This window comes from Benincasa hispida, chromosome 9 (assembly GCF_027475165.1).
Source record: "Benincasa hispida cultivar pf3 chromosome 9, pf3_genome.v1.1, whole genome shotgun sequence".
Classification (NCBI taxonomy): domain Eukaryota; kingdom Viridiplantae; phylum Streptophyta; class Magnoliopsida; order Cucurbitales; family Cucurbitaceae; genus Benincasa; species Benincasa hispida.
In genome coordinates, this window is record NC_143486.1 from 85438786 (window position 1) to 85503409 (window position 64624).

The window sequence follows — 64624 nt, forward strand, 5'->3', positions numbered from 1 at the left end:
AACCTCTTTTAAGGATCCGTCTTAGTACGTTGTGGTAGAGCAATTTGAACATATACTGCACATCTAAAAATTCCCAGATGAAAAATATTTGGCTCATGACCATAAGCTGATTGTAATGACGAGTACTTATGATAAACTACTGGTCTAATACGTACAATTGATGCAACATGCAAAATAGCATGTCCCCATACATGTAGGAAGTTTAACTCTCATAAGCAATGGTCTAGCAATTAATTATAAACGTTTCATAAATGATTCTATTAAACCATTTTGTGTATGAATATGAGGTATAGGATATTCAACACTTATCCCAATTGACATACAATAATTATTAAAAGCTTAAGAGCAACTGACCAACATTATCAAAACGAATGGTCTTAAATGTATAATCAGGAAATTGTTCTTTAACTTAATTATTTGAGCAAGTAATCTTGCAAATGCAAGATTTCGACTTGATAATAAGCACACATGTGACCATTTACTGGATGCGTATATTAATACAATAAAATATCTAAATGGTATACTTGGTTGGTTAATAGGTCTACATATATCACCACGAATTTGTTATAAAAATGGAGGTGATTCAATTCCCACTTTAACTAGTGATGGTCTAATTATTAAGCTACCTTGAGGCAAAACATCACATGATAATTCATTAGATTGAAGAATCTCCTGGCTCTTCAATGGGTGTCCATTTGTATTCTCAATAAATTCTCTCATCATTATAGTCCCTAGATGGCCTAATCGGTCAGGCCAAATTGTAAATATATATGAATTCATGAACTTCAGGTTCATTGTTACATATGTTTTAATTACTCGTATAGGAGTATAATATAATCTGGAAGATAAGGCAAACAACTTTTCAAGTATACATTTTTCATTTGAGACAGTAGATAGGATATAAAGATATTCTATCTCATGTTTTCTATCAGTCTCAATATGATAACTATTGTAACGTATGTCTTTAAAAATCAATAGATTTCTCTTTGATTGACTATAGAATAATGCATTATCAATGGTAAATTTTGTTCCTCTAGGAAAAATAATATTTAATTTTCCAAAATTTTCAATTAGGTTTGCATAACCTAATATTGTACTGACTTTTGCTTCCAACATTATCAATTTAAAAAAGTATTTTTTATTTTAAGTATTGTGTGTGTAGTTGCACTTTCTAGCAGACATAGATCTTCTTTGCTCATTTTTTAATTATTCAACATATGAAAAAGATCCATGTTTCTTTAGGACTTACCTTTAATGGAAAAATAACAGAAGCTCGTGTTAATAACGTGTTGTAAAATTAAGTAGCAAATTGAGGCATAGCGAGAATGCGGATATCGAAAAATATAATATAAGTATAAATATTTAAATATATAAAATAAAGAACTAAAACTAGAAAATAAAAGATAGGAATTTAAAAGAAGAAATTGGCTCCAAATTATTTGGATTTCTCAATAATATGCACCCTACTATAGGAAATTTGACAAGTATGAAGCAAATTACATGTGAAGGAATCGGTGAAGGTTCGGAGCATAAGCAGGGATCGGTCCCAAATTTTCAATTTTTACAGAACATTCAATTTTACAGAATAATATAGAAAATTATGCTATATAAACAATTACAACATGCAAATAAGAATAAAGAAAAGAGATAAAGACTCGCCCTTGAAGATCTAATCTTCTTCACGTAATTCTTTTCTCCAAAATGTCACGAACTGTAATGTACTTGAAACCCTAATTGGCCATCATCACGAAAGTTTCCTCTGTATTCTCCAGGATGAGAATCCAAGGAGTTGTGTGGGCTCTGAAGGAGTAATATAACATGCAGCGGAAGACTTCAGAATCAATAAGCACTTAAACTACATTTAATTTGAGTTTTAAACATGTTGTTCATATGACATTCATAAGAGTGTTTGAAACACATACTACCTTTGAAGATCTCTTCCACAAATTCAGCAGAGTTTCACCAAGATTGAGTTTGAATCGTCAATAAGACCACACCAAGATCATCTCCACTATGCTCAAGAAGGAATGTGTGGTGGAAACACTTAAATCAAGCTAAATGTAAGGGTTGAGTAGGGTTTTTCAGATTTTTTACTTCAGCAAGTAAACTCAGTTTCATTGATAATCTTTCTACATGAAACTTCTATATATAGATAGAAATCATGCAAAACCAACAGGTTGCATGGATGGCACCACTTACTTGGTGATTATCACATAATTCAATTGGATTTTGGTGATAATCTATTAAAAAGTAGTTAGTGGATTTTTCCCAAAATTTGGAAAAATCCACTAACTTAAAGATGATTTCAAAAATCATTTTATTTTATTTTTAAAATTATTTTTATAAAATTAATTAAAAAATAATTAATTTAAATAAAAATAATTTTAATTAATTTTTAATTAAACTTTTTAATTAAAATAATATTAATTTAATATCTTAATATTAAACCAATAAAATACCAATTTCATCAATATAAATCAATTTCATATTTAAATCATAATTTAAATATTAATTGATTTTCCAATTTCGTTTAATTTCAATTAAATTAAACGTTTTTAATTGTATCATATACAATTAATTGAAAATCCTAAAATTGAATTTGAACATTTCAAATTCATAACCCTAATTTCATACATCAATACTCAATTTGTTATTCCAATTTAAGAGCTGGTAGAGGGACCTAATGGACTTACAGATCATGAGCTCCAACGATTTGTAATTAATTCATTAGGAGAGTACAACTATTGAGTTAGAGTGGTGTGCCTTGATAGTTAACGATTTGTAATTAATTCATTAAACTCTTTAATCGAATTAATTACTATTCGTTAACTATCAAGGCACACCACTATAGCTTGATAGTTGTACTCTCTTCACTGTAGATATATTTCTGTCCATGTAAACCATAATCAATAAGTTGATCCTTCACAGGTCGGTCGTAACTATAGCTGAGTCGAAATTACCGTTTTATCCCTATAAATACATCTTGTTCCTGAAGTTCCCACTAACCCTCTAATGAGCAATTTGATTCATAATACTTCTTATGAATCATGTCCCTCTCTATTATGAAAGCAGGGCCCCGATTGTTCAAGACCTGGAATCAGCACTTAAGAGAACAACCTATCTGCTAACCCTAAAACGGGTAGGAGTGAATTTCATCTTGCAGGGCTATGTCCCCAGCTATCCATATCCCCAAAATGGAAGACTTATTGAGCAGTGTTGTTGGACTACTCTCACCCATGCAGATCAAAGGATAATCCCGAATAAACAGGAGTTCATAGCTAGCTCAGGATTAAGATCGAGTTATCCTAGATTACTTTAGTATGAAATAGTTGAAGGAAATCGAAACTGAGGATTTCCATGAGCAGCGAAATGATCGTTCCAAATTTCAATCATATATGAGCATTCATAATTACAGTACACAAATGGAAACAACAGGCTATGCGCAAAACTAAAATTACAACATGCTTTTTTAAAGATCTAGGGAAGAATTCACATACCTTTGAAGACTCATCTTCAACGTCCTTGGTCATGAACGGTCGAACAACTCGCAAGACTGAAACACTCGAATGATCGTCCACCACGACCGCAACACAGCACGATCAACAAAAAACTTGAACACTGCGATCTCCAAGATCACGAACACAACGGACTCTATACGAACACCACGAACGACCTCCAAAGAACCTCGATTAGTTTCGAGTTGAGTATGACACCACCCCAATGGCTACCTTGGTATTCTCGGTGTGAGAATCCAGAAGTGTGAGCTCTGTGTGGACTTGGTTAGAGGTAGAGACCGGAGGAGGACAATCGTTAAACGATTGAGCAACTGGGGAGATGTCAAAGTCTATTGTATAGATGATACCCAATCGTTTAACAAAAGTTATGCGATTGTTTATCTCATCGGCTAATTAAGTGTCTATCGTATAGAAACACTTCACGATTGTCTAGTCTCTCCAAGCTGTCGTTCAAAAAATCTAATTTACTTGACAGTCTATCCGTGAGTAATTTCCGAGAATGGAAATCTTAATTGAACAACTTTTACAAATCTTACTAAATTTATGAAAACGTTTTTTTTTATCTCACGGTTACCATGAAACCACCAATAACCTCCCACTCAATTGGTTATTAGAGAAAATGAGATAATTGTCCAATAATTAATATATTATAAATATAAATGATAACCAACTTACCATACTATATTTATAACCTATAATTTTAATATTTCATCTCATGAAACATATAAACTGTAGCTCTTTTTCTATTCCATGGCACTTAATGTAAATCTCATTTACATTAATCCTCCATTAGATGTATCTCATACATCACACCAATCATATCATATATAATCGAATTACCTCTTGTCAATTCGAACATTTTAAATCAACACCAAGAATTGATCCTCAACTTGAATCCATTGAGCTACCAAGGGGACCTTATGGACTTGTAGCTCGAAGCTCCAATGGTACGTGAATAACTGACTAAACTCTTAAGTCACGGGATCCACCATCCGTTAACTGTCAGGCACTCCACTAAAGACCGACAGCTGAACTCTCCTTACTATAGATATATTATGTGTCCATCTTAACCAATCAACAGTGCGATAACCCTTCACAGATCGCTCGTAAGTACAGCTAGGCCAATAACCGTTCACAGATCGCTCGTAAGTACAGCTCGGCCAATAACCGTTATGCCTATGTAGTTACATCTAACTCCTTAAGTACCCCTGATCCCTCTAATGAACATAAGTCATAGTCTTACTAAGACTAAGTCCTCTCTTCCGAAGAGAAGTTGTGGCCACTATGTTCAAGCCCCAGAATCATCCCTTAAGGAAGCAATCTATCTGTTTACCCCTGCTTTAGGGAATGAGTGAATTCCATCCTGTGTAACTGAGTTTCCAGCTCCCAAATCAGATTAGTCCCCAAAAAGGTAGGCATGTTGAGTTGGCAATCTGGCCACTCTCACCCATACTAATCAAAGGACCACCCTCAAAGACAGGAGTTCCCAAAACACTCAGGATTAAGGTCATGTCACCTATGGTCGTTTAGGTGAGATGTAAGTCTCCAGTACCAACGACATTATATACAAAGACGAATCATCTCATGGTCCGGCCTTATTGATGACATGTAGAAATACATGTCATCTTAGGCCTTTTATTTAGAATTATGAGGGTTGAAAAGCAGAATATGCGGTAATTATGTTAGGAATTCATGAGAAAATGAGCTTGCGTTGTTCAGCATTAAGTATCTCGGCTAACCCATTATTATGCGTTCAATATTCTATTTTTGTAGGTAACGCAGGAAGTGGATGCAAACGCGGAAGCCGAACTACCACATAGACGACCGTATGTGGAGAAACTCTCCATCGCAAAGGCAAACGCGTTCGATCGACGCATGGGTGTTGAAGTAATCAGTCACATGCGTTCATCTCATGAGAGTTGCGTTCGTACAACAATTGGGGTCATCGTGTAGAGTTGCGATATTAAGCAAATGTGATCACTGTATGATTACGGCTACACGATAGTGCATAATAAAGGATCAACACAAGGTTTGTGGAATGAATGCATCAACGCATATCTCGGGAAAATCAAAAGATGATGTTGACATTTCACCTACCACACCATTAGCAGTAGAGATTCAAAAAAGACTAAACGCGCCATGAATTTCAGAATCAGAGTAGTCCATTAATGTTGTTAGCGATCCAAGCTCTATATAAAGAAGCCGATGAGTAGAATTCCAACTGGTTCGGGGATTACCCCTGCAATTCAGGGTTTATCCCTACGATCTAGACAAATGCGTGAGAAGAAGCTTGAGAGTTCTTCACCTCCTTCATCTATTCCGAGTGACGACTGGAGCCCTCGACTGGAGCTAGATATCGAGAGAGTCAGCTTCTCTGCCTATCCATGGCACTGCTAGCAGCCTTGACGCACATCCGCTGGAAGCAAGACATTGCTTCCAGCCGGTCATTTCATTTGCTCTTCTTTTCTTATATTATATTGTATTACATTTTGTGATTAAGGAATTAATACATGATGTGTTCAACGCATTTCTGTGTTTCCTTCAACTCCAACTCCATCTTCTTTACTTAGCATCTTTAACTTTCATTGCATCACTTAGTGAGATTGCTAGAGTATCGCATGTTTAGTCATGTGGATTAGGGATATAAAGCATGTAGCAAACCACGAGAGGTGTGCGTTGTGTGACTGTGTGAGTAAACCTTATTTGCTTAGTGTGAAGCTGTAGCAACGCCTGTCTATAGGCGGACACAATGCTTGTCTATGAGTAAAGTCAGCAACTACTAACTGCTCGAGAGGGTAAGTGGTTGGTCACATTAAGCAATGTAAGTTATTGTTCACTAGAGATAGGAAGAATCTTATGTCAGCAAAGTTCATGCGGCTACCTTGTCTTATGAGCAGATCATTCATCATTTAGCCATACTTGAAAGAGTAGTCTAAAACTCAAATCTAAGACTCGAGAGAGCAGATTGGAATGCATAGGCAAGAATGGGGAACTTAGAGATAAGCTCCATTTTCTTTCACACAGCGTATGCACCCTACGGATAGGATATTGCATGCATCTAGGAAGTAGGATACGGTGGTATGCGGCTAGCACGCTCATGCGACGAGAGCACATGAGCGGGTTATGGAGGTTTAGGCAGGCATAGGCTTCCCGACAATATCACAGATACACCGCATACGTCCTAGAGTTAGGCTCAAATGTGTGTAGCATGATGGCATGGCTTGCATTGACTAAGTTTGCCCTTGCGATCACTCTTAAGGATTGCAATGAAATCATTTCCACATTTTATCTATTTTCTCATTCATTTATTTCATGTCATGAGTTGTCGTGTCTCTACCTCTCATTCATATTCTCATTGCGTTGTCTGTTAGCTAGGAGTAGGAGTAGTGTTAGCTTAGAAACCTCCCCATCATTCTTTTATTCAACCGTCGCATGCACATTACCGCATTCATCCAGCTACAAGTCCTTGAGTTCGACCTTAGATCACCCGAGAAACTTGCGTTCGCGTTATACTTGGCGTGAGCACAAGAAAACTTGTGACAGAACTCATGGTCATCATCACATATATTTGTTAACGCATAGTCATTCCAATGCATGACCATCAACGCATGACAATCAACGCATATTTCAAGAACATGCATCGCATATTGCGTCCACGGAATTTTAGTTGTTGAATAATTGACATTTGATTTCCTGTCATCAAGTTTTTAGCGCCATTGCAGTGGACTTCGGCAAATTAGTGTGCTAACGATAATTTTTCTGATTTCTTTGCAACTCTTGATCTCTAGCGAATTACGACCAGAAGATTGAGAGGACGTTCAGACGGAGACTAAGAAACATCCGCCAACCACAACAACTAGATAAAGAAGATATGGTGGAGCACCAAACGAAAACAACGTCATGGCAAATCCAATCCTACTGCAAAACGATCGTAATATGCCCATTAGGGACTATGCATCGCCAAACCTCTATGATTTCTCTCCAGGAATCATGAAGCCTGCCCTTGATGGAATGTCACACCCCCTCCCTAGCCTTAACCCCCAAGACTTGGAAGGTAGCATGAGGATACACCAGTAGTTTTCCAAGACAACATTTTAATTTAACATTTTCCCCTTATCTATTAAAGACTTTAACATGTTTACAATAATCTATCTAACTTTCATACACATAGTTCAATTTCCTATATTCTTTTATCACATGATCCGAGCCGTGCCCTAAGAATTTACCAAGTCCTGGTGTTTTGGTGGTTTGTACACTCCTTCCTAAACGCTCCGCTTTGATACCTGGAGGGGGGGGGGAATATAAGAAAACATTTGGAAGAGGGTGAGCTACTAATCCCAGTGAGTGGTGCTTTTAAAATAATAAACACTTTGCAAAACATATTTTTGGGAAGTCAATCACATAATCACAATTTCAGTATACTTTATGCATGATTATGTGTAATTTAATACAATCATTATCCTCTAGTTCCATGCTATACTTGGCATGTTCATATCATGTACATAGTATCAATCATAACATCTTTTTATGGAAACCTTCCTATAACCCACTTTTCCCACCAATGTGCACATCGACAATTCTTTTCCCGCTAATCATGCTTAGGTAACTTGACTATATTTCCCGCCGGTCATCACCAACTATTATTTTCTGCCGACCGAGGCCGACTATATTTTCCCGCCAAGTACCCTTTTTAAGCATGTTTCCCGCCAAGTACCCTTTTTAAGCATGTTAACTTATGTAGTCCGGGTATAATCTCAGTTTCCATAGAAATTTCACAAACAATATCATGGCAAACAACATAACATCATAAGCATGCATTTATCTGCATATCAACGCATAAAACTAAGTAACCACTCACCGCAAGCAAGTTTTTCCACTAAAATCACCTTGAGAATACCTTCTTGAGAATTCCTCCATATCAATGGAAATTCCTCAATTAATACATGTTATATCAATAAATAATGTCAAAATAGCCAAAATACTATTATACAATGAAAATACCAGCTTACCCTACTATAATTTAGCCAAAATCCCAAAATTAGCCTCTTTAGAGGTTATTTGAACTGTGGTAGGCAGCTGGGCGTTTGGCAATAGGCAGGGTGGGCGTGCTATGCCGCACAAGGGACTGACACGTTGGGTGCGCGTTGCACGGTCGCCTGTTGCGCTGGGCATGATGCGTCGCACGGTGGGGCTGTTGTGCTAGGCTAGTGCACGGGATGCATCGAGCGAGGCACGCTAATGGGCGGACATAGCACTGCAAGGCATGCACGCAGGGTGTCAGATGCGTTGGCTAGCTGTGCGTCCGGGCTGGCTCAATGCTTCACCAATGCAACCTTTTTTTCTTTTGAACTCCACTTAACATGGCAGCCTAATAATTCAAACATAATACTCTAAATATGCTCTCAACACAAGATTTTGGTGATGGTATGAATAAATCCCTTTCGCTCAACCCTTCTATTTATAGCCATTCCAAACTCACCCACTTGTGACAACTCAACTCCCATTTGTCTCACTTTGGAGCTACTAACACTTAGCCTACCCAGCCTAGCCTTGAGTTGTTCTCACCTCAATTTTCCAGCCAAAATTTCCTTTTTTGCATGAAATCTCCTTCACCCACCTCCTGTTTAGGGTGACAAGACATCCATTGCATGTAATCTCCTTTGTCCACCTCCTACTAGAACTTTGTGTGATCCTTCTTTTGCCACCTAAATCATTTAAATACTTAAACATATTCCTCTATTTAAATTGTTAAGACTTATGATTGTATAACTATTGGCATCTCTCCTTGGAGTTCTTTCCATCAATTAGCCTTACTCTTTATCCTTAATGCATCAACTTACCTCCATTGAAATTCCACTTAGCCATCGTATGAGTTGGCCATCACCAATGCATAGGGTGGCCACTCACCCTCGACGCATGGCTTGCTAGGTGTGCTTGTTCGGCCTACTAAGCATGGACGCACGACACTGACCATCGACGCATGGGTGTGCTGCCTAGGCACTTGGGCGCTTGGCCGCATAGGCGCGTTCGACTGCATAGGCACATCTCGCCACATGGGTGTGCGCTTGGCATAAGGCATCGACGCATGGCTACTTGGCAAACTCGGCAGCGCTCGACGTATAGGATGGGCATCCGGCTTGCCCACTCGACGCATATGTAGGGCGCTCGACATACTTACTCAACGCATGGGCTGCATGCTTGGCCTCAGTGCATGGCCTGTGCGCTTGGCCTCGACACATGACTTGTGCGCTTGGCCTCGACGCATGGCCTGCGTGCCTAGCTCACTCGACGCATGCCTCCAAAGCATGCCCTGCTTATGTCTGCATGCCCTTGCGTTTGTTGTATGCAAGCCCTTAGCCATTCTTCAAGTCTTCTTGCTTCCATCCTCCATGCACTCTTGCGTTCAACATATTTAAGCCTTTCATATGCGTTTGGTCTTTTGGTCACCTTTTTGGATAATTTAGTATTAATGTTTTCCACTCTTTGCTCCAATATCCTTACTTAGGATTTTTCTTCTCTATTTAACCTCCCACTTTAGATTTAGTGTTAGGGTCTTACATTTACTACCCCGTTAAAATAATTTCGTCCTCGAAATTAAACGAAACTTAATTTACAACATAACTTTTTATTTAATAATTTACCTCATACAATTTTACTACATCACGACTTTTATTCTAGTCTTCTAAAACTTTCCCTTTTCCCACGACCGATATATTGTCTTCCCTATTCTGAGTTATTTCATATGTCTTCCCAACATCATTTTTCCTGTTTCCTCTTTTCTTCCTCCTACAGTTTGTCCCCCTTCAATCGTCATTGATCTCCCTCCCGGTTTGTTTGATGGTTGTATATTTCTAGTATCCATTAGCTGAGGACATTCTCGTTTAAAGTGTCCTGGTCTGCCACACTTAAAACACGTGTGTGATCGTTCTTGGGTTTGTTCCCAACATCTTCCCCAGTGATATTTATTACAGACCAGACATCTTGGTTTTTGGTTAACGCTCACCATTGATTCCTTTATTTGGCTTTCCCGTTCAAGGTCTGCTTTAGTGTTGGTAACTCCTCTTCTTTTTCATCCACTTCTGCTTTCTACTCTAGGTGTAAAATTTCTTGGTTCTTCCCTCCGCCACGGACTCATTGATGAGTCTCTTTCTGGTCTTACTTCTTTCGTCGTTAAACTTCTTTCAACTCTCATCGCGGCTTCTATTAGTTTCGAAAATTATCCCCATTCTGCGGTTGCTATAACAGGAGTTCGAATCTCTTGTCTTAATCCTGTTTCAAACCTTCGACAACGTTCATTTTCATCCACCACTGTGTTTAAAGCATACTTAGATAGCTTCGTATACTTTAATTCATATTCCGCTACAATCATGTTTCCCTGCATGAGCTGTAGGAAATCATCTTGTTTCATATCCCTGAATGATCGAGGATAGAATCTTTCGAAAAATGCTTTTTGAAATTCCTCCCAACATATTTCTTCTTGATTGCCTCTCTTATTCTTTAGCAACTTCCACCAATCTTCCGCCTGTTTTTGTAGTAAAAAGGTTGCAAGCCTAACCTTTCTGTTTTCAGGGCATCTCATCACCTCAAAGCATTTTTCTATTTGATTCATCAACACTTCTGCATCTGCAGGATCCTTTGTTCCTTCAAAGTTGGTGGCTCCCAATGCCTTTAATCGTTCTATCCCATATTTCTTTTCGGGATCAGGTTGTATATTTTCTAAGCTTGCTTGAAGTCTTTGGGTGAATTTATCCATTTGTTCTTCCTCCCTGGATTTTTCTCTTGGATGACTTGAGGTACTTTCATTTTCGTTCCTAGAGGGTTGCCCAGTTCTATGTTTTCCATTTCTCAGCATTTTGTCTACAACCATTCACATATAAATTAGACATACATTTATCAACATACTACTTTTATTTATAAACATTGTTTCTATTTACATTAGTGGTTTTCTTCAGTCTACATAGTTTCTTGTTTACTCATTCTCCTGTAGTCATAAGTTTTCAAAATTAAGGTGCATCCTCTCGTTTCTCCACACACACCTTTCCTGAACATGTCCTATTTCCTTACAGAAAATATAGAACTTATAGGATTCTTAATTGTTAGATTCGTAGGTGGACTGTTCCTCGAATTCGATCACGATATGTTGAGGAATATCATTCTTTGCTACACGCACCCACTCTTGGTCCACCATCAGTTCAGGCAATATATTGTTACTTCCTGAACTCGAACCTCCTGCCAGTTCTCGCTGATATTTTTCCTGGATTTCTCGTCTTTCTCTGAAAAACATAACATTTTTTGCGAATATGGCCAACCTTGCCACACTCATAGCAAATTCTGGTCCCTTTCAGAAACAGAGCACTACGATTTTTACCGCATTACGGACATCCCATGTTAGTTCAGGATCCCACTAAGTTTGCATTGTTCAAGGTAATAGTGTTCACACTATTCTCAGATTTTTCAGGGTTTTCCTCTGGGTTAATGTTGTGGTCTCCAGTTCACGTTCCGGAGTCATTCCACCACCAGTCTTGTCTGCTCGGATTCATTTTCTATAGTGGACATTATTCAGGTTATTACTTACTAATTTTTTTATTTTCACTTCCCCTTTCTCATGTTTTCCTATGTCCACTTATTATTCCTCACTTCTTTCTTCTAACCTTTCCTGATTCTATTTTATGTTTTCCTAATGTATTTCATTATATTTATTCCTTTTTAGGTTTTTGACCTAGCCTAGTTTCTAATATTATCTAGCTTCCATACCTTAGGTAAGCCTCTTTTTTTTTTTTTTTTTTTTTTTTATTCCCTTTGGCTTTAATCTACCCTTTTTCCTTAATTTTTCCTAGATTCTATTTATACTTATGCTAGACTCAACTTTTCCCAGGTTTTACGTAAACCTTTGCTCTGATACCAAGCTGTCACACCCCTTCCCTAACCTTAGCCCCTAAGACTTGGAAGGGAGCATGAGGATACACCAATAGTTTTCCAAGACAACATTTTAATTTAACATTTCCCCCCTTATCTATTAAAGACTTTAACATGTTTACAACAATCTATCTAACTTTCATACATATAGTTCAATTTCCTATATTCTTTTATCACATGATCCGAGCTGTGCCTTGAGAATTTACCAAGTCCTGGTGTTTTGGTGGTTTGTACACTCCTTCCTGACGCTCCGCGTTGCTACCTTGGGGGGGATATAAAAAAACATTTGGAAGAGTATGAGCTACTAAGCCGAGTGAGTGGTGCTTTTAAAATAATAAACACTTTGCAAAACATATTTTTGGGAAGTCAATCAAATAATCACAATTTCAGTATACTTTATGCATGATCATGTGTAATTTAATACAATCATTATCCTCTAGTTCCATGCTATACTTGGCATGTTCATATCATGTACATAGTATCAATCATAACATCTTTTTATGGAAACCTTCCTATAACCCACTTTTCCCACCAATGTACACATCGACAATTCTTTTTCTGCTAATCATGCTTAGGTAACTTGACTATATTTCCCGCCGGTAATCACCAACTATTATTTTCTGCCGACCGAGGCTGACTATATTTTCCCGCCATGTACCCTTTTTAAGCATGCTAACTTATGTAGTCTGGGTATAATCTCAGTTTCCATAGAAAATTCACAAACTATATCATGGCAAACAACATAACATCATAAGCATGCATTTTGCACTTACATATGCATTTATCCGCCTATCAACGCATAAAACTAAGTAACCACTCACCGCAAGCATGTTTTTCCACTAAAATCACCTTGAGAATACCTTCCTAAGAATTCCTCCATATCAATGGAAATTCCTCAATTAATACTTTTTATATCAATAAATAATGTCAAAATAGCCAAAATACCATTATATAATGAAAATACCAACTTACCCTACTCCAATTCAGCCAAAATCCCAAAATTAGCCTCTTTAGAGGTTATTTGGATTGTGGTAGGCAGCTAGGCATTTGGCAGTAGGCAGGGTGGGCATGCTGTGCCGCACAGGAGGCTGATGCGCTAGGCGCGCGTTGCACGGTGGCCTGTTGCACTGGGCGTGATGCGTCGCACGGTGGGGCTGTTGCATTGGGCTAAGGCGCGGGATGTGTCGAACGAGGCACGCTGACGAGCAGACGCAGCGCTGCAAGGCTTGCGCGCAGGGTGCTGGATGCGTTGGCTGGCTGTGTGTCCGGGCTGGCTCAATGCTTCAATAACGCAACCTTTGTTCTTTTGAACTCCACTTAACTTGGCAGCCTAATAACTCGAACGTAATACTCTAAATATGCTCTCAACACAAGATTTTGGTGATGGAATGAATAAATCCCTTTCGCCCAACCCCTCTATTTATAGCCATTCCAAACTCATCCCTTTGTGACAACTCAACTCCCATTTGTCTCACTTTGGAGCTACTAACACTTAGCCTACCCAGCCTAGCCTTGAGTTGTTCTCACCTCAACTTGCCAGCCAAAATTTCCTTTTTTGCATGAAATCTCCTTCACCCACCTCCTACTTAGGGTGATAAGACCTCCATTGCATGTAATCTCCTTTGTCCACCTCTTGCTAGAAATTTGTGTGATCCTTCTTTTGCCACCTAACTCACTTAAATACTTAAACATATTCCTCTATTTAAATTGTTAAGACATATGATCGTATAACTATTGGCATCTCTCCTTGGAGTTCCTTCCCATGAATTAGTCTTACTCTTTGTCCTTAACGTATCAACTTACCTCCATTGAAATTCCACTTAGCCATCGCATGAGTCGGCCATCACCAACGCATAGGGTGGCCGCTCACCCTCGCATGGCTTGCTAGGTGTGCTTACTCGGCCTACTAAGCATGGACGCACGGCACTGACCATCGACGCATGGATGTGCTGCCTAGACACTTACGCGCTTGGCCGCATAGGCGCGTTCGACCGCATAGGCGCGTTCGGCTGCATAGGTGCGTCTCGCCACATGGGCATGTGCTTGGCATAAGGCATCGATGCATGGCTGCTTGCTTGGCCTCGACGCATAGGATGGGCGTCTGGCTTGCCCGCTCGACTCATAGGCAAGGTGCTCAGCATATCTGCTCGACACATGGGCTGCTTGCTTGGCCTCGATGCATGGCCTGTGCGCTTGGCCTCGATGCATGACCTGTGCGCTTGGCCTCGATGCATGACCTGTGCGCTTGGCCTCGACGCATGACCTGTGCGCTTGGCCTCGACGCATGACCTGTGCGCTTGGCCTTGACGCATAGCCTGCATGCGTAGCTCACTCGACGCATGCCTCCAACGCATGCTCTACTTATATCCGTATGCCCTTACGTTTGTTGTATGCAAGCCCTTGGCGATTTTTCAAGTCTTCTTGCTTCCATCCTCCATGCACTCTTGCGTTCAACATATTTAAGCCTTCCATATGCGTTTGGTATTTTGGGATAATTTAGTATTAATATTTTCGACTCTTTGCTCCAATATCCTTACTTAGGATTTTTCTTCTCTATTTAACCTCCCACTTTAGATTTAGTGTTAGGGTCTTACATGGAAACCGATTCGAAATGAAATCGGTGATGTTGCAGATGATCCAAACTGCAAGATAATTCGGAGGAAGGCGTGGTGAGAACCTGCACGCCCACCTCCGTAGCTTTATAAAAATCTGCAACATTTTTGTGTTCCCGAACATCTCTGCCGAAGAAGTTCGACTAACTCTGTTTCTAATTTCTCTATGTGATCAGGCAAGAAAATGGGTGTATTCTCTCAAGCCGGGAGAGATCACTTCATGGGAATAGGTCGTAGAGAAGTTTATGAAGAAATATTTTCCATCTACTGAGAATGTTAGACAAAGGAAACTAATCACCAATTTTGAATAAGACATGGACGAATCGCTTAGTGATTCTTGGGTGAGGTTTAAGAGGCTGGTTAGGGACTATCCACACAACAGATTACTAGACTGCCTGCAAATGAAAATCTTTTATCACGATTTAAATCCCACTTCGCAGACCGCTGCCAATGCGGCAGCCACTGGTGGTCTGTTAGACAAAACATATGATGAGGCTAAGAACATATTGGATCGCATCTCTAAAAACCACAAGGATTGGAGAGAGAGTGATCAGAGACTGAAAATTAAGGATAATGACACAAACAATAGTGCTATCGCTTCACCACAGAATCAGATGACCGCAATGATGAACCTCATTCAGGGAATTGCGATCAACAGGCCAACACTACAAAATGGGCAAGTAAAAACAATTAATCAGAATGTCGCAAGGTGTGCGACTTGTGGTGAGGGACACGCAATGGAAGAATGCCTACATAACCCACAGTCTATTTACTTTGTGAAAAATAATCCATTCTCTAACACCTACAACCCCAGGTGGAGAAACCACCTCAACTTTGCATGGAAGAATCGGCAGCAGAATTTCCAATCTGTGGCACAAAAAGAAGGGCCACCCAGATTCTTTCCGCGAAATAACGATCAGACAAGAAGTCAAGCCAGTAGTTTGCAACAACCGCAATCTTCCTCCTTGGAAAGTCTGTTGAAGCAGTATATCGAGAAAAATGAAACTGTGCTTCAAAACCAGGTAACGTCCATCGCAGCTTGAAGTTACAGATGGGCCAGATTGTGAGCGAGCTAAAGAACAGACCGCAAGGGGCCCTACCGAGTTCAACAGAACTCCCACGCAACCCGGGGGGATCAGGTAAAGAGCAATGTCAAGTCGTGACATTGCGGAATGGAAAAACTGTGGAGGGAGAAAGGAAGAAACCTAGTCGGACTGCTCCACATTGAAACCTGAGATTTCGGTGACCCAAGAAGAAGGGGAAAAAGAAGTGATAGAGCCAGAAGTTGCATCCACCTCAAAGCCAACAACAAAAGGGACCGTGAGAGTGCAGTTACCACCTTTCCCGCAGAGACTCAAAAAGAAGAAGAACGACGAGGTACAGTACCAACGCTTCATGAATATGTTAAAACAATTCATTGAACGGAATACTAATATGTAATTGTTTTAACATAGTCATGAAGCGTTGGTACTGTACCTCATCATTCTTCTTCTTTCTGAGTCTCTGCGGGAAATGTGGTAACTGCACTCTCACGGTCCCCTTTGCTGTTGGCTTTGAGGTGGATGCAACTTCTAGCTCTATCACTTTTTTTTCCCCTTCTTCTTCTTGGGTCACTGCAATCTCAGGTTCCAACGCAATGGGACCAGTCCAGCTAGGCTCCTTCTTTTATCCCTTCACAGTTTTTTCACTCCGCAATGTCACGACTTGACATTGCTCTTTACCTGATCCCCCCAGGTTGCGTGGGAGTTCTGTTGAACTCGGCAGGGCCCCTTGCATATGTTCTTTAGCTCGCTCGCAATCTGGCCCATCTGTAACTCCAAGTTGCGGATGGGCATTGCCTGGTTTTGAAGCATAGTTTCATTTTTCTTGATATACTACTTCAACAGACTTTCCAAAGAGGAAGATTGCAGTGGTTGCAATCTACTAGCTTGACTGCTCGTCTGATCGTTATTTCACGGGAAGAATCTGGGTGGCCCTTCTTTTTGCGCCACAGATTGGAAATTCTGCTACTGACTCTTCCATGCAAAGTTGAGGTGGTTTCTCCACCCAAGGTTAAAGGTGTTAGAGAATGGATTATTTTTCACAAAGTAAATAGACAGTGGGTTTTGTGGGCATTCTTCCATTGTGTGTCCCTCACCATAAGTCGCACACCTTGCGGCATTCTGATTAATTGCATTTACTTGCCCATTTCGCGATGTTGGGTTGTTAATCGCAATTCCCTGAATGAGGTTCATCATTGCGGTCATCTGATTTTGTAGTGAAGCGATAGCACCATTGTTTGCGTCGTTATCCTTAATTCTCAATCTCTAATCACTCTCTCTCCAATCCTCGTGGTTTTTAAAGATGCGATCCAATATGTTCTTAGCCTCGTCATACGTTTTATGTAATAGAACACTAGCGGCTTCGCATTAGCAGTGGTCTGCAAAGTGGGATTTAAACCGTGATAAAAGATTTTCATTTACAGGCAGTCTGATAATCCGTTGTGTGGAAAGTCCCTGACCAACCTCTTAAACCTCGCCCAGGCATCGTTGAGCGATTCATCCATGTCTTATTCAAAATTGATGATTAGTTTTCTTCGTCTAGCATTCTCGGTAGGTGGAAAATATTTCTTCATAAACTTCTCTACGACCTGTTCCCATGAAGTGATCTCTCCCGCTTCGAGGGAATACGCCCATTTTCTTGCCGGATCACACAGAGAAAATGGAAACAGAGTTAGTCGAACTTCTTTGATAGAGATGTTTGGGAACACAAAACTGTTGCAGATTTCTATAAAGCTACGGAAGTGGGCATGCGGGTCCTCACTATGGAGGTGGGCATGCGGGTCCTCGCTATGCCTTCCTCCGAATTGTCCTACAATCTGGATCATCTGCAGTATCACCGATTTCATTTCGAATCGGCTTCCATCAAGGGCAGGCCTCATGATTCCTAGAGAGAAATCATAGAGGTTTGGCGATGCATAGTCTCTAATGGGCCTATTACGATCATTTTCCAGTAGGATTGGATTCGCCATGACGTTTTTTTTGTTTGGTACTCCGTTTCCAGGCTACTCCACCATATCCTCTTTATCTGATTATTTGGGTTGGCAGCTGTTTCTTAGTCTCCCCCTGAACATCCTCTCAATCTTCGATTCGTAATTCGCCAAAGATTGAGAGCTGCAAAGAAATCAGAAAAATTACCGTTAGCACACTGATTTGCTGAAGTCCCCGGCAACGGTGCTAAAAACTTGATGACGGAAAATTAGATGTCAATTACTCAATAACTAAAATTCCGTGGACGCAATATGCGATGCGTTCTTGAAGTATGCGTTGATTGTCATGCGTTGGAATGATTATGCATTAACAAATGTATGCGATGACCATGCATCTTGTCACAAGTTTTTTTGCACTCATGCCAAGTATAACGCGAACGCAAGTTTCTCGGGTCATCCGAGGTCCAACTCAGGGACTTGTAGCTAGATGAATGCGGTAATGTGCATGCGGAGGTTGAATAAAAGAATGATGGGGAGGTTTCTAAGCTAACACTACTCCTACTCCTAGCTAACAGACAACGCAATGAGAATATAAATGAGAGGTAGAGACATGACAACTCATGACATGAAATAAATGAATGGGAAAATAGATAAAATGTGGAGATGATTTCATTGCAATCCTTAGGTGTGACCGCAAGGGCAACATTAGTCAACGCAAGCCATGCGATCATGCTACACACACTTGAGCCTAATTCTAGGACGTATGTGCTATATCTGCGATATTGTCGGGAAGCCTATGCCTGCCTAAACCTCCATAACTCGCTCACGTGCTCTCGCCGCATGAGCGTGCTAGCCGCATACCACCGTATCCTACTTCCTGGCCGCATGCAATATCCTATCCGTAGGGTGCATACGCTGTGTGAAAGCAAAAAGAGATTATATCTAAGTTCCTCATTCTTACATATGCGTTCCAATCCGCTCTCTCGAGTCTTAGATTTGGGTTTTAGACTACTCTCTCAAGTATGCCTAAATTATGAATGATGTGCCTATAAGACAAGGTAACCGCATGAACTTTGCTGACATAAGATTATTCCTACCTCTAGTAAATAATAACTAACATTGCTTAATGAGACCAACCACTTACCCTCTCGGAAAATTAGTTGTTGCTGACTTTACTCATAGAAAAGCGTTGCGTTCGCCTATAAACAGGCGTTGCTATCACTTTACACTAAGCAAATAAGGTTTACTCACACAGTCACACAACGCACACCTCTCGATGGTTTGCTACATGCTTCATATCCCTAATCCACATGACTAAGTATGCAATACTCTAGCAATCTCTCTAAGTGATGCAATGAAAGTTAAAGATGCTAAGTAAAGAAGACGGAGAGAGAGTTGAAGGAAACATAGACATGCATTGAACACATCATGTATTAATTCCTTAATCACAAAATGTAATACAATACAATATAAGAAAAGAAGAGACAATGAAATGACCGGCTGGAAGCAATGTCTTGCTTCTAGTGGATGTGCGTCAAGGCTGCCGGTGGTGCCATGGATGGGCAGAGGAACTGACTCTCTAGAGATCTAGCTCCGATCAAGGGCTCCAGTCGTCACTCAGAATGGATGAAGGAGGTGAAGAACTCTCAAGCTTCTTCTCACACATTTGTTTGCATTGTAGGGATAAACCCTTGGTTGTAGGGGTAATCCCCAGACCAGTTGGAATTCTGCTCATCGACTTCTTTATATAGAGCTTGGATCGCCAACAACATTAATGGACTGCTCTGATTTTGACATTCACAGAACGTTTAGTCTTTTCTGAATCTCTGCTGTTAACGGCGTGGTAGATGAAATGTCAACATCAACTTTTGATTTTCCCAAGATATGCATTGATGAGTTCATTCCACCAACCTTGCATTGATTCTTTATTATGCGCTATCGTGTAGCCACAATCGTACAGTGATTGCATTTGTTTAATACCGAAACTCTACACGATAACCGCAATCGCTTAACGAGCGTAACTCCCATGCGATGGACGAAAGCGGCTGATTACTGCAACACTCATACGTTGATCCAACGCGTTCGCCTTTGTGATGGAGAGTTTCTCCGCATGCGTGGTCTATGCGGTAGTCCGACTTACGCGTTTGCATCTACTTCCTACGTTAGCTACAAAAATAGAACATTGAACGCATAATAACGCATAATAATGGGTTAGCCGAGATTCTTAATGTTGAACAACGTAAGCTCATTTCTCATGAATTCCTAACATAATTGCCGCATATTCTGCTTATCAGCCCTCATAATTCTAAATAAAAGGCCTAAGATGGCATGTATTTCTGCATGTCAGCACTTATACAAACTCTTTGTATAGGACACCCCCGCTCACATGTCTTCACATGAATGGTCAGGATCTACCTTCTGTAGTAGTTTACAATACTAGTAAATCTCTGCAAAGCGGGTTGTATCCGTAGTGTCACCAGGATCAGGTATCCCACCTTAATCCTTATACTACATACCTATTTAGGTTATCACTTACGACATGATCCACTTGTATATCTCATATACATGCTTAAGTTTACATATGATAACTATGGAGCTTTGTTTATTGGATATGAGTAAATGCCAGAATGAAATAACTCTTATTTTATTCATAACAATGTGTATATTACAAACAACGAGATTTCGTGAAAATTAGGACACCAATCCCAACAATAGTCAGTTTTAACAGTAAATGATCGTTATAAAGAAAAGTGACTATTTCGTGGTTCAGTCTATATGCAAATTCATTGCATAGGATGCCCCCACTCACATGTCTTTACATAAATGATCTGTGGATTACATCATTTGTATTACCTATACAAAATGGACTGCATCTAATAGTGTTACTAGGATGAGATACCCAATTTCATCTATATACTTATAAACCATTTATGCTATATACTATTTACTTGATCCTGTTAATGTCGCCACATAGAGTTAAAGTATTCATACTATAGCCATGGATATGTTTATTGGATTTTCATAATAGAATGTAATATCAACAACTTTATTGAATACAATACTTACTAATATTTTTATTGATAAATAGAATGTTTAACACATAATTTACAGACTACGGGTTCTAGGACATTCCCAACAATCTCCCACTTGGTCTAAAACTCTAGTGAGAATAAATATATACAATACAATATTGAGAAACATAAAGGAAAAATACAATAAACTAGGGCATCTTTAATACCATAGATATTCTCTCACTTGCCTTAGATTACATCGCTCGGAGTCCTAGTCCAACCAGGTGGCCCTCGAACACTTTAGTCGAGAGGGCCTTCGTAAATGGATCAGCAAGGTTGTCTTCAAAGGCTATCTTTGTGATGATCACATCTCCTCGGTGTACTATCTCTCTAATGAGATGGTACTTTCTTTCAATATGTTTTCCACATTTGTGACTCCTTGGTTCTTTTGAGTTGGCAACAACACCATTATTGTCACAATACAGTGTGATAGGTAGGTGCATATCTAGAACTACTTCCAAGTCAGCCAAGAATTTGCGTAGCCATACTGCTTCTTTAGCGGCTTCACATGCGACTACGTATTCTCCTTCCATTATAGAGTCAATGATACAACTTTGTTTACTGCTTCTTCAAACTATAGCTCCTCCATTGAGAATGAAAACTGATCCTGAAGTAGATTTCCTTGAATCTACGTCAGTCTGGAAATCAAAATAAGTGTATCCAGTAAGGATTAAATCCTTAGGTACATACACAAGCATATAGTCCCTCGTTCTCCTTAGATACTTGAGGATGTTTTTTACAGCAGTCCAATGACTGTGTCCTGGATTGGATTGGAACTGTTGATGATTCCAACTGCAAAGCATATGTCGGGACGTGTACATTGTTTGGATTGGTGTCCTAATTCTCCCGAAGTCTCGTTGTTTTGTAAAGATACACATTATTCAATAAATAAAATAAGTTTTATTTAATTCTGGCATTTACTCATATCCAATAAACAAAGCTCCTGGGTTATCTTATGTGAACTTAAGCATGTATATGTGATATACAAGTGAATCATGCCTTAAGTGATAACCTAAATCAGTCTGTAGTATAAGGATTAAGGTGGGATACCTGATCCTGGTGACACTACGGATATGGCCTACTTTGTAGAGGTTTGCAAGTGTTGTAAACTACTACAGATGGTAGATCCTGACCATTCGTGTAGAGACGTGGAGCGGGAGTGTCCTATACAAATATTTTGTATAAGACCTGGACCATGAGATGACTAGACTCTATGTATAACACCATTGATACTAGAGACTTGCATCTCACCTAAAAGACCATAAATGACACGACCTCAATCCTGAGTATTTTGTGAACTCTTGCCTTTGAAGGCGGTCCTTTGATTAGTATGAGTGAGAGTGGCTAGATTGCCAACTCAACATGCCTACCTTTTTGGGGACTTGTCTGATCTGAGAGCTGGAAACTTAATTCACAATATGGAATTCACTCCTTTCCCGAAGTAGGGATAAGTAGAGAGATTGCTCCCTTAAGGGGTGATTTCGGAGGTTGAACATAGTGGCCACAACTTCTCTTTGGAAGAGAAGACTCAGCCATAGTAGGACTATGATTTATGTTCATTAGAAGGATCGGTGGTACTTAAAGAGATAGATGTAACTACAGGGGCATAACAGTTATTGGCCCAACTGTACTTACGAGCGATCTGTGAAGGGTTGTCGCATTGCTCATTGGTTAAGATGGACACATAATATACCTATAGTAAGAAGAGTTCAGCTGTCGGACTTTAGTGGAGTGCTTGGCAGTTAACGGATGGTGGATCCCATGACTAAAAACTTCAATCAATTATTCACGTACCATTGGAGCTTCGGATCTACAGGTCCATGAGGTCCCCTTGGTAGCTTGGATTCATGTTGAAGGATCAAGTTCTTGGTGTTTATTTGAAATGTTCAAATTGACAAGAGGTATTTTGATTATATATGATATAATCGGTTTGATGTATAAAATACATTTAGTGGAGGATTGATGTAAATGAGATTTACATTAAATACCAAGGAACAGAAAAAGAACTATGGTTTATATGTTTCATGAGATGAAATATTAAAACTATACATTATAAATATGGTATGATAAGTTGGTTATCATTTATATTTATAATAATATTAATTATTAGATAATTAATACTTTTTCTTTTAAATAACCAAAAGTAGTGAGTAGTTATTGATCATGGTAACCATAAGTTTAAAAGGAAATTGGTTTCTTATTTTGAAAGAGGTTTTTACAAAAGTTTTGAAAAGTTTTTTTAGTTTTCTCTCTGGCGAACAGAAACTCACAGAAGTCGTCAAGTAAATACAGATTTACTAAACAATGGTTGGGCTAGGTAAACGATTGTGCAAGTGCTAGCTAAACGATTGTGTAGTGTTTACTAAACGATCGCATAGCTTTGCCATACGATCGCTAGCCCAAGGTAAACGATCGTGTAGAATCGACCAAGCTAAACGATAAAGCTAAATGATCGCATAACTTTTGCTAGACGATCGCATAGTTTTATCTAAACGATTGGGCATCGACCTATATGATAGGTTTCTGACTTCTCCCACTTGCCCAGTCGTGTATGCGACCGTTCTTTCCTCCTTTCGTCTACCTCACTCCAAGTCCGAACAGAGCCCACCCTCTGGATTCTCACACCGAGAATATCAAGGTCGCCTTGTTGGTGATGTTAGACTCAACTCGACGTTGTCGAGGTTTTTCAGAGGCCGTTTGTGGTGTTGCGGAGGTTGTTTGCTGTTGCAAAGAAGTTCGTGACTGAGGAGATCGTTGAGGACGAGCACGAAGTGTTCGTGCTGTGTTCATGCAGTGTTGCAGCCATGCAGTGTAGCCGTGTATCAAGCACTCGTGGTTGCTGTGATCGATCAGAGTGTGCATCGGAGCGTGGAGACACTTCTGCCTTTGTTAGTACAGTTTTTCCTTCTGTACTTTTGATGTTCATGCTGTAATTTCTCTGTATATTTGCATAACCGCTTGTATTAAAGTCGACTGTAAATGTGTTGTTGATTCATGATTGTAATTTAGAATAGTCTTGCTTCCACTGCTCACAAAAATTGGTATTCTTATTTCCTTCATACATAACATTGCATACATCAAACTCCCAACTGCATATGCATATGGAATTCTTGTCATTTCCTCAACATCTTGAGGTATCTTAGGACACTGTTCCTTTGACAAATGAATTTCATGTCTAATAGGTAACATACCTTTTTTTGGAATTTTTCATATTATATCTTGACAACATCTTGTCAATATAAGATGTTTGAGATAGTGCTAGGGTTCTATTCTTTCGATTTCAAAAAATTTGTATCCCTAGAACATATTGAGCATCACCCAAATCTTTTATTTGGAACTGTGTTGCTAACCATCTCTTTACGTCAGCAAGGAAGCTTGTCTCATTCCCTATGAGCAAGATATCATCAACATAAAGTACTAAGACTGCTACAGTCTTGTTGGCTATTTTCTTGTACATACAAGGTTCGTCAACATTCTGTTCAAAGACATAAGATTTGATTGTAGTATCAAATCTTATATTTTAGGATCTATAAGCTTGTTTTAACCCATAAGTGGATCGTTTAAGTTCGATGAACCTTTCTGGTTGGGACATAAAAATACTTTCATCAAGATGGCCATTCAAAAAAGCTATCTTGACATCCATTTTCTATATTTCATAGTCATAATATGTGGAAATGGATAGAAGTATTCTTATCAATTTTATCATGGCAACAGGAGAAAAGGTTTCTTCATAATCAACCCCTTCTCTTTGGGTAAAACTTTTTGCCACGAGTCTGGCTTTGTAGGTTTGCACCTTGCCAGTTTGTTCTCGTTTTCTTTTGTAGATCCATTTGCAACCTAAAGGTTTAACCTTATATGGTTGATCTACAAGTTTCCAGACAGAGTTGAAGTACATAGACTCCATTTCAACATCCATGGCTTTTATCCATTGTTCCTAGTCAACATCTTCCATTGCCTTTTTAAAGGTTAATGGATCCTCTAATCCATCATCATGTATGATGTTTTGGGTTTCTATTAAACCATATAATGTTCAGGTTGCTGAATAACCCTCCCACTACGTTAAGGCATACCCAACTCTTGAGAATGACGTGACAGGATAACAACAGTTGTTGATGGACCAGCTTGATCAATAACTCTTGTTGATTTTTTTGCAGCATCTTTGGTCATTTCTTGTAATATTAGTTTACTACGAGGTAGATGATTCTTAATATGATCTTCTTCCAAGAATGTAGCATTTGTCAATAAAAACACTTTATCTTCTTGGGGATCATAGAACAGTCCTACTTTTGTTTCTTTAGGGTATCCTACAAAAAGGCATAACTTCGAACGTGTTTCTAGTTTCTTAGGATTTTGTACCAACACGTGTGTTGGACAACCCCAGATATGAAAATGACGTAAAATAGTTTTGCGTCCTTTCCATAATTCATACGGTGGTTCTGAAACACTTTTTGAAGGAACGCTGTTTAGAATATATACCGTAGTCTGTACTGCATAACCCCAAAAGAATTGAGGTAACTAAGCATAACTCATCATTGATCGGACTATGTCTAAGAAGGTTCGATTTCTCCTTTCTGCAACACCGTTTTGTTATGGTATTCCAGGTGCTGTGAGCTGAGATTGAATTCCATGATCTACTAGAAAGTTATGGAATTGTAAATCCATATACTCACCACCTCGATTAGATCAAAGTATTTTAATTCTTTTGCTTAACAAATTTTTTGTTTCGATCTTAAATTCTTTGAACTTTTCAAGAGTTCCAGACTTGTGACTTATTAAGTAAATGTAACCATATCTCGAGTAATCATCAATAAAACTGACAAAATACTGATAGCCTCCTCGTGCTTCTACACTCATCGAACCACATAGGTCTGAATGTATAAGTTCGAAAGGCTCTTTGACACGAAAACCTTTTTCAGAAAAAGATATTTTTGTCATTTTTCCCTCAAGATGATTCACATGGAGGTAAAGAACTATCTTCTAACTGACTTAGATGACCGTTTGGACCAGTCTCTCAATCCTGTTGAGATTAATGTGACTAAGTCTGAGGTGCCAAAGATAGGCGCTAGGAGAAACTTTCCGTTGTTTATTTTGAGTCTCAGATGTTTTAAACATCTCTATATTTAGAATGACATTTGCTTTAGTTGGTTTTAATATGTACAAGTTACTTTCAAGTCTTGTAGAACAAATATGAACACCTCTTGAAAAAACAAACATTTCATTAGTTTCAAAAGATATTCTGTACATACTTTCTAGCAGACAGGAAATGGAGATTAAGTTTATTTTCATCTTAGGTACATAACATACATTTCTAAGTAAGATGAAAGATTCTCCAAAAAATAGCTTGACATCTCCCACCGCATGAGCTAAAATGACTTCACTCGTTCTCACCTTGAAAGTCATTTTTTGTTCAGAAAGTTGTCTCCAAGAACTAGTTTCCCATAGAAAAATGCAAATATGATTAACGGTGCTTGAATCTAATATTCAGCTTAGGTGAGAATTTTCCACTAGACATGTTTCAATTACTAGTAAATCTGTTTACCTTGGTTCGCCTTTTCCGCTTTTTTTTTTTTCTGCTAAGTATTTTGAGTAGTTACGCTTCCAGTGCCTATCCTCTCCGCAATGGAAACACTTTGCTTTGGGAGCCTTGTTTTTGTTTTTATTCTTTTTTGTAGTGGTTTTCTTATTCCCTTTTTCCTTCTTCTTCATTTGTACAGACTTGTCTTTCGGAGAAGAAGGAACAGACCTCCTTTTATCAGCAGGTTTTATTCTAGACGTAGACCCTTTTAAAAACCTTTTAGGTCATGAAATAACATTTACTTCACTTTCTTTAAGTTTCATCATAGACTGATATGTCTATAGTTCATTCAATAGCGTAGTCAAATTATAAGTAATTTTGTTCATAACAACATTGGTTCTGAAAGGCAGATAACTCTTCAGGAGAGATTCCAATATCATATTGACTTGACTCATTTCATCTATCATCTCCCTATAAGCCTCGGTAATATTAAAATGAACCATCATATCGAGAACATGTTCTCTAACGTTGGTACCATCTTTCATGTGAGTATTGTAAACATACTTAATGGCTTCATGTCGAACAGAGGATGACGGTTGCCCGAACATCTCCTGAAGCGATGCCATTATCTCATGGGCGGTGGGCATTACCTTATGTTTCTTATTAAGTACATCGGATATACTTGCTAAGATATAAACCCGGGCTTTTTCGTTAGCCCTAACCCACCGATCATAGATGTCCCGAATATTTTGGTTCGCTGTTGTGCTAGGAATCGGAGGACATCCCTCCGTCAACACAAACCTCAAATCATCCACAACTAATATCGTATTAATGTTGGATTTCCAGTTTGAATATCCTTCTCCGTTAAACTTATCGGAAGCAAGCAGTTATATAATTGAATTCAACGTTGCTGAAAAAATTTAAACAAATTCTATTAAACTTATGCATCTAAATCTAATTTTAGCAAATAATAATAAAGTACCCAAAAAAATCTTTATTTATTTGCAACGATACTTTAGTGATTTAGAACAGTTGCTACCGTGGGGCAGTAAAAAATTCCTTCACTGAAGTGAGACAATTCTTGACCAAATACTATATCAGAATAACTCTTTATTCCTATAGTTCTTTTGGTTATTGTTTTCGGTCAAGATCTTTACTAACGATTAGTAATTCTTGTTAGTGACCTGCCATTTTCAGATTTTATAAAACGGTATGAATATGCCCCCGAGATGGAAGACAACACCCAAAACGAAATGATAAGACCCTATTCATTACTGAAGCTTGGGTTGTTTTGAATCCTATGTTACAACCCTCCATGGGGATCGTCGTGGTTAACGACTAGCTAGTGCCACCTAAAAACGACAGCAGGCGCAACATAGGAATCTCACGATTCAAACTAATGGAGGAGACCGTAGGATAATGTTGACACATTTCCTTCACCCACTTACTATGAACTACTTCCCACATTCACCTTGTTATTAACCCATGCAAACACTTTTCGAATGGTGTAGTCGCGGTAAAAGCGACACGAAGCCAAGCATGGATCTCACGGTGTGAATTCTTGAGGACGTGAGAGCTAATAACTATATATCGAATATATTTTTGATCTCTCACTAAAGTGTTCTAAATGTTTGGGTATCAATTTACTTAGGTTTAAAAACGGCTAACTTTTAAACAACCTAAGTCTATGTCATTTTTATCGAAGTATAACATTTATATTTGGATATAACCCTACGATGTCTAAGTGTTTAAACCAGTTTTAAACCTCACGCAAGCTCATAAAATCAGTTAATAACGTTCAATATTTTGGTCATAATCCCCAGGTAGAAGGTGTTACGTAAACAGTCAACTTAAGTACCCCCAGCCTTAGACAGGTTTATGAATCGATTTAAGTTTGTAACCAAATTTTGTAAGGTAACAATCTATTTTAAGAGTTAAAATTAGTTGTTAACCTAAATGAGCATGTTGTGTATCTTTGTTATGGATTTTAAAGTCTAATTTCATTTTATAACAACTTGCAAAAACTAGACATGCTAAACATCCACAACATACATCAAAGCCATTCATCATTCAATATAACATTTATATTAAAAGAAACCTTATACATGCATACTATATATTATAACAATTTATAACATACTTTTAATGCATGTAACATGCTTCCTAAGTGAGATTTTAAATCTACATGCATATTGTATGCACATACAAGATTTATTTAATTATAACATACATGCATAAATAATTAAACATATATTGATATGGTTTTAGTTTTGACATTTTTAAGCAAACAAAAGCCTAAGTATTACAAAAACAACAAGAAACAACTCTAAACCGCTTTCGGATCGCTTGAACAGCTCTAAATCGGACCCAAATGGCTTGAACAGAATGTGAACCACCTGAACTGGATCAATCAAAACACTTTTGAAAATGAACCAGGTCAAGTTTGAAGAAAAACGATCAAACCAATCAATCCTCGATAAATCGGTTCAAGAATCTCACTTGGATAAACCGGATCTCGCTGCTGGACTAAGATCTCGCTTGTTTTGAACAGAATCTCACTCCATGTCAAAATCTCACTCAAACTCGATCTCTCGCTGAGGGTTGAAATCTCGCTCAAATTTGATCTCTCCCTGGCTCGTTGAATTCTCGCTCAAACCATCAGAATCTCGCTCCTCGCTTGAAATCTCGCTCGAACTTGAAATCTTGCTGGAAATTCCTTCAGAATCTTGCTCAAACTAGAAATCTCGTTAAAACTCGATTCAAAATCTCGCTTGAACTAGAAATCTCGCTCAAACTTGATTCAAAATCTCGCTTGAACTCAAAATCTCGCTCGAACTTGGTCCAATCTCGTTTGAAATTTAAACAGAAGTGACGAATTGAAAATCTGTAGCTTAGCCTTCTTCACTTCTTTCTTCAATTACATCCTAATTTCAACTTCTAATGACTCCATATGAATTAAAGACTCTTAAACACACATTAAGGCTCATCAAACAAGAGCCAATTACAAGAAAAACAATATAATTGAAAAGATTCAAATGCCAAAACACTGAAAAACCATATCATACACTATTTTGATACAGTTCATGAAGAACACCCACCAAACTCAAATTAACAATAGTTAAGCACTTAAATCATATTCTGATACCAATTGAAGGAGTAATAAAACATGCAATGGAAGACTTCAGAATCAATAAGCACTTAAACTACATTTAATTTGAGTTTTAAACGTGTCGCTCATATGACATTCATAATAGGGTTTCAAACACATATTACCTTTGAAAATCTCTTCCAGGAATTTAGAAAATTTTCACCAAGATTAAGTTTGAATCTTTAATAAGACCACTACCAAGATCTTCTCCACTATGCTCAAGAAGGAATGTGTGGTGGAAACACTTAAATCAAGCTGAATCGAGGATGAACTAGTAAGGGTTGAGTAAGGTTTTCAGGTCTTTTTCAGGTCTTTTACTTTAACAAGTAAACTCAGATTCATTGATAATCTTTCTGCATGGAACTTCTATATATAGATAGAAATCATGCAAAACCAATAGGTTGCATGGATGGCACCACCTACTTGATTATCACATAATTCAATTAGATTTTGGTGATAATCCATTAAAAAGTAGCTAGTGGATTTTTCCCAAAATTTGGAAAAATCCACTAACTTAAAGATGATTTCAAAAATCATTTTATTTTATTTTTAAAATTATTTGTATAAAATTAATTAAAAATAATTAATTTAAATAAAACTAATTTTTAATTAAACTTTTTAATTAAAATAGTATCAATTTAATATCTTAATATTAAATCAATAAAATACCAATTTCACCAATATAAATCAATTTCATATTTAAATCATAATTTAAACATTAATTGATTTTTCAATTTCGTTTAATTTAAATTAAATTAAACGTTTTAAATTGTATCATATACAATCAATTGAAAACCCTAAAATTGAATTTGAACATTTCAAATTCATAACCCTAATTTCATACATCAATACTCAATTTGTTATTTCAATTTAAGAGCTAGTAGAGGGACGACAGATCATGAGCTCCAGTAATTTGTAACTAATTCGTTAAACTCTTTAATTGAATTAATTATTATTCGTTGAATATCAAGGCACACCACTATAGCTCGATAGTTGCACTCTCCTCACTGTAGATATATTTATGTCCATGTAAACCATAATCGGTAAGTTGATCTTTCACAGGTCGTTCATAATTACAGAAGAGTTGAAATTACCGTTTTACCCCTGTAAATACATCTTGTTCCTCAAGTTTCCACTGACCCTCTAATGAACAATTTGATTCATAATACTTCTTATGAGTCATCCCTCTCGATTATGAGAAGGCGGGGCCCCAATTGTTCAAGACCTAGAATCAGCACTTAAGAGAACAACCTATCTGTTAACCCTAAAACGGGTAGGAGTGAATTTCATCTTGCAGGGCAATATCCCTAGCTTGGTCTTATCCCCAAAATGGAAGGTTTATTGAGCAGTGCTGTTGGACTACTCTTACCCATGCAGATCAAAGGATAATCTCAAATAAACAGGAGTTCATAGCTAGCTCAAGATTAAGATCGAGTTATCCTTGGTTACTTTAGTATGAAATAGTCAGTTTTAATAGTAAACAGTCGTTATAAAGAAAAGTGACTATTTCATGGTCCAGTCTATATGCAAACTCATTGCATAAGATGCCCCATTCACATGTCTTTACATGAATGATCTGTGGATCACATCATTTGTATTACCTATACAAAATGGGCCGCATCCAATAGTGTTACTAGGATCAGATACCCAATTTCATCCATATACTTATAGACCATTTAGGCTATATACTATGAACTTGATCATGTTTATGTCATCACATAAAGTTAAAGTATTCATACTATATCATGGATTTGTTTATTGGATTTTCATAATAGAATGCAATATCAACAACTTTATTGAATACAATACTTAATAATATTTTTATTGATAAATAGAATGTTTAACACACAATTTATGAACTACAAGTTCTAGGACATTGCCAATAGGCTCTTGGTATTTTGGAAGAGAACGGAATTGAGAGGAGAATTGGAAAGGGTGAGAATGGAGAACTTTTTTCAAAGTGTTTCTATAATCTTCTGTGTGCATTTTTTTTTCTGTAAAAACCAAGAACAAGAAGAGGGAAAACTAACCCTCTGCACATTTAACCACTCTTGCACGTAATAGAGAGAAAAAGGGGGAGGGAGTTACTCCCAAAATAATTTTTCAAAGTTAAATTAATTAAAAGAAAAATTGTTTTAATAAAACATTTAATATATATATTTATATGATAACCACTTTATCATATAATATATAATAAACTTTATGTTATATCAAATATAACATATAACCTATAGTTTAATATTATATCAAATAAAATATAACCTATAGTTTTCATTCTCTCATTAATGTATGATATTTAATATAAATCCCATTTATATTTAATTTAATTATATGAATCCAATTTACATAATTAATATTTGAATCAGATTCAAATATTTATCTCCTCTCAAACAAAATTTACATTATAATGTATCACATACATTATAGTAATTATATCATCTATAATTTAAATTAAATTAATCCTATCACATATAATTAATTTCCTCAATTAATTTGAACAATTCAAATTAATCCAAAATTGATTCTCATTTATTCCTTATTGAGCTACAGAGGGGACCTCGTGGACCTGTAGCTTGAAGCTTAAATGGTACTTGAATAATTAATTAAACTCCTTTAATTAAATTATTCAACATCCATTAACTGTTGGACACTCTATTAAAGATTGACAACTGCACTCTTCGCATTACAAATATATTTCTATGTTCATTGGATATAACCACTGATCCCTCTAATGAACAATAAGTCATAGTGCAACTATGACCAAACCCCTCTCGGACCAGGAGAGGGTGTGGCACCACACTGTTTAAGCCTAGAAATCAACTTTTAAGGAAGAATTTATCCATTTATCCCGACTTCGGGGAATGAGTGAATTCCATTTTGTGTAGCTGTGTTCCCAACTCTCCAATTAGATGAATCCCCAAAATGTAGGTCTCTTGAATCGACGATCTGGCTACTCTCACCCATATAAATTAAAGGACCACCCTGATAGGTCGGAGGTTACAATTCACTTAGGATTCAGGTCATGTCACATATGGTCATCCTGGTGAAATGTAAGTCTCAATTATGAATGACGTTATATAATGAGACTAGTCATTTCATGGTCTGGTCTTTTACAAACTCTTTTGTATAAAATATCTTCACTCACATGTTTCCACATGAATGATCAGGATCAGATCATTTGTAGCACTTTACAATAATTGTAACATCTACAAAATGAGTTATATTCGTAGTGTCACTAGGATAAGGTATCAAACCTTATCCATCTGCTACAAGACCATTTAGGTTATTACTTAAACATGATCTACCTATATGTCTCTGCATACATGTTTTTTTGGAAATGTCTTAGAACTCGCAGTTCGTGTTAAACATTCTATTTTATCAATAAAAATAACTTGTTGATTTTGCATCTTATTATGAAAATCCAATAAATGCATCCTTGGCTATAATCTGAATCCTGTAACTTTATGTAATGACATAAACAAGAACAAGTTGACAATATATAGCCTAAATGGTCTAATAAGTATATGAATAAAATTAGGTATCTCATCCTGATAACACTATTGGATGCGGCCCACTCTGTAGTTGTTACAAGAAGTTGTAAGGTGCTACAAACGATGTGATCCACAAATCGTTCATGTTGAGACATGAGAGTGGGGGCATCCTATGCAATGAGTTTGCATATAGAATGGACCATGAAAATAGTCACTTTTCTTTATAATGACCGTTTCTGTTAAAACTGACTATTTCATTTATTATATAACCTATGTTAACTCGATCTTAATCTTGAGCTTGCTATGAACTCCTGTTTGTTCGGGATTATACTTTGATCTGCAAATAGTGAGAGTAGTTCAACAGTAATGCTCAATAAGCTTACTATTTTGGGGATAAGACTGGATGAATAGCGGGGGACATAGCTTTGCAAGATAGAATTCATTCCTACCCTATTTAGGGTTAGCAGATAGGTTGTTCTCTTAAATACTGACTCCATGTCTGTTGAATCGATATGGCAACCCTATAGGGGGTGAATAGGGTTTAATTAAACTTTTTTTTTACATTAACCCAATTAAACTAATTAATACACTTTTTATAAATAATAAGAAAAATTCAATTTATGCAACAAATAAGATGACAAAAATTTGATAATTTAATTCTATCAAATTTTAGCAAATAAATAAGAACAAACTAAAACATACAATAAATTGCTTAAATTAATTGCAAAAATAAAAAGAAAATAGTTAGAGAAGAAGACACCGTAATTTTTATAGTGGTTCGGTCAAACTCGACCTACTCCACTCCCCAAGCGCCTCTTGGGAATTTGAATAAAATCTTTCCGACTCTTTCCACGGATTAGAGCCCAACCATTACACCACCGCTCCTTTTACGGATTCAAGAGCAAACCCGATCCTTTCCACGGTTTAGGATCAAACCGTTACAAATGTTGGAATTTTTGAAGAACATAATACAACTCTCACTAGAGTGGATTTACAAGTTTAAGCACTCAACAAGTTTATCCTCACAATACAATAACACTCTTTCAAGAATAAGATGAAAAGAAAAAAAAAATGGGAACTTAGAGAGAGTAACAATGGAACTTTTGAGTTTTGGAGGATTATGAAATGTAAAATTTGTTAATTTAAAATTTGGAGAGGAAGATGGTTTATATAGAGATGGAAAAAATTTTAGAAACCACAATTAATTTGGACCATTGGATTTTGGAAAAAAAATCAATGGTGGAGATTTTAAACTAGACTAGTCGTTAGATACAAACAAAATATAATATTAAATTTCTTTTATTTTGAAATTCATTTTCTTTTTAAAATTAATCCAAAAAAATAAAAAAACATACCATGTGTCAAAAACTAGCCGTTAGACACAAACATAAAATAATATTAAATTTATTTTCCTTTTAATTCATTTTCTTTTTAAATTCATTCTCTTTAAAGTCAATCCAAAAATAAAAAATATACCATGTGTAAAAAACTAGACGTTAGACACAAACATAAAATAATATTAAATTTATTTTCCTTTTAAATTTCTTTTTAATTTCAATTTTTTTATTTTAAATCAATCCAAAAATCAAAAGTCCATCATATGTTAATCTCTTAATGATCCACCATTCAACCAATATGCTGTCATATGTCTACATGCAAATGGTCTGGTTATGCCACGTCATCCACGACGGTATTTTCTCTATAGACTTGTTTCGGTAATATCGTCTTCGTTTTAACTCCGATTTGAGTGATTCAAGAGGTGTTGGAATCGTTGTTCTGAGCTCTACGCTATGGATATATTAAAACACTAAGATTTTTAGTAATTAAAAATTGAGTTTTTTATCATCAAAACATTGATTAATTAATTAATTATAATTAATTAATTAATTTGAGATTAAGGGCCAAAAAGCCAACAAGGTCTTGAATAATTGGGGCCCCGCCTTCTCATGATAGAAAAAGGATTTGATTCATAGAGATTATGAATCAAAATTGTTCATTAGAGGATCAGTAGGAACTTAAGGAACAAGATGTATTCACAAGGGTAAAATAGTATTTTTGACCTAGTTGTGATCACGAACAACCTGTGAAGGATCGAATTATTGATTATAGTTACTAAGTGGACATAATATATCTACTGTGAGGGGAGTTCAACTATGGACTATAGTAGAGTGTCCCATTAGTTAACGAATGGGTGTTCGATTGAATTAATGAGTTTAGCCGATTAATCTTGAATCGTTGGAGACCATAATCTGTAGGTCCGCAAGGTCCCCCTACTAGCTCGTAAATGGATAAGCTTTAGAGTAGCTTGAGAAACTAATTTGAAACGTTCAAATTAAAAAAAACAAGAGAATATATATTTAAATATGATTTAAATATATGAAGATGATTATTGTGCAAAAATTAATTTAATATTTGATATTAAATTAATTATTATTTTTAAAATTAATTTATGAAATTAATATTAGAAAATCATTTTTCAATCAAAATGGTTTTGAAATCATTTTGTGTTTTAAAAAAAATGAAAATCGTTTATGCATGTTGCACAAAATGGAAAATACACTTTTTCCATTATCTTCGTCTTCATGCTCACACAAAAGCCATTATCTTCTTTTCATTAATTCTCCAAGCATGAGCTGCAAACCATGCACTTCACTTCTTTGCATGTTCATCTACAATATATAAAGAAGTTTGGAGTCATTTGAGAGGGGTGAATGCAGAAATTTTGAGAGAAAATCTCTTTGAGAAGAAAAGGGTTCTTCCTATCCGACAGCTGTGTGTTTTTCATTGTTCTTCATCTTTTCAAGTTGTTCTTGAACTCAACAACTCTGCCTAAAGCTCCAAGAGGATAGTAGGGATGACTTTGAAGTGGTTCACGTTGATTTCTAGTGAAGACTGTTGCTGTACACTCGGTTTCTTGGAGAGTTCTTCAAAGGTATGATCTTAAAACCCTCTTTTTAGAAAAGCATGCTTTAGTTTCTACCAAAATTAGTAAATTTGAATGCTTATGAATCCTTGATACTTCCGTTGTTTGTTATTTAACTCTTTCATGTTTAAGCCACAGAAGATAGCCTTGGATGTTAGTTTATTGGTTTGTGGATTTAATGCTACTAATGTCAAATATAAAATCTTATATTTTATTAAATAAATAAAATATTTGTACAATACAATTACAAACTACAGCACCCTACGAGATTTATGACATGAACCCCGACAACATAGACACCAATAATGTATAATCTTGAGACACATGGAGTAATAGGCAAATGGAGTAATAGGCAAATGGAGTAATATTTGTACAATACAATTACAAACTACAGCACCCTAAGAATGGGTATATACTTTACATATATATTATGATATTTATAATAAAATTATCTTACATTTTTCGTTTCTAGTTTTTTTTTTCTATCTTATTTTTTATTTAGATATATTTCCTTAATAATCTAATATTATTTGTTGGTTTTCTCAATTCAAATTATACATTGACTATCTTAACTATTTTATAAATTTTAAATTATCATAACAACGGTTTGATATTAGTTCTTAACCATTTAATGTTACTATTTCCAAACTTTCAGTAGATCCAAACATCTTTGCACTCAAATTAGTATCAAACATAGTAAATTTGCTTTTTCTCTATTAATTGTTTGCATTTTTTTAATGTATTTTTCTTGATCTCTCCAAACTATTTTTCAGGTTGCTGGTGGTCAATTATCTTGCTCTTTTTCTTTTTACATGTTTGTGGCAGGGAAAATTAAAAGGATATTGTACTTTTAGAAACTATTTAGGAAAATATTGTTGTTTTCAAACTATTTGTAAAAATATTGTTGTTTTAAATAAGTCGAGGGTTGAAAATTTGACCTAGATAGGTCAAATTTTGAACTCTTGACCTTCCTTTTTTTTTTAGAAAAATATTGTTTTTTTCAAACGGATTATGTCATCTCAGCAAGTCTGACTAAGTAAAGAGCTAATGAATCTCCTTCTTTTTTCCACTGAAATTCCCAATCAAATTTGAGAGCGAGCTTATGAGAGACAGTGAGAGTTTGAGAGAGCAAGAGTTTGAGAGAGCAAGATTTTGAGCATGAGCGAGAGTGTGAGCGTGAGCGAGAGCGAGAGCGTGAGCGTGAGCGTGAGCGTGAGCGTGAGTGAGAGCGAGAATACCGTACAAATTTCCCCTTTTTTTCTTTTTAATTATTACACATTCCACCTTCTTTCTAATCCTTTCTTTTTTTTTTAATTTTCCATTTTATAAAAAAAATATAAAAATATTTATTATTTTATTTAAACTCTAAAAAGAATAAATTAAAAAAAATAATAACTCATAAAAATAAAAAAAATGTAAATTAAATATTTCATTTATATAAAAATAATTACAAAAATGTGTCCCACAAGGCAGACGTCGTCGATTTCGAGCTGGTTGTCGTCGTCGACTTCAAACTTGAGGTTGCTCGGGTTCTTCTTGATGTTGCTCTAGTACCTCTGCAGGTGCTTCATAATATAAATATTCATTATGCTCTCCACGACCCCGACCATGTTCATGCACGTAAGAAGACGAAGGACTAGCATCTGAGTCATAATGTCCTGAATCAAATGTTGGCATCATCATCATCGGACTAACATAATCAGTTTGACTCTGCGTCTGCGTCATAGGGGGCAACTCTCCACATTATGTGCAACCTCATCAAACTCATCCTCTTCCCAAACAGGTCCTCTACGTTTAGGAGCTGGTGGATGAACAATAGGTATATCGTACATATAATGAATTTCCTCCATATAGCTTTGGTTGTCACTACATATAGCAAGAACCTGGTTCGAATCATTCGCAACCTCACGGAGTCTACTGTTGTTCGATCTCTGTGAATTATAAAACAATTAGACAATATTTAAAATAAATTTAAATTAAAAAAATTAGATAATATTCATTCATTTACCAGATGACCCACAACTGCTCCCGGACGAGTGATGTAGCGCCTTGTGATATTATTATACCAATGAATATATTTTGGAGTGACATCTGTGTCAAACTGTTCAAGAGAAACCCCCACTGCAATAAACCTTGCACGATAGTGCCATCACACTACTAAATGTACAGTTGACAAACTTCTAACTAGTCATCGTACATCACTCCGGTGACCGGCTCACCGTCAACAGGAAACCCCAACAATACTTCTATGTCTTGTAGAGTGATAGTGCACTCTCCAACAGACATATGGAATGTATGCGTCTCGGGCCTCCATCTCTCGACCAAGGCTGTGATTAGATGTCAGTCCAACTGAATAAATCCTGCCTCTCGACGTCTGCAAGATATTTTTCCAATAGTATGATCTCGCCATACAACATATGATCGATGAATGGACTGGTCGTACAAAACATCGGGATCAACAGGTCCTGGGTTTATCTTGACGCTCCAATGCATCCCTTATTTCTGCTCTTCTTTTCTCGAAATAGTTCACGTATTTGAAGAATGTTATCTGAGCAAGAGCATTTATAGGCAACATTCGAGCTCCTTTGAGGACTCCATTTATGCACTCTGATAGATTTGTTGTCATCCACCTATATTTGAATCCTCCATCATGTGCAAGTCCATTGCTCTAAACTAATGTTGTCAAAAAAACTTAGATAGCTCCGATTTATTCTTTTGATATCTTCAATTGCTTTGTTGAACTTTTGAATTTGAAACTGACACCCGACACGATAAACATAAACTGACACCCAAAAAGTTCACGTTATCACAACGAGATGGATTAGACAGAACCAGCTACTGACAATGATGTGGATTTTGGAACCAGTTAGGACATAATGGAAGGAAGTGTCCTTCGTTACTAAGACGGACTCTAAATAGTTAGGGATTGAATAATAAATAATTTTTTTTATTATATATTTATTTTATTGTATATTCAATTTTTTTATTATAATTTATTATATATTCAATTTTTTTTATAATAATCTACTGTATATTCATTTTTTTTTTGTAATCAATAAAGTTTTACATTATAATAATCTAATAGATTCAATTTATAGTATAATAATCTAATATATTCAATTTATTCAATTTATTTTCTAATAATTATTCAATTATAGTATAATAATCTAATATATTCAATTTGTTGTCTAATGATAATCCAATTATAGTATAATAATCTAATATATTCAATTTATTGTCTAATGATTATTCAATTATAGTATAATAATCTAATATATTCAATTATAGTCTAATGATTATTTAATTATAGTATGATTATTAGCTCTTTTATCTCTTTTTTTATATATATTTCTATGGAAAGTTCAAATAAAGTGAAGACTCTCGCTCTCTCCTAAGATCTTGCTCTCTCATTTTCGCTCTCTCAGTATCGCTCTCTCCTAAGATCTCGCTCTCTCTGTTATTGTTGTTATTTTTTCATTAATGATTACTAGCTTTCATTTCTTCTGGAACAATCACAAACACTTTTTTTTATTATGGATCTACTTTTTTGTTCGTAGACAAAGCTAATTCAGAATTGTCTTTCATTCCAAGGCATAACTTGTATCCATACGCTTCATATTCGCCTGGAGTTCGCTCCCAGAAATATAGTCATCCCCACCCCCTCACGTCAATCCCACAAGCCTCCGTCTAATTCAAAATGATAACAAAATGCATAGGTTGTTAGAAGCAGCTCGAGTACTCAGATACATATAGTATACCATCTCATTACTTTATTTCCTCTATGAGGAAAAAAGAAAAGTAATAAACCTGCAATCTCGAGGATGGATGTGTGTCGAAACTTCAACCTTCGACAACCTAAGCGAGATTCGCGAGATTTCCCTTGTTGAGGGTTGAAGTTTCGGCTTATGTATTGTTTCCAAGTTTTTCTTTGTTCGTCGAGTTCTCAACGTTCGACCTCCACATTAGTCGAGTTCTCAACGTTCGACCTCTAGCCTCGAATTCCCAAAACAACAATATTTCTCTAATAAGTTTCAAAACAACAATATTTCTCTAATAAGTTTTGAAAACAACAATATTAATATTAAAGGTCCTTTGTAGCAAATAGCCCCTTTTACATGTTACCAACTTTTGACAATATGAAAAAACGCACCAAAGTTAGCAACTCTAATCCTACTTTTTCATTTTTAAATATATATCATTTATCTTTTCTATCCGTTCAAAATTTTCAAAATTTCACATCTTTTATCCATCTATTATGTTTTTCTAGTAATTTTTTTTTCTTCAAAATTTAAAATTTTTCATATATTTATTATTTATTCCAATTTATTTTTTTGTCGTTTTTTATTTTCAAAATTTCATATGTCTTTCTTATTTATTATTTAGAGTTATTATCAAATATAGAAAAATAAACCAAAATATTTACGAAATATAGCAAAATTTTAAAACTATCAATGATAGACGCTGATAAACTTCTATTAGTATCTATCACTGACATTGATAGACTCTGATAGAAGTCTATCAGTGTCTATCCTTGATAGTTCTAAAATTTTGTTATATCTTGTAAATATTTTCAACAGTTTTACCATTTAAAATAATTTCCCTATTATTTATTCCAATTCATTTTTTTTATTCAAATATCAGTTTTTTATTTTCAAAATTTCATATATCTTTCTTACTCAATATTTAATTTTAAGGATATCTATTATCATATATATTTTTTCAGAAAATATTCAAAAATAGAAAAATAAGGAAAACTATTTACACAAAATGGTAAAAATTTAATCTTCTTTGATAAAAGTTAATAGAGACCGATAGAAGTTTATCACTAATAAACGTTGATAGAAATTTGTCACCGATAAACGCAGATAGAAGCCTATCACTGATAAACGATTTTTTATTTTTTTTTTATAAATAATTTGACATTTTTTCTATCGGTGAAAATTTCTCAATTCTTTCGTGAATTCTTATCGATTATTCAGATATTATTTTGTTGGGAGACAAACAACAATACCATTAATTGATATTAATCCTTTCCGAGTTACAAGATTGAGGCTCACAATGGAGGATAGACCGAAGCCACAAAAGCAATTACAAAATCATGAGACGCCCAGTGGGCTAAAGAATGGGGCACCCTATTGCAGTCACGTTTAACATGATTGACATCCATAGAATTTGTTCACACATCTGATGCTGACATGTGAATGATTGGATGATTCATTGTGAAGAGACCTAACGAAGTTTTGAGAATCAGATTCAACCCAAAACATTGGAAAGACCCAATTCCCCAATCTCAGCCCATGAAAGAGGGCCAATGCCTCACCTCAACAGCAAAAATCTCCACAGTAGCAGACTGAAAAAAAGACGCAGCAGCCAACACTACACCTTGTTGGCCCCGAATCACCACTCCCAGCCCCAGACACGGCGGCTAACGGCAAGACGCATCTACGCTCATAATGAACGTCGGTCGGCTCCAATGAATGCCGATATATGCCTAGGACGATCTCCGGTGAACTCCGATCGGCTTCCGATCACTCAAACTGTTTGTTCTTTGAAACTCCACTTCCCCAACTGGCATTCCCACATTTTTCGAGATTCTATCCAACCAAATCAACCAGCACCCTATACAAAAAAGCTCTAAATCTTTAGTTCTCTTGCAACGCAAAAAGGTATGTACCATTGTCTCAACATCTCTCTCACTCTACACACACCATGGATGCGTGTTTATATGCCTCTGATTGAGATTGAACTTCGTAGGCAGTATGTTGTGAAAAATCTTCCATATTAGTAGCTTTACTTTGTTTGGAATGTGTATAGACCAGAGAAATTTCCACCACATAAGAACTAGGCATAGACACGCTCAAATTAATAAAGAGCTTTGTTAAGCTCTTTGTCGTGAAGTTGCCATCATTAGAGTAATGCCACAACCATGAATCCGCTCGAGAGGTTTGGCAAATAGGTATTAAGCAAATATGCTGGACATCATCCAGCTCCACAAACCAGCCACATTCCATCCACTCGTTTCCATAATCAGAATTCACAACCTATTGTTCAGATACTATTTTATATGTGGTCTCCTTGTTGCCCCGTCACTTATATTTTAGGTTATTTAGATTAACAAAAAAATATTTTTTTAAAAAATCATTTTTGTTTAAACTTTTATTTAACTAAATACATTTTAAAAGTGTTTCAAAAACCATTTTGATAGATTGTAGAGGTGTTCATGGGTTAAGTTGAAAGACTTTTTAGATCCAATCCTAAATTTTTTCGACCCAAATGATCTTTATTAAAAAATGAATTCAATCCAACCCAACCATGAAATATTTGGGTTGGGTTGATTCGGGTTAATTGGGTTATTTATTTAAAATTTTGTTTCAAGCAAAACGTAAATATGTAAAAATCTAATTTAATTGTTTTCATATATATTGAATTAAGATTAACAATTTAATTTCATATATAGTGAAAATTTTCTCTCTAAAATGCAAATAAACTACTTCTAAGAGTTGTTGAAAAATAAAATATTAAAAAAATATTGAAATAAAATAAAATTAAAATATATGTATAAATAATTGTGTTATAAGTAATAAAAAATATATTTTTTAAAATTAATAATAAATTCGAGTCGGTTCGGGTTGGTTTAGGTTATATTAGATGAATCCATGAACCAACTTAACCCATAAAATTTTTATTTATTTGAACTCAAACTCAACCCAAATCGCACATGATGGATTATTTTTAGTGCCTAAATGGGGCACTCGATTCGGACCGAACTTTTTGTCAGGCTACTGTTCTCTTATTTTGTTCCCTAAAAGTAATAGAGTAAGACATCGATTTCTCAATAAGATTAACTTTTTTGATTACGTGATTTACTTCTCTGAAAAATATTGGTGCGCATGTAAACGAGGTGCTCTACGAACTGAGCTACAGTCCTTGTGCTTGTAGATTGGGTTGATTGGTTTTTTGAACAACCCTAGGTTGTCAAACAATTCAATTTTTTCTAAATTGAATTATTTTTAGAATTAAATATTTAAAAAGTTAAAACAAACATATAATTAGTCTTTTGTTTTCTTATTATTTGTGGGCTCTTCTCCATCTTCTTTAATCGTGGCTTTATCTTATCTTATTTTGTTGCTATTTCATTAGATTCAACCATGTTATTGCACATAATTAGGTTGCATCTACCACCATGTGTTAAACATTTTGCAGTTTTCACATGTTGCCATGTTGTTACACAAACACATGGTATTAGTTAGATATTCTTCATTAATCTCAATATCTCTCTTTGTTTTGATGTTGGCCAATTTTCATTAGCTTTCTACATTTTTGCACTATTTTTTCTTGTTTGCAGGTGGGTGTTAGTCTAGCTGTATTTATTCTTATTATTATTGCCGTTTCAAATTTTAGGAAATTTTCATTTTTTTTTTTGTCAAAAAAAACCAAAAAAGAAAAAAATTTACTTTATTCGAAAAAAAATAAAAATAAAAAAATTTGAGTGTCCCTTGGATGCACTTTGGTGCATCAAAAGTATTATCCAATAAAATATTGTCATGTGATTTTTTAAAAAAATAATTTTTTTCTAATTCTATTTTTATGTAGTTAATAAGCGGGGAGTATAAGAGTTTGCTTATATAACAAATTGGCTCGAGAACAAGTAATCTAGTCTTCAAATATATATATTATTGCATTGTAAACAATAAAAGTGCATTTTGTCCCCATTGTTGGAAGGAGTATAAATGTGTGTTGGGAGTGAATTTTGAATAGTAAAATAAGATTTGATCCTAACTTATTTGGAATTTGTAAAAACTCATATCCTAATTCTACTAGGGTTAAGTTAAATCCTAGATCAAATCCCCATAAAATACACCATTATGACTTATATGAGGTAATCTATTACTTTTTTTCATTATATAATTTTTTTACCGACTTAGGCATCATAATATTTTTCGTTGTTTTGTCATCTTTTTTCTGAATTACAAATTTACAGTTATTTTCACATGATGCATTTTTCCTTGACCAAAATTTAACATGAACGATATGTAACTATCTACACTTATATTCAAATTTTGGAAATCTTCAAAACTCAAAGTCAAGGTTTTTTTTCATTTAGGGAAGGAGCATAAATGTCATCAGTGAATTTCTTTGTTTAACTTGGTGAGTAAGAACTAACTTTCAACTTTTCTTTCATTGAAAGCCACACATTGAGGTCTTCATTCTTACGTTGTTGTACCTAAAAAAAATAATTTTACATTAAAAGAACTTTCATCTAACTAAAATATATGTGTTAATTAATCTTAACTCAGTTCATTGGAACCTAAAAGCATCTTTTGTTGACGGTCAAACACAACACAACCAAATGTGAATGTATTATAAAAATGAGCCGAGTATGAAGAGTTCTTCACCTCATGCTCATATCTCATAATTTTTTAAATACTAAGGACTAAATTAAAAATTATAAAAGATATAGATAGCCAAATAAAATTACACCAAAGGTTTAGAGTATGGTATATATATATATATATATATGCAAAGACAACAAATTATTAAAAATATCAGAGATAGATCTCAAAACACGTGGTCAAGACACATACAAAATACCAAAACAACAAGCAACTCCAAAGCCAAAAGTCATCAAAACTCAAGGAGAAGATGTCGTATGTTACATATTATGCCTAAATTATGATACTTATTTCATTTATTTAATTAGTAATGTTGGAAAATTTAATAGTCAATTTGAAATAATCAAGATTTTTTTCTTTGACAATAGGTGGAATAGGAGATCGAATCTCTTACCTCGAAATTTAGTAAAGTAGTGGAAAGTTACTTTTTTTTTTTTTAGCCGTAGTCGCGTTCGCTTACGTAGAAATTAAATTTCATAACTCTTAATATAATATTATTTAGAAAAACTAATTTAATTTAATTACACTTTCATACCTTTTAATATTAGTGTTCTACAATTCCTTAGCGAGTGAAGTTATGTCTATACATCTATGTTTATGTCAACGTATTAGTTAATATAAGATACTTTTTTTTTTGTTGGAGTGATATAAGATACTTATTATTATTTAAAAAATGAATGATTTAAGATGGTAATATAAATATAACTCTACTAGTTAAGACTTTATCTATATCAAAATATTAGAACTTTGAATTTTCCAAAATATTGAAACCAAAAGGAAAAAAAAGTTTCAAATCTACTTCACAATAATTCCACTAAATGATGAAAACAAACAAATGGAAAGTATCTAATAACATTGTCTTCATAATTATTTTTTTATTTTTCTAATTTAGTTATTGAAAAAGTGGTCATCTATCATTAAAACGATAATGGGTGTCTCATTCCATCTTTTCTTAATTCCTTTTTTTCTCCATATGTGTAGTAAGATTGTGCAACAGTTAGTCGGAGTCGAATCAGCTAGGGTCAATTCAGTAAATATTTAAACTGGTTCCGACCGTCAAGGAGTGCAAATTGGCCATCAATCGGCAAATTGACCATCGGTCAGTTGGTAGATTGGTTTTGGTCGGTTTAATTCTTTGAATTTTTCTTTTATAAAAAAATTGTTTTGGATTTTTTTCAAAACGACTTGACCGAACCCGTCCACTTCTCCAACCAATCGTCTTTGATTCGATCCGTTTTGATTGATGGACTTGATTTTTCCATCCTATAATATTCTCCCCTAATATGAAATAAAGATGGAATATCTAATCTTAAAGTCAATAAGTGAGTAAATATATTTGCTTTTCATATGAATGGCTCACCACAACCACAGCCGCTATGCATTGTTTGAGAATAAATTAGTGAAGGTTTTTTGATTGATAATAATTAAAATGAATTAGACAATACCACGTGTAGCCACATCATCCACATTAAAATCCTTTATTAGAACTTAGAAAAATGTGCCATTCACACAGTTGGTCACAATCTGCTTCTTTTTCTTCTTCTTAAAGAACGCTCTGCAACTCGCACACCAAATTCCCAATCCACCGCATTCACAGAGCTTCCATGTCTTTCTCCGCCACTTTCCCGTCTCCAATCAATGTTTGCTCCAAAACCTCAACTGGTTTCTGCTATTCCCTTGCTTCATGGCCTTCCATGGCCGCTAATTTGATTCCTTCAGTCAAATCCTCGCTCGCCGCTTCGAAGTCGCCTTTTCTGCGCCATAATTTGCCTATGCAGTCCTCAATTTCTCGGGCTGTGCTTTCGAAAGCTCAATTTTCTGGTGTTTCTGCTAGAGCTGCTACGGAGAAGAGTATTTACGATTTCACTGTTAAGGTTCTTCTTCCTTTTCTTCTTACTCTTAATTCTTCAAAATTGTTCATCAGGAGCGGTGGAGTTTATCTACTGTTTGTTTCTCTGAGCATATTTTAGAATTGTTGTGAATTTCAATGTGGCGACATTCTCTTCAGCCAGAGTTTAAGCTGAACCGTTGTTTTTCTGGAAATTTGCAAATGATTTTCCCCCCAAATTGTTTTCGTACCAAAAGAGTAAAGAAGCTCTGATGCGTGGAATCATGTTTAAGAATATATATATATATATATACTATATGAAATATTACCTTTGCTCAAGCTTTTGACATGTGAGTTGATTAAAACATGGCATTAGAGATTTTGAATTATCATAATGTAACTTCAGACCTATTTGGAATGACTTGTCCAGTGCTTAAAAGTAATTTTTGCACTTAAAAGTACTTCGAAAGTCATTCTATACGAACGTTACGTGACAGGCTTTTAAAATCAAATTAATATTTCGAGCACATACATGAAGGAGGGGTGACCTTAACCTATAAAATTTTGAGTTTAGTAGTGATTTAATCGGAAAAAAGAAAAACATTGGCTTCCCTTGTGGAAAGAATGTGTTGGGATGCTGAATTGAAATTTTGAAAATGGATTTCTTTAGTATGTTTTCTGGTGCAGGATATTGATGGCAAAGATGTTTCTTTGAACAAGTTCAAAGGGAAGGTTCTCCTGATAGTTAACGTAGCTTCTAGATGGTATTCAACTCTAGCTAATTTTGGTTACACTAGATATGCTTAAAATTATGCAATTTAGTTTCCTGAAGAAGTTAATATGAATTTGTATGTCAATAATTTAATCCAAAATTTCTTTTGTTATGCCAGTGGCTTGACTACTGCAAATTACTCAGAACTGTCACACTTGTATGAGAAGTACAAAGCTCAAGGTATGAAAATGCTTTAAGTAGGGGTTGCATTAACTACTGGCACACCAAAGGACGCCTGACAAATAATTTGAACAAGCTCCTCCAAAAAAAAAAAAAAAAAAAAAAAAAAAAAAAATTGAACAAGCTAATCTGATATGTTCTCTCTTTTTCATTTCATCAAATAATTGTGTGGCTTTCTTTTGCTTATTAGATGGTTACAGCAATCGGGGAAGAAGATTGCTCCTCCTAATTTTGGATTAATATCTCGAACTACCTACAGTTTGGAATGGCTTTTTAAGTGCTTACAAAAGGAGTTTTAATAAATGGTAAAAAAAAGTTTAAGCACTTGAAAAGTTGGATTGATGAGAACCTTAGTTCCTTATGACTCAGCATACTACTTGGTGCAAATAGTGTACATGAATAGCAAAAAAAAAAAAAAAAAAAAAAAAACAAAAAAAACCATTTGGCTAGTGGAACATTTGGGCTGTGCACTAGAACTTGGTGAACTTCTGGAGAACTGCTATAGGTTCAGTCACGATATTAGATTAATTTACACATGTTATTTGGTTAACTTTAATTTAGATTTCAGTTGAAACCAAGATGAATGTATCAGGTTCAGCCAAGTGAGATTTGTGTTTGATTAAGGAATGAATTGTTGACATCGTTTATTATCAACGACCTTACTTGAACAGGTTTTGTTCTATAGATTGTACAACTGTTTCCTTGAGTTCTAATGAGACATCATTTGTTATCACAATCTTATACATGCATGTCTGTTTGTTTGGGAGGGCAGGATTAGAGATTTTGGCTTTTCCTTGCAACCAATTTGGGGGCCAAGAACCTGGATCCAATCCAGAAATCAAGCAGTTTGCCTGCTCAAGGTTCAAAGCAGAGTTCCCAATTTTTGACAAGGTAAACCGACTATATATATATATGACACAACGGTTTAATGTGAACTTAGCAAATAGTAAAAGAATTGCTGCATATCAGGTTGATGTCAATGGTCCAAATACTGCTCCAGTATATCAGTTTCTCAAGTCAAGTGCTGGAGGGTTTTTAGGCGATCTTATCAAGTGGAACTTTGAGAAATTTTTGGTGGACAAAAATGGTAAAGTAGTTGAGAGATACCCACCAACAACATCGCCGTTTCAAATTGAGGTACGACATTTTTTTTTTAAGGTGCACCATTCTGAATTTCGCTGCATTATCTAATTGTTGCAAGCTTTGGCTGTTTTAGCTACTAAATCGTGTTCTTCATTTTTCCAATTTAACTTTTTCAAAGCATTATTTGTCAAGTCATTGATAATTCATGAAGTACCAGTCCACCCACTCTACCGCCTGATATTTTGTTTTTACATTGTTTCGTCGACTTCATGTTCAAGGCAATCTACTAATTCAAGAGTAATTGAATACATGATAAGAAACCCTAGTGCAAGTAACTATAAGAACTCATCATGGAATTTGAACCTTGTAAACTACACACTAAAATTCCAAATTCAGACTATGTCAATTCAAGGAAAAGATAGAATGGATTTTACCACGATGAAAGTAGGTACGCTATGATCATGAAAACTAGGTAGACTAAAACTATATAATTAAGAATTTTTGGAGTGGGTAAACCGTAAATCTAAAAAGTTAACATTGTTTTTCTTTTCTTTTCTTTTCTTTTCTTTTCTTTTTCAGCCAGTAAAAATTAGTATATATTTCTTTGAGATTGAAGTTTAAATCCTCTCTCTCCACATTTGTCGCACTGACACAGTTTTTGAGTTATGACATGAACTATGCATTAATAGCCAACCAAGCTAAATATTTATGAAAAGGAAGTGCTTTTTTCAGTTCTAAACACTTTCCTTCAACTTTTGTTATTCTGATTAGGTTTTTCTGTTTTTCAGAAGGATATCCAAAAGCTTGTTGCCGCCTAAAATGTGGAGCTGATGGGAAAAGTTTGTAGCAGTTAAATATTAGAGGAAGAAAAGAAATGAACAGATGTACATATGTTTACCGTCAGTGGCTCAGTCCAATTGTCGGTGTTGTATACGTGTGAAATTTGTATTTACTTCATCTCTTTTCATGTTTTTATAACAATATCATAATATTATTATTGGTATAATGATCCAATTTGAGAATTACGTGTGTTATTGTGGGATTTTGCCCTGGAAATGTCTCTAGCATTGGAGCATTGCAACTCAAGTAAAACAAATGTTTCACATGAGAATTTTGTGCCTCCATTATTATTATTATTATTATTATTATTATTCGAAACAAACTATTTTTTTTTTTTAGCAATTTCTAAGTAATGGGCAAATAAATATATTTCTTTGGTTGTAGCAAAGTCGATTTGTACCCTCAAAGTTCACCGTCTCAGAACTTTTTCTTCCCACTCTCTCATATCCCGTCTATAGGATCCTCCAATCTATTAAGGAGTAAGTCTACATCTTTAATTTTTTTAAAATGTAATATTAAGACTAAATTTAAGATTTATTAAAATTACATGAACTAAAATTGGACAATTGAGAATATAGTGACTAAAATTGAATAAACTTCAAAGTATAGAAACCAAATAGTATTTTAATGTTAACTAAAAGATGTTGGAGATGGGGGAAACCTTTTTCCATTTTTATACTCCATGTATACAGTTAGAGCGAATGTTTAAGGTAAAAATTAGCTTCAGTCACTTATAAGTTATAACTACATGATTTGATCTATCATGGAGAGGTGGATGAAACCAGACAATAATATGTGAAATTACAAACAAAAATCCTCTTTTTGACTCGGTAAACTTAGTAGGAAGTTAGCAAAATACTTGCTAGTTACTGCAAGGGAGATGGCTTGATATTATTGCAAACGAAGCTTTCTTAATAACCACTTCTTTCGCAAGGTTGCATCCAGAGCCACAAATGTTTTTGCCTTCCTTTCATCTTCTAATAGGTCACAGGCATCTAACATCAGTTCATCATCGATGTCTGGTATAGCTTGAAGTGCATCAATGGCACCTTCCACTGCTTTATAGTTATGGTGTTGTTTCATGTTCACCAATCTAGTGACTACACCTGCCATCCCAGGGAGAGCTTTCTGCACGTCGTTCTCAGTTCTATGCACTTTCTTCAACAGCTCTGTGTCCAATGATGCTATCTCTGCAGGGCGCTTTCTCTGTTGAGAAATATGAATCTCTCTTGATGTTAGTAGTAGGTGTTCATGTCCAGCCATCTTTATCTCCACATTTTCGTTATCAGTTTCACCTGTACACCGACCATCAACTACTCTGTCTAATACGTTTCCAAAAATCTTGCACAAATCAGTATAGTACCCTAGGAATTTGTCTTTGTACAAGAGGGCATCTGGATGTTCCTGCAAAACATTCGAAAGATTGTGTCTTATTTATAGGCAACAATGTTGAACTTCTTCTTAGCTAACTATCCTTTCATGTAACTTAGAAAGGTACTAAAACACACATTCTGTTCTCTGAGTAAAGCCTCTTAGAGCTTGTTTGAAATGACTTTTTTAAGCATTTGGAAAGGTTATTCCAAACAAGGTCATTAATCAGGGGATCAACACTACAAGCACAATTGCAGCGAAAGTTCAATGTTTTCTATATTGAAATTATCGTAAATTAAACCACCTTTCCATAAGCTTCCCAGAGATCATCCACAGCAGTAATCAATTGTTGAGATTCATTCCACACGAACCCCCTGTGATTGAGAAGATTGTAGATGTCGCTGTATTGCTTCATCCACCAGAAATAACGATCTTCAAGAATATATCTGTCACATTGAAGTTTGAACCTCTCATTGAATGATATAATCATGTGAGTCCATGCTTGCTCCCTAAATGCTTGGCCAAAGGTATTTCCTTCTTGTAATTGTTCGAGCATAAGATCAATAAAAGAGCGATCCATCTGTGGCGTCCAATCTATCATGGGAAAAGGTCCAGCAGGGACTTGATCATTTCTCCTTTCATCTACAAAATAGAAAAACATAAAGTATTGAAGCAACATATTTTTGAGTCTCCACGCAAAAGAACTCATAAATGAGATTATATCAATAATTATACATACTAGTCATCAGAACAGGCACTCCATTACTTGGATCCGTATCATGCGCCAAACGGCTATATCTTCTGTCAGAACTTTCTTCACCAAATATAAAACACAACTTGTGATAGCTTGGTACAGTTTTAACTCTATATGATCGGGCATCAGGGTGATCCTGTGCATTTAATACATAAGCACAAAAGGGAAAAGGGTAAAAAAGGAGAGGGAAAAAAGAAAAGGAAACCTTCAAACGATTAAGTGAGAAGAGTGAAAACCTTGGTGTAAGCATCCCAAACATGATCATCAGCAGTAACAATTTCACGATTTTCATCCCAAGAAAATCCTTTTTGTTCGAGAAGAATCTTTATGTCATTATACAACCGTCTCAAATGTTTGTATCGATTTTTCAGCACATCCTTGTCATGGTGAGCTCTGAATTGGGCATTGAAAGCAGTAACCATGTCAATCCAAGCATGACTCACAAATGACTGGCCGATTTTATTGCCCCTATGCACCTGTTCTAGTAGTAAGTCTATGAGGTAACGATCCATCGGGGGCGTCCAATATGTTCTTGTACGATCGCTGACAGTTGCCATTTGATTTTCATTTGATTCTCCTGTAGATGCATAATACTTTTATTATGTCTGCAAAATCGATGGATGATCCATTTATTCATTATATGACTATATTCACTTGAAGCCTTTTAGCTTACACACAAAACAAAAGGGGAAAAAAAAAAGTTCAATAGCGCCCATCAAGAATTTCTAAAACTACCAGCAGAACTAAAAAGTTCATCTGCCTAGTTAATGGAGAAAGTAAAAAGCTAAATGATTATATTCTATATTCCAATTGTATATAACATGTCGATAAGCATTGATTAGGTTCATTTTCTTTGATAATCTCCACTGCAAGGTTTCGATTAGTTATCTTATCAATGGCTTTGTAAAGAGACCAAGATGCCTGTAAAGAACTTGTGACTCACCACACTTTACCTCTGATATGTCGTCTTGAAGGTTTTTATCTAGATGCAAATGATTCTGGTTCTCATTATCAATTACATTGCCATATATGAGAACCAAGTCATAGTAGTTTGGCAAGGCTTTCATTCTGTAACTTCGTGCAAATGGGTGTGTCTGCATTCAATAAGGTCCATTAAAATACTAGAAGAACAATAATAAGTGTGGAAAAAAAATATTCATATGTTTAATAACAAATGATGAGGCACCTTAACATAAGTGTCCCAAATATCATCAGCAGCAACCACCATTTGCTGTACTTCATCCCAGCAAAATCCATTTTGTTGAAGTAGATTCATAATATCGCTGTAGTATTTCCATAATTTCTTATATCGGTGTCTTAACACCCTTTTACCATGCTGGGGACCAAATTTAGCATTAAACAATGCAAGCATATCAGTCCATGCTTGTTTATTGAATGTATTAGACGTCTTATTGCCTCTTCCTACTTGATCCAGCATAAGCTCAATGAAATACTGGTCCATTTCTAGCGTCCAATCTGTTCTTGGACGATCAGGAGGTGCAGGGCAGCCAATGGTATCACCTGAAAATTGAGGGCAAGTTCCATATTATTTGATAGTTGACTATGTCCACTACTAAAGTAAAGTCTACTGAAGAGACAGGGAAGAGCATTACTCATGTATTTCATAAGGGTTTCACAGAGATCCATAACAGGAAACATTTTTACCTGTATTTACAGCTTGGACTTCATCATCAAAGTCTATATCATGACTTGATCGACTGTACCTTCCATCAGCACTAGTGTATCCATATATCAGGCATAAATCACTAAAATTCAGTACTGCTTTAGTTTTATAGGATCGTGCATCCGGATGAGCCTACAAATTATGGCGTCGTTTAAAATAATGCATGTCTCTATCAAACTTCAGATTAATTCTTCATGAACAAAGTTTTTCACCTTGATGTAAATGTCCCATACATAATCATCAGCTGTTACCATTTGTCGACCTTCGTCCCATGAAAAACCACTATGACCTAATAGATTCTTTACATCGTTGAATTGCTTCCACAAATTTGTATAGCGACTCTTCAATACATCTTTATCATACTGAGATCCAAATTTTGAATTGAACATCGTAAGCATCTCAGTCCATGCCTGCTTGTTGAAAGTGTGCCCACTCCTGTTTCCTCTGTGAAGCTGCTCCAACATAAGATCAATAAAGTAACGTTCCATTACTGGTGTCCAATATGTTCTGGAGCGTTCATGGCTTTGAATAGTTTGGCTACCCATTCTCCTTCTTCTAGAAATCATACACAGTCTTTAAGATTACTCATTCAATGAGTTGCAAAAACTCATTATACATAATTTTAATCATATGGAGGGGAAATGAAAAATACTATAGTAGCGTTTTACCTTTGCAAAGATGTCAACCTAGGGCATTAATTAGAACTTAAAATGCTTAACTTCAGAGGAAGACAGGAGCTTGATATAAACAACTTCACTAATGAGTTTTAACTATGCTCAAGAGTAACGACACGAGATAAGCAAAACATTCAAAATTAAAAAAACAATTCATTGAATTCTCAGGAAAAGGAAAGAACTTTAAATAGTCTATGCACTCCTTTTCGATCTCTTGAGAGATTTAAAAAGATTTTCACACCACATTCAAAATAAAAATTCATTGGATGATATATAGTTAAATCTACCTTCACCTATCAGCTTAAGCTTTTGGGTCAATGGTGATTTAAGATGGTATCAGAGTAGGTTGGTTCAGGAGGTCTTAGATTTAAATCTCTACATTGCTCATTGCTCCCCAATTAATATTCATTTCTACTTGTTGAACGTTCTCCATATTTTAAGCCCACAATTGAGGGGAGTGTTAGATGCAATATAATTAAATCTAACTTCACCTATCAATTTAAGCTTTTGGGTCAATCGGTGTTTTAAGAAAATTGGCCGTTATTGTGCAATTGGTAATATCATTATAGATGCAATAAACCGCTAAAATTCATAAGCACTGCAGCCAGCATTAGACAAACTAACCCAAATTAATATGCAAGACGCTGCAATGGAGGATCACAATGCAGCAGCATGCATTAAAAGTCAAAAGAATGTCTACGTCCATGTGAAATCAAAAGTACAAATTTGCACTCATTTCCCGAAGGTACATCTACATTATCTCCATGAAACCCTGCCTGCTCAAAATCTCTTAGAAAATCCTTCAGAATTAAGTCCATTGCAGAATTCAGAAATCCAAGTCCTCCCAACAGAACAAAACTTAACGTGATCATGAACAAATTCATCTTCTAGATTGCTACAGTAAACAGTTTTGAAGGTTTCGATCAAATGGAATACAATGGCCGAACGTTTTCATATCACAAAAATACTCGACAACTTACAGTGCAACAGCAGCATTGTCCGACGGCGAAGAGAAAGAAGATAGAAGAAATGCAATGGAGCTTTGAACGAGGGGAAAAATGGTGAGTTACTTGTACCTGTTTGTTGTTATAATAGCTGTAGTGAGAAGTGGGAATTGCAAGGTCCAAGGAAGTTTTTCAGTTGGCGCCTAAGAAAATCTGTTAGTCGGAAGAGTTAACCCTAATCCGGGATAGGAGCCAAAAACTCCAGAGCTGTTTGGTCATGGAGGCAACTTGTGCCTATTGCCATACAGGCCTCTTTTATATTCTTAGGGCTTCAAATTAAGTGGGCCAGGCCCATTTCAAACATTCTCTTCTTTAACGTCCCACTTTTTTTTTCCCCTTTTTTTTCATTTAAGGGCTGAAATTTACTTACTGGTCCTTGTCTGCATTAGTGTTTTTTTCCCAATTTAGTCCTTTTTCTTTTTCTTAATTTTTGAATTCGACCTTTAGTTCATCTTTCATTTTTTTTTTTTTAAATACAAGAAGCGACGACATTTTATGATCGCTTGATGCAACGAAAACATTGCACTTTCACTGAAGAAACATTCTTGACAGTTCAACAAAGAGAGGGATTAAATTTTACTATTTGTATAAATATTTTTTCTTTTTTTTTTCTATTTTTAAAAATCTCCCAATTTTATATTTAGTCTTCCAAAGCTATTCAAATTAGTTGAATAATAATTATAATTTTCATACTAGAAAAGTCACTGTAAATATTTCTACAATTTATTAAGAGAATGCTAATAAAGATTCATTTAAAAGTTTTTTCAAAAAAAGAAGGAAAGGAGAAAACAACGATAGATTAATTTAAAATACATCAACTAAAATTAGATATTTAAAAAGACAAAAGCAAAATAAGACAAAACTCAACCCAAAGTACGGCAAAATGGTAATCTAACCCAAATAGAAAAATAAAATGAGTCTCCCTAACCCGAGGGGCACCCGTGAACCCAGCAAAATAATAATAAATAAGTAAATAATAATATTTCCACTAGATCCCAAAAAGCACTTTTTTCAACCAAGCTCAATTTCTGCATTGAACTCGCTGGCTCTAATGAATCAAAGGAACAAAAGACAAATTTGAACTATGCAGAAATTGGAACTTCTCTTGACGAGCAGAGGCTTTTAAACTTATTACAGTTTTCAAGTGATTCACTTTTGAATTTCTTACACCTTTGGCTTTCTTATTAAAAAGAAGGAAAAGAAAAAAAAAAGCCTTGTATGGCTCATCAATGCTTTTACAAACCACATACGCATCTGTTCTTGCCCACATGCCATCACTGAATTGACATGGTTGGCATCTTCATCTTTCGAAGACGCAACGTTTTCGATATCACATCATCCTGTTGTATGAGCCTTAACGACCCTCTTAAGGTCACATTCATCCGATTAATTTCCGGAGTGTAGTTGGTGACGAAATTCTGGCATTCCAGTAGAGGCACAACAGCAGAAATAATCAAGAATATGTGTCGATATCTAACACATTCTTTCTGTGAAGTACAACCGATTGTTCGATCTTTCATTTGGATCCTTAGTCGGCCTTGAATGTGTGATGCATAATGTGGGAACCTTAGGCAAATCTCAGTATTAACAGCAACCAGCAATTTGTTGGAATGCATCATTGCGCGGGGAAATAGGAAGGCAGCTCAATTCGTCATTTGATTTGTGGTTGGCTATTTTCTGTAGATAAAACATCATATAACACTGAGAGTTTCTCACCATTTCTTCATCAACTTCCGTGATCCAGGCATCATCGCATTTATACCATCGATTTCTCAAACGCAAGTACGTCACGTAGTGGCCAGATTCGAGCGTCCCTGAATGGGAAACCACAGCGAATATCTCAAACTTTGATGAAGCATCTAATTCATCCCCCTCAGAAGCAAAAATCCTATTCCCATATCTGTTTCTGATAATAGATGAGGACAGATAAGGGATCATGTCAAGGGAGAAAGGAAACTGCAAATACCGATCGATTTTTCTCGATGTTCGCCTGACAAAGGAGTGTTCAAATCGTTTGATATGCAAACACAAGACCAGCGGCAGCCTTCTGATAGACATTTGTTTCACTGAATTTCTCTTTTCTTGACAATTTTGGCAGAAAAGTTTCTGGTCGGATCCCAACTTTTCCGGTCTTGTGAAAAGATCCAAACAACCAGATAGTGTAGACTTACTGCTGAAATCTGCCGGCTTTGCTGACTTGCCAGCTATATTTCTAGAAGAGAAATCCTGGGTGTCCAAGTCAAGTGAAATGTCCACGCATGGATCATAAGTTGTTGAAGTGAATCCACAAGTCATACAGGTGACATCTGATCTCAACTGTCCAGAGAAGGCCTTGTGAGCAATACATTTGCAATCTCCATTCTCTGTTAAAAAAGGAAAAAGAGAGTTTCCTTGTAAGTAAATACAGAATCATCAAAGAAATCCAAATAGTTCACTCCAACACATTTTCCCCTCATCCAAGTTAAGAGTAAATGAATTTTTTTAGTATAACAACTACAGAAGCAAGGGATCCAACCTCTAACTTGTAAGGGAGAGAAAGATCATGCCAACTACCATTGACTGTTGAGCTAAGCTCACTTTGGCAGTTAGGGTAAATGCATTTCTAATCTGTTCTAACTTCATCTAAGTTCGACTAAACATTGTGATTGTTTTAATCATCAAAATTAAGTAACAAGGTTAACTTAAAATGTTGCTAGCATAATCATAAAACACATGCCTTACGTCAAAATCATGAATGCATTCTTCACAGAGAATCTTTTAACTATAAAATACTTAGGAGCATACAAAACATTGACAAACAGCCAAATTAGATGTCACAGTCATAGAATGAGGCCCAAACAAAGGACCAGAGAAAGAAGTGGCCTCCTTAAACATTAAACAGGAAAACTAAATTTAGAAAAAAAAAAAAAGTAACATATCACCTTTATCTTGGCTCCTAGATTTCTGTTCTCGCTCATGGATTCGATCTAAAACTGAGATGAAGAACTCGTGGGCATCCTGCTGCTCATAACATGCTAAATTTGCAGAGTGCTGCCACCAACTTAGAGATATGAAAACAAGATTTGAAAAGTTTAGAAAATACCCCAAATGATCTAATTGATCAGATCTGAAAGCAAATACTATATCAATCCAAAGAATTACAGAAGTTGAAACCGACAAACAACACATCTTTTCATCAATTAATTTCTGAAAGAAAACAGACTAAACCCAAAAGTTTAAGCTACGGTACATATAATAAGCTTCTATGTATTACTCTTAACAATCCTCTTAGTTTTGAACTCAGAAATTAACACAATATCCAACAAGAGATTATCAAGGAAGGCAATGTCATTGCAGTAGTTCAATGAATCTCTTACATCGATACACAACCTCGTAAACACAAAAGTTTAAGCTAATAGATTAAGATCAGAGGTTAAAATCACACACCCACATGTTGAACTACAAACAATTCAGAACCATCTACTTTTTCTTCTAATACAGACCATGAATGGCCATGACAGACAGAGAGGCAGAGATCAGTAAACTCTGTCAAGAGCTTCAAACTAGAAAAGGCCAAAAACCCAACAGAGAATAAAGAAATTGGGAGAAATCATACAATGGCAGACCTGTGGAGAAATTGAGCTGGACTATAAGGCACATGATCACCAGAAAACACAGCAGAAAAAATATAATCAATGTCACAAGGCAAACACAGCTGCCCCATGGGTCTTTTGCTGCAAGTTTCACGGTTGTGCTGATCATTCAAGAAGTAATTGCTCAATGGAGGAGTATGAAGAAACACTTGAAGAACAGAGTTCATAAAGCATGTATTGCCCAAGTTATTCAATCCCCTCAATCCCAAAGGATAGCACGATTTCGACCGCTGATCTTTAACAGAAATCAACGGTTTCAAATTCTTCAAATCCAACAAATCTACAGATCCCAATCTCCTTCTCTTACTCGATCGCTCCCCAATACTCTCTGCCGCCGATTGCGATTGCGATTTCTCCGGTACAGCGACGACGATGTGCTTCGACATCACCGTCCGATCAAAATCAGGATCGTAAACCTGATCGGAGCAAGCATAACAAAAAAGCTCAGCTCTCTCAACATCAACAGCTAAATCGTGGCCTTTTTCAGACTGGTTATGAAGAGGGGTATGATCTGAACAAGAGATTGAGGCACAAATCAAGCATATGTAAAGTCTTCCTTTATACCCATCACAAGAACCGCATCTGGGTAGCTTCGAATCGGGGTTTTGAATACTGGTTCTGCCATTTGGGGCAGTTTTAAAATGATTTTGAATGGATTTATAGCCGTTTAATCCATATCTGAGCTTGTAATCAGCGAGATGGTTGCATGGTGTTGGATTAGAATAAGATGGGTTCCTTTGGGACATGCTCAAAAAGAGAAACACAGAACCACAGATTTGTTTGATAGGAAAAAGAATCAAACGGATGATTTATATTGTGAAAGAAGAAATCGACAGTCTGAATCAAAAGGTAATAGTTAAAATGGGGTAATGAAAAGAAAAAGAAAATGTATGTATGAATAAAAATGGTTCGTTCCTTGTGGAACCTTGAGGAAATTTTGGATTTGGGTCGAGAAATCTCCCACGTTTTGTGAAGGGAAACTGATAGAGAGAGCTGAATGAAATGGAAGGACTTAGCGGAGAAGGAAAGGCGGTGCTTTTGACTGATATAACTCATAATATAACCCTTCCATCATTTCCCTTTGAGGCCCATCAAATAATGGGTGCAAGTTTCTCTGCTTTCTCTGAAATCCTCTAGAATGAAACCAAGAAAATGTCAAAATTTGAGCTACCATTAATGTTTGCTTAAAGATGAAAGTTGGTTCGAAACCATATTTATTTTATTAAGAAAACCTTTAAATTTTTACCCTATATTTGTTTGAAATAAAAAGAATGATCATACCAGTGAAAGTCTATAGCATTTCAATTACAAGGGAATTCTTATATTTATAGTTTTGTTGTTATTAATTTACTATTTATACAAGATAAGAAAAAGGCTTAGAAGCAAGAGTGTCACAACTAAAAGAGAGTAGGTTTGTGACTCCATTGAAGTGGACAAGTGGAGGCTATATGTGTCTGTCCCCATGAGTCATGCAAGCGTTGTAATAGTTGTGATCGCAATTAAGGAAAATGGTGCATTACCTAACACATCAATATGAAGATTTGTAAATGAAATAACCTCACCTAAGGTCATATATAGCCAAATATAGTCACAGAAATAATATTGGAGTCTCCTCAAGGCTGATCATGCCACACGGTTGAAGATATCAGGGACGATAGATCCTTCACATGTTTCTATAATTGTATGACATCGTCCACTATAGGCATACGTCTCATAGTTTTTCTTTTGTTTTCACTCAAAAACTTTGTATCAATAGAAATAATTTTATTCACTTATATTTTATGGATCTCTATCTTTTCTAGCCCATGTAAAATTTTATTTACACTTCGAATGAAAAAGAGTACAACCATGTTGCGTATTATCACAATATAAAGCGTAATAAATTTTCTTCTTTGTGTGATGGATTTTTACCCATTGGTTGCCCTTCGTTATATATATTTGAAGGGTAAAATCTGTTTATTCTTTGGCCATTTTAAATGAAGCCAACATAACTGCAAAATAAATTTCATTTAAGTGATAATCTTGGTATGGAAGAACGATGGTGAATCTATTGTCAACAAGAGCGTAGCTCACCTGACATAGTGCTTATGTTATCTTTATTGTTGGTGTCAAATGCATGTTAACTTCTGGTGATCGTTTTTGAAAAACTTGTATTGGCATTGATTTAATATATAATTATTTAATTAACTTAAATATCACATATTTATACTAACCTCCATTCTTCATCATTTGTTAACTAATTAATTAAACATTAATTAATCAATTAACATATAAATGAAAAAAGGTACAATTGGTGGTATAAATTAGGTGAAGGAAGAAGAGATCAGTTTTTTCAATTCACTTTCACAATCCACAAATTTCTTCAGCTAAAGCTTAGAAAACCAGAGAAATATTGGGTTTTATGTCCTAACTCATGGTTCGTAAACAATAAACTTATTTTGTTATCAATAAAGATGTTATTGATGTTTTATTCAATAAAGTTGTTATTGAATGTTTGAATTGCTCATTTCATTTTAGAAAGAACCTAAATCCAATAAACTAAAGATCCATGGCTATTATATGAATGCTTGAACTTTATGTGGCAACATAAAAATTGATCAAGTTTGAGTAAATATCCAAAATGGTCCATAGTATATGAATAAAGTGTTGAGATTGATGTCCTAAATCTCATAGGGTCTTATAGTTTGTATTTGTAATGTACAAACTTTTTATTTATGTAATAAAATATTTGATGTTTTATTTCAAAATTAATTGCATTAACCACAAACCAATAAAATAACATCCAAGGTTATCTTGTAGCTTAAACATGCATGTAAAGACATACAGATAGATCATGTTTAAATGATAACATAAATGGTCTATAGTAGATGGATAAGGTTGGATACCTTATCCTAGTGACACTACGAGTATGACTCATTTTGTAGATGTTACAATTCTTGTAAAGTGCTACAAATGATCTAATCTTGATCATTCATGTGGAGACATTTGAGTGAGGATATTTTATACAAAGGATTTGTATAAGACCGGATCACGAAATGTTTAGTCTCATTATACAACACCATTCATAATAAAGACTTACATTTCACCACGATGACCATAGGTAACATGACCTGAATCCTGAGTTAGTTGTGAACTCCTGCCTATAAAGGTGACCCTTTGATTTGTAGGGTAAGAGTGGCCAGATTGTTGACTTAACAAGTCTACCATTTTGGGGATTCGTCTGATTGGGTAGCTGGGAACACAGTTACACAAGAATGAATTCACTCCTTCCCTAACGTTGGGGTAAGTAGATGAATTGCTCCCTTAAGAGCTGATTCCGGGGCTTGAACAATGTGACACCACACCCTCTCCTGGCCCCAAAGGGGTTTGGTCATAGTTGGACTATGATTTATTGTTCATTAGAGGGATCAGTGGTACTTAAAGAGTTAAAAGTAACTACAGTGGAAAAACAATAATTTTGGCCTAGCTGTACTTACGAGCAATTTGTGAAGGGTCATTGTACTATTTGGTTATATCTGGTAGACACAGAAATATATTTGTAGTGCAAAGAGCGCAGCTGACGGTTTAGTGAAGTGCCCGTCAGTTAATGGATGGTGAATAATTTAAATTAAAGAGTTTAATTAATTATTCACATACCGTTGGAGCTTCAAGCTACAGGTCCATGTGGTCCCCTCGGTAGCTTAACAGGTTTTAATGAGAATTAGTTTTTGGATTAATTTGAATTGTTCAAATTAATTATATGTGATATAATTAATTTAATTTAATTATATATGATATAATTACTATAATGTATTTGATACATTATAATATTAAGTATTTATGAGAGAAAATAAATATTTGAATATGATTCAAATGTTAATTATATGAATTGAATTCATATGGTTAAAATTAATATAAATGTGATTTATATTAAAGGTCATTGGTGAGAGAAAGGTATGTTATATTTTCTATAACATATAGTTTAATATATATTATATGATAAGGTAGTTATCATATGAATATATATTAAATAAATAACTTAATTTAATTTAATTTAATATTTTTTGAATTAATGTTATTGGGAGGGAGTTGTAACTCCCCTCTCCCCTCTTTATCTCCAGATCGTGTATGTGGGTTAGTTACACTTTCTTCTTCTCTGTGTGGTGAAGAAAGAAAACAAATAGAAAAATCACACAAGGGTTCCTAAAATCTCAAACACTTCCTCTCTTCTCATCTCTCAATCTATTCCCTCACCAAAATAGTCAGAGCTCAATCCTCTTGGATTCTCATCCAGAGAATACCGAGGTTACCTTTATGGTAGTGTCCTTTTGGTGTTTATGATTTTCACATTGAAGAGGAAACGTGAAGATTTCGTTCTTCAAGGGTAAGTCTTCTATTCCATTTTTCTCTTCTTAGTTTCTCAAGCATGTTGTATGTTATGTTTAATTAAATGCATGATTTGTTCTGTTTCTCTGTAAAATTGTGTTTTGTAAATTTTTTAAAATTGGGACGATCTACTTTCGCTAAGCACCCTTCATAGGGATCCTTCATAAGGTTGAGTGTCTTATTCTGGTAACACTATCGGATGCAACCCACTTTGTAGTTGTTACAATTTGTTGTAAAATGCTACAAACGAAGTGATCCTGATTCATTCATGTAGTGACATGAGGAGGGGGCATCCTATGAAATGAGCTTGCATAAAATCGAACCAAGAAATAAGTCACCCTTACTTTATAACACTATTTACTGTTTAAGACTGACTATTTCAAAGCGATGACCTAGGTAACTTGACCATAATTATGAGCTAACTATGAACTCCTGTTTATTCGGAATTATCCTTAGATTTGCATGGGTAAGGGTTGACTCAATAAGCCTCCCATTTTAAGGGTAAGATCGTGTAGATAGCTGGGGACATAGGGTGCAAGATGAAATTCATTTCTACTTGCTTTTAGAAATAGTAGAAAGGTTGTTCCCTTAAGTGCTGACTCTAGATCTTGAACAAGGGGTCCCACCCCCTCATTAGCTCGAGAGGGACTCGGTTTAGTGATTTGATCACAAATCAATTGTTCATTAGAGGAATAGTTGGACTTAAAGAGCAAGATTAATCTCAAGGGTAAAACAGCTTTTGATCCAGCCGTTATTATGAACAACTTGTAAAGGGTTAACTTACTAATCATGGTTATATTGAGTGGACATAATATATCTACAATAAGGGGAATGCAACTATTGTGCTTTGATAAAGTGATCCGGTAGTTAAAGAATGGTGGTTAATTGGGTTAAAGAGTTTAGTCGGTTAATCTCGGATCGTTGGAGCCCATGATCTATAGGTTCATGAGGTCCCCCTACTAGCTCATATCAGACTAAACCTTATAACAGTGTGACGTACAAATTTGAAGTGTTCAAATTCGATTTTTGGAGCAAAACATTAAATATATACGATATATTTAACCTGATTTTTAATTGTGAATTAAACATAAAAAGAGAGAAAATAGGAGATATTTAAATAAGACTTAAATATCAAGATTATGAATAAAGATTCATATTAATTGAGATTAGTGTTAGATTTAATATTAAATTAAATTAGTTAAATTATTTAATTAACTATTTAATATTAATGTAATTTAAAAATTAATTATTAGAATTAATTTTGAAATTAAAAGATTGGTCAAAATTGCATTAAAAGTCAAAATTGTTGACTAGGTAAAAAATGCAATAAAAGTGAAATTGTTGACTTTTGACTTTGAAAGTCAAAAAGTCAAAATTGTTGACTTTAGACTTTGAGAGTCAAACTTTGTCTTTTGATCAAGTTAGTAGAAAAATCCAACATTTTTAGTGAGAAATTCCAACTTTTGCCTTGCTAAGTGTTATCTTCAATTGAAGACACTTGCCCCACTAATCCCACTTTGAGTTAATTGATTTTTTAGTGTCAAATTCTCATTAAACTCAAAATTGCATGTTTTGTATGAAATGGTTTTTAAAAGGAAGAGTTTAGGGGGTGTTTGACTCACCAACATGAGTTGAGTTGAATTGATATAATATACCAACTCATTGTTTGGCCCACCAACTTTAAATATTGGTGAAGTTGAGATGGTATATTTTACCAACTCACCCCAACTCTCCCTTCTTCCCATGTTTTCAATGGCTCTACCCATCGGCCATTGTCACACTCTGATAACTAACTCCAAGCTCCGACAACCACCTCTGATGACCACTCTAGCGACCAACTCCAAGCTTCAACAACCACCTCCGATGACAATTCCGATAACGAAAT

General features: G+C 35.6%; 3 protein-coding genes across 10 annotated transcripts; 1 reads left to right on the top strand and 2 right to left on the bottom strand.

Moving 5' to 3' along the window:
- Positions 1-45930: 45930 nt before the first annotated feature.
- Positions 45931-49437, top strand: LOC120085654 (putative phospholipid hydroperoxide glutathione peroxidase). Its single transcript, XM_090317307.1, has 6 exons — positions 45931-46426; positions 47068-47144; positions 47271-47332; positions 48105-48223; positions 48302-48469; positions 49204-49437. The coding sequence occupies exons 1-6, from the start codon at positions 46157-46159 to the stop codon at positions 49231-49233; spliced, it is 726 nt and encodes a 241-aa protein (XP_090173433.1). The 5' UTR covers positions 45931-46156; the 3' UTR covers positions 49234-49437.
- A 469-nt stretch (positions 49438-49906) lies between these two features.
- LOC120085651 (Myb/SANT-like DNA-binding domain protein) lies at positions 49907-54972 on the bottom strand. Of its 7 annotated transcripts, none has more exons than XM_039041772.2 (9): positions 54815-54972; positions 53277-53619; positions 53046-53196; positions 52567-52901; positions 52324-52474; positions 51617-51957; positions 51366-51516; positions 50931-51268; positions 49907-50659 (listed from the first exon to the last, which is right to left on the bottom strand). In XM_039041772.2, exons 2-9 carry the CDS (start codon positions 53607-53609, stop codon positions 50147-50149), a joined length of 2313 nt encoding a protein of 770 aa, XP_038897700.1. In that variant the 5' UTR covers positions 53610-53619; positions 54815-54972; the 3' UTR covers positions 49907-50146. The 7 variants fall into 7 exon arrangements, with proteins under 7 accessions (XP_038897700.1, XP_038897699.1, XP_038897697.1 ...); XM_039041771.2 differs by having other exon boundaries at positions 54719-54967; XM_039041769.2 differs by having other exon boundaries at positions 53277-54633; positions 54719-54961.
- Positions 54973-55825: 853 nt separating this feature from the next.
- On the bottom strand, positions 55826-59672 carry UBP22 (ubiquitin-specific protease 22). 2 transcript variants are annotated; one of them, XM_039041775.2, is made up of 3 exons: positions 58348-59672; positions 57664-57782; positions 55826-57105 (listed from the first exon to the last, which is right to left on the bottom strand). In XM_039041775.2, exons 1-3 carry the CDS (start codon positions 59118-59120, stop codon positions 56327-56329), a joined length of 1671 nt encoding a protein of 556 aa, XP_038897703.1. In that variant the 5' UTR covers positions 59121-59672; the 3' UTR covers positions 55826-56326. The 2 variants fall into 2 exon arrangements, with proteins under 2 accessions (XP_038897703.1, XP_038897704.1); XM_039041776.2 differs by having other exon boundaries at positions 57664-57772; positions 58338-59405.
- Positions 59673-64624: the final 4952 nt, after the last annotated feature.

Coding starts and splice junctions, on each gene's coding strand:
- LOC120085654 (XM_090317307.1), top strand. CDS start 46,157: ATGTCTTTCTCCGCCACTTTCCCGTCTCCAATCAATGTTTGCTCCAAA. Junction 47,145..47,270: donor GTTAACGTAGCTTCTAGATG/GTATTCAACTCT, acceptor TTGTTATGCCAG/TGGCTTGACTACTGCAAATT. Junction 47,333..48,104: donor TGAGAAGTACAAAGCTCAAG/GTATGAAAATGC, acceptor TTGGGAGGGCAG/GATTAGAGATTTTGGCTTTT.
- LOC120085651 (XM_039041769.2), bottom strand. CDS start 53,630: ATGATTTCTAGAAGAAGGAGAATGGGTAGCCAAACTATTCAAAGCCAT. Junction 51,958..52,323: donor CATATCAGAGGTAAAGTGTG/GTGAGTCACAAG, acceptor ATGCATCTACAG/GAGAATCAAATGAAAATCAA. Junction 50,660..50,930: donor TCTGGGAAGCTTATGGAAAG/GTGGTTTAATTT, acceptor AATGTTTTGCAG/GAACATCCAGATGCCCTCTT.
- UBP22 (XM_039041775.2), bottom strand. CDS start 59,120: ATGTCCCAAAGGAACCCATCTTATTCTAATCCAACACCATGCAACCAT. Junction 57,783..58,347: donor CCAGCTCAATTTCTCCACAG/GTCTGCCATTGT, acceptor CATATCTCTAAG/TTGGTGGCAGCACTCTGCAA. Junction 57,106..57,663: donor ATCTAGGAGCCAAGATAAAG/GTGATATGTTAC, acceptor CTTTTTTAACAG/AGAATGGAGATTGCAAATGT.